At 35.8% G+C, this 69,484-nt stretch overlaps 1 protein-coding gene, 1 non-coding gene and 1 pseudogene across 2 annotated transcripts; 2 read left to right on the top strand and 1 right to left on the bottom strand.

Annotated features, from left to right (window-relative positions):
• Positions 1–17,213: 17,213 nt before the first annotated feature.
• LOC126713369 (G-box-binding factor 3-like) lies at positions 17,214–21,703 on the top strand. The gene is made up of 7 exons (XM_050413115.1): positions 17,214–17,410; positions 18,501–18,658; positions 18,888–18,939; positions 19,066–19,114; positions 19,420–19,625; positions 20,001–20,204; positions 21,113–21,703. The coding sequence occupies exons 2-7, from the start codon at positions 18,522–18,524 to the stop codon at positions 21,242–21,244; spliced, it is 780 nt and encodes a 259-aa protein (XP_050269072.1). The 5' UTR covers positions 17,214–17,410; positions 18,501–18,521; the 3' UTR covers positions 21,245–21,703.
• Positions 21,704–63,359: 41,656 nt separating this feature from the next.
• Positions 63,360–67,565, top strand: LOC126713368 (putative glucose-6-phosphate 1-epimerase; annotated as a pseudogene).
• A 1,139-nt stretch (positions 67,566–68,704) lies between these two features.
• On the bottom strand, positions 68,705–68,776 carry TRNAM-CAU (transfer RNA methionine (anticodon CAU)). Its single transcript has one exon. It is a non-coding gene; the product is annotated as a tRNA-Met (tRNA).
• Positions 68,777–69,484: the final 708 nt, after the last annotated feature.

The following is a 69,484-nucleotide window of genomic DNA, read 5'->3' as shown; positions in this document are numbered from 1 at the left end:
GCCATAAGAGTCGTCTTTTCTACTCTGCATCAGAAGGTGAAATATCCATCGGGGGGCTAGATTAAAGAGATTGTTGAGAGTCAGTCCATAGCTAGGCAATGCCTGGTAGTTGCCATCTTACATCAGCCCAAAGCTAAGTCCTCGATTTCTGCTAAAAGGGGCTTATAGCAATCAAAAGCTCTAGTGTTGCCTGTCAATGGATCAGCCAAGGAGGCAAAATGTGAAGATTTAGAAACGGTTGTTGTTGGTGATGATCTGGAGAAGTTCTTTTAGATCGGAGCTCAGCTGCCTCCTTAAGAAAAGGAAGAGCTAATAGAGTTTCTTAAGAGAAATGTTGATGTGTTCGCATGGAACGCTTACAAAGCCCCAGGGGTGGATTCGAGTTTCATCAGCCATTATTTAAATGTTAATCCATCTGTTACCCCAAAAAGCAATCACTTCGGCGCTTATCCAAAGATCATTTTGATGTTGTCAGAGACGAGGTGATGAAGCTTAAGTAGGCAGGGGCTATCAATGAGATATTCTACCCTGAGTGGCTGGCCAAAACTATGGTGGTGAAGAAGAAGAATGGGAAGTGGCGAGTGTGTGTGGACTTCACAGATCTAAATAAGGCTTGCCCAAAAGATCCCTTCCCTATGCCTAGGATAGACCAGCTGGTGGATGCAACTGTAGGCTATCCTCGGATGAGTTTCTTAGATGCATTTCAAGGATACCACCAGATACCACTAGCCCTAGTTGATCAGGAAAAGATAGCTTTTGTCACTCCCATTGGAAACTACCACTACAAAGTGATGCCATTTGGTTTGAAAAATACAGGGTCTACCTATCAAAGAATGATGACTAGGATGTTTGAACCACAGTTGGGCAAAAGTATTGAGGTCTATATAAACGATATGGTGGTGAAGAGTAAGGTGGTGTCCGAGTATGTGGGAGACATCGGGAACATTTTTGAAATTCTGAGGAAACACAAGTTGCACCTTAATGCTTCCAAATGCTCTTTTAGTGTGGGATCAAGCAAGTTTCTAGGCTACATGGTAACTCACCGGGGAATTGAGGTTAACCCCGATCAGATTAAGGCAATTAACATTTTACAACCACCTCGAAATCTCAAGGAAGTCCATAAGCTAACTGGAATGACTGCTGTCTTGAACTGGTTTATCTCTTGGTCAGCGGATAGATGCAGACCCTTCTTCCTGTTGATGAATAAGTGGAAGGGATTTGAGTGGACCGAGGAGTGTGATTTGGCCTTCCAGTGGCTTAAGGAATATCTCTCTTGGCCCCCTATCATGTCTAGTCCTGAGGTGAATGAGGTCCTGTTTGCTTATATTGCTGTGGCCCCTCATGCTGTAAACTTGGTGTTGGTACGAGTTGATAGTGGCATACAAAGTCCAGTTTATTATGTGAGCAAGTCACTACATAAGACCAAGGTCTGTTATCTACCACTAGAAAAGGTCATTCTAGCGGTAGTACATGCTACACGTAACCTCCCCCATTACTTCCACGCACACACAGTTGTTGTCCTAACTCAGCTTCCGTTCAGAACTTTGCTCCGAAGTGCTAATTACATGGGGAGGATTGCTAAATGGGGCACAATCTTAAGAGCTTTTGACATCAAATACATGCCTCGTACCTCTATCAAGGGTCAAGTCCTCACAGATTTGGTAGCCGAGTTTGTTGAATCTCCATTGGAAGTAGAAACAGAGAAGTGAGGCATGGATGGGAAATCATTTGGCATGATCTCCCTACAAGATCCTTTATCCTGGAGAGTATACTTTGATGGTGCAACAAATCAGAGGGGATCCGAAGTGGGGCTAGTTCCAGTATCCCTCGAGAAGATTACTATTGATAAATCATTGAAACTGGACTTCTCAGCCACAAAAATAAGGCTGAATATGAGGTTCTATTGGTGGTAATGACTATGGTGCAAAAATGGGTGGAAAATCAATAGAGATATTCTCAAGTGAAGGGGGAGTTAGAAGCCAGGGACGTGAGAATGCAAGAATATTTAAGTCAGGTTAAGCACTTGAAGTCAGGGTTTGAATCTTTTAGTTTGATACATATCCATAGAAGTGGAAACACACATGCAGATTCCCTGGCTACTCTTGCCACCTCCTTGGCACAAGATTTGCCTCAAGTCATACTTGTTGAGGACTCATGCAAGCTGATGTGGTGAGAAAAGATATGGTCCAGATCCATCAAATCAAGGTAGGATCGAGTTGGATAGATCCTATAGTGCTATTCCTTAAAAAGGACATCTTACCCGAGGAGAAGTCAAAAGTGAAAAAGGTGCGAAGAAAGACTCCTCGGTTTTGGTTGTTCGAGGACCAAAAGTTATACAAGCGCTCCTTTTCAGCGCCATACTTGCTGTGCATACATCCTGAAGCATCAGAGCTACTCCTTGAGGAGCTACATAAGGGAATTTGTTGAAGCCATATGAGAGGTAGATCTTTGTCTCATCGAGCCCTTACTCAAGGATACTGGTGGCTGGGTATGCAAAAGGAAGCACAAGAATATGTTAAGAAGTGTGACCAATGCCAAAGATTTGCACTAAACATTCACCAATCGGGAGGAGTTCTCAATCTTTTGTCCAGCCCTTGGCCATTTGCTCAATGAAGCTTGGATATTGTAGGTCCTTTCCTTAGAATAGCAGGAAATAAGAGGTATCTATTGGTCGGCACAGATTACTTCACCAAATGGGTTGAAACTGAACCATTGGCTAACATTAGGGATGTAGATGCTAAAATATTTGTTTGGAAAAATATTGTTACTTGATTTGGCATCGCTCACACCCTCATCTTGGATAATGGCCTTCAGTTTAATAGCAGGCCTTCAAGAGGTACTGTTGTGACTTGGGAATTATAAATGGATATTCCACCTTGACTTACCCCCAAGAGAATGGACAGGTCGAGATTGTCAATAAGGTCATAGTGAACGGACTCAAAAAGAGGTTGGATGATGTGAAGGGAAAGTGGGTGGAAGAGTTGTCACATGTCCTTTAGACATATCGAACTACGCCTCGCAAGTCAATAAAAGAGATGCCCTTTTCAATGACGTATGGGGCTGAGGCTGTCATTCCTTTGAAGACTGGATTCCCAATGCTGAGAGCGAGTTCCTTCACTCCAAGCAACAATGATAAGCTGTTAGGGAAGAGCTTAGACTTAATTGAGGAACAGAGAGAAAATGCAATGATCCAATTGGCCTATTATCAACACAAACTCAAACAAGGATATAATGCCAACGTGAAGCTAAGACCATTAGCACCAGAAGACTTGGTGTTAAGAAAATTTTTGGGGAAAACTGGGGCCTAATTGGGAAGGACCGTATCGCATCACTTCAGTGGCAGGAATAGGTGCATATTATCTGGAAAATCTAGATGAAAATACTGTACTCCGTCCCTAGAATGTAAACAACCTGAGAAGGTATTATTATTAATGAAAGCAGTCTTTGCCATATTTTTGGTTTATCATATTATTTGTCATGCGTTTCACTATTTGTTGAATATTAAATAGAACCTTAGTTATGCTTGGCTCTTCGGACCACATGCTTTGGGTAAATTGATACTTTACAACATTTTTCTAAGTATTAGACAGAACTTTAGCTATGCCTGGCTCTTCGGACCACATACTTTGGATAAATTAATACTTACTGACATTTTTCTAAGTATTAAACAAAACCTTAGCTATGCTTGGCTCCTCGGACCACATGCTTTGGGTAAATTAATACTTACTGATATTTATCTAAGTATTAAACAGAACTTTAGCTATATCTGGCTCCTCGGATCACATGTTTTGGGTAAATTAATACTTACTGACATTTATCTAAGTATTAAACAGAACCTTAGCTATGCCTGGCTCCTTAGACCACATACTTTGGGTAAATTAATACTTACTGACATCTTTCTAAGTATTAAATAGAACCTTAGCTATGCCTGGCTCCTCGGACCATATGCTTTAAGTAAATTAATACTTATTGACATCTATCTAAGTATTAAACAAAACTTTAGCTAGGCCTGGCTCCTCAGACCACATGGTTTGGGTAAATTAATACTTACTGACATCTATCTAAGTATTAAACAAAATCTTAGCTATGCCTGGCTCCTCGAATCACATGCATTGGGTAAATTAATATTTACTAACATCTATCTAAGTATTAAACAAAATCTTAGCTATGCTTGGTTCCTCGGACCACATGCTTTGGATAAATTGATACTTTACAACATTTTCCTAAGTATCAAACAAAACTTGATCATGCTTGGATCCTCGGAACACCTATCTTAAGTAAGTTAGCTATTTCTATTGATTGTTTAAGTGTCTGATGGAATCAACCATCCTAAATAATAGGGATTTATATTATAATAACATAACCCAATGGATGCCCATAAGCATCACTTAAAGTATTTGTAGGCATACCTGCATCTGCTTAAAAATAAATTATCCATCTTGTCCTTTAAATTTACTGAACAGAATGGGATTAAGGAGGTTTAAACCTGCAAGTGGGCTACATTATTGTATATGCTGTTAAGGTTAGAATTATGTTTTGCCGAGATGATGGACTTGGTAAGTTCAACTCATTTTGCTAATGGCCATAAGAGACGAGGTAGCTATTCTATCACTTGTGCAGATAAATAGGTGGAATTTTTACCTCATTATTTTGTTTCTTTTTAAGTATTGAGTAAAACAAAAATCAAGCTAAGATCCAGTATAAACATTACAAGTATAAAAGAGAAATTTGCAAGTTTCCTTAATATTAAGCCTCTAAAAAGGTAGATAGGTTACAAAAAAGATCTAATACAACTATTAAAAAAAAAAAAAAACGCACACTCACACACAAGCTCTCTAAGATTTCATCTTTATTACAAGCTTGTCCTTAGGGTTTTTTGGTGGCTGAGTAGAGGTTGCTGTGGTAGAGGCTAGGCCCTTGCCTTTGGGCTCTTCCTTTGGAGGTATTGAAAGAGTAGTCAACACGATCTCCATGTTCTTGGGGGCCTCTTTTTCCTTTGAAAGGTCACTAGGGGCCACTGATAGTTGAACAACATCCTAAGTTTTTTCCTTGTTAGTCTCTGCTGCTTTTTCAGGGTCCTTGGCCTACACCGCTTCTTGAGGAGAAGTGTGGGATGAGGAGAGGGCCTTGGAGGGGCTTACCTGGCCTTCTTTTGCCTCCGAGGTGACCAAGCTGGCCTTAGAGCTTGGAGGGACAGATGTGCAAAGGGCTGAAGGGTAGTACACATTCTCTGCTCTCCTAAGGGCAGAAGAGGCCTCAACCCCAGCCTGGTCAAGAGCCTTATTCCACACTTGGAGGTAGTAATGTCTACATAACCCCACAACTTCAGCCCTTAAGGCATCCTCAGTCTCAGCAACCCCTATATTGTAGCCCTCCTATTCAGCTTATTCTCTAGCCTTCTCAGCCTTTTCCAGTTTTTTGCCCAAGGCTGTTATCTGCTCCTTGGCAATGGCCAGCTGGTTCTCTATCTAGCGAAGGATCAACCTTTGACTATTAGCTTGCCTCTCTAACACATTCAAGGCAGACTCAGGGCTCTTCTTGGCATGGTCGGCCTCTGCTAGCTTGGTTTTGAGGTCTTGAGACTTTTTAGCTATCTCAAACGCCTTCACAGCGGCAATGCGCCTACTCTCTTCATCCTTGGCTAGCCTGTGGGAGTTGATGACTATCTCTTCAGCCCTGTGGGTAGCCTGAACAGCCTATTAAAAAAAGAAAGGCCACAACAAGAAACAAAATATGTATATATATATATATATATATATATAAGTATGAAGAAGTAATTGCTATGGTGACAGAAATAGAGAGATATTCATGGAACTTACCAGGGCGAGGTCCCTTTTTAGGCTAAGGAAAACCTCATGTTTCCTCATTTCTCGAAGGTCGGCCATATCCACAGGAAGGAGTAGGGCTTGCTCAGCGGCATCAGCCACATAGCCAGCCGTTCCACCTTGGAAATTTCTGATCGAGGCATTAGCTAGTAGAGGGGCCCCATCCAGTATCATGGTCGGGGTCCAAGCAGGGACTGCCACCAAGGACTCACCTCTCTTATCTGCCTAGTTTTGAGTCACCCTGGGCTGTTTGGCTCCCTTGGGGGGCACAGTCTCCTTAGTCTGTGGGTCCTTCCCCCATTCCACTACTTCCAACCCCCTCTGGTCCCTTTTTCGTTTATGGTCAGTAGGCTGAATTGGGGGAAGGGGAGGAAGTTTGGCCTAGGACAGCTTCTTTGGTGCTTTGCCCTCAGCTGAGGACTCCATCACCTCTAGTAAGCCAGTCCTTTGTTTTCTTTGGATTCTCATGTCTGTTGGGATGGCAGCCTCTTCTTGAGCGAGATTTGTTTGTACAGGGAAAGGATAGCTGAGGTCACCAACAGGAGCTTCTGGAGACAGAGGCTGATTGAAGACGTCAAAGTCGTCCTCAAAATTGGACACTTCGACTATTCTTTCTTCTTCTTTTTCTTCTTTTTCTTCTTTCTCTTCCTTGATGACTAGACAGGAAGATGAGGCTCCTACTTTTGGTATGCCTTCAAGCATGGGAGTTGTAACGTGGACATCCTTTAGGACGAGACTAGTGGTGAGAAAGCCTGGAGCTACTACACTGATCTAATGTAGACGGGGGTCCTTTGCCTTGATGACACACTTGGGCACCTGGAAGGCTATGGAGATAGGATCGTAGTCGAGGATCAGATGTGCTGCATGAAGCTGGCCATCGCTGTGGACGAAAACCTTGGCCTTTAAAATCTAGTCTAAGCTTGATTGATTTACCAGATTGAAGTTTGGTATAGCGGCATTCGGATCTGCAAACCCATCAAAAAAGATAGAAAAATATTGTTAGTAAAAAAAAGAAGAACGAGTCAAAGGAAAATTCCTATACTGATACAAATAAAAAATATGAGAAAGAAAATGATTCTGAAATAAGAAACCTAGACCTAAAGCCCCACCTGGTTTCCCCTCTCTCGTTAGGCAAGGGAGGCCATCATGCCACTGCCCTGAGATGATCAAAAAGTCCTTTTTTAGACCTTTATTTAAGTCGGGGTGGCATTGGATTAGTCTAACTTCAGGGTACCTAGACTTTAGGTAATACCTCTGCCCCTTTAAGTGGTGGAGATTGTAAACCCAATTAACATCGTGGTGGGTAAGCCCTAGGCCCATTTTCTCGTTAAGGGTATCTATACTCCCCAAAATCCTAAACATGTTTGGGGCACATTGGGTAGGAGCTAGCCTCTGAGCCCTAAGATAGTCTCTGGTGAAAGTGCCCATAGGGATTTTCATCCCTCCCTCTATGAAGACAATCATAGGGATCACTACTTCACCCTTCTACCTTTTCTCAAACCATCCCCCTTCCTTGCAATACCTAATATAAGCGTTTGGTGGGATCCTATATTGGGTTCTAAATTTCGCTATCCCCTCATCAGAATCTACTAGGTAAGCAAATCTACCCATGTCTAGAGAAGGGCTATTGATACTAAGGAAAAGGAGAAGAAAGCTAATAGAGTCGAGGAGAAATAGACACGGAAAAAAGAAAAAGCAGATGAAAAATAAAATGGGAGGGTTTTTGAAGACCTACTTAGAAAAGGAAAGGACTTCTCGGACAAGGCTCTTGAGATTTGTGAGGGCATGAGTAGAGTGAGTGAAATTGCAAGTTCAATGTCCAAAGCACTAAAGTGAGGAGAATGATTGATTTGAACTGTATTTATATCAAAGGGAAAGGTTGCGAGCAGGAAAGATCCTACCTGGTTTCTAGCAAGACTCTTAACCATTGGATCCGCATCACACTGTAGAACGTGGGGAACATAGAACCGTCAAAATTTAATCAAGGCGTGTCTCGGATATCGAAGCGTCCGGAGCAAACCTTAGGCAATTAAAAAGGCAACTATTGGATCTGATATAGCGCATGATGAGCACAGAGTGATTTTTGTGACATTAAAATCCTCCTTTCTTCCCGAAGAGCCAGAAAGAAGAATTTTGAAGGGCTATTATGAGGGAGAAAAGCCCAGGATTACATCTTTACACATGTATTGGGCTAAGGGCCTAATCCGAGGACGTAACTATTCCGAGGACGAATAATTGCTTGCATGAAGGTCAGTGGTAGTAGGTAAAGGGGTAAAATCAGATTAGGATCGCTTGGCAAAGGTCCGAGGAGGAGTGTCATCTTGGCAAAGTAAAGCCGAGGTAAGAGGAAGTGTACTACCGTCAAAAGAAACATTCCAAACCGTTTCATGGATAAGGATAAACATCAAGAATGGACATGATAGAGGAAAGCTACAAATGTCTTGGGAAAAGCTGCTACCACCGTATTAAATATACCATAACTAACTCTCTGGCCGCATTAATGATGAAGTGATCCCTGAACAGTAATTCTCAGCCTTCCAGCTACTACCCAAAGACTTTAGGGAGGTGCTGATGGGACAAGAACCAACCCCAGAGATTTGATTGGCACATGGAGGGTGGGGATGCTAGGGGAAGATAGTATAAAATAGAATGGAGACCCTAAGAGAAGGGGATCGGAAATTTGTAAGAGAAAGCACTGTAGTAGCTTGAACCATATCTACAAACATTTTCAATCAATATATACTAGAATATACCTCCTCGGATTGTGCCGAGGACAAATTTACTTAGATAAATCCAGTCCATTTCTGTTTGATTATCTTTTAAAATGCATTCTAACTATTAAGTCATTCATTAGAGTCTAGTTTTCCAACCCACTCTTTACAAATTCATTGTATTTGGCTTATTGGACTTGGATCCAATCATACCTTGGGCCAAGGATCCAAAATGCGCTCTTACAGTAACTATTTTTAATTTTATTTTTGGGTAAATTACAAAGTTGGTCCATATCCTTTACACCATGTTTCAATTTAGTCTCTAACCTTTTAATTGGGACAATTTGGTCCCTAACATTTTCAGTGCTGAGTCAATTTAGTTCCTGCCGTTATCTTTTGGATAGAAAAGTTTTTTTTTTTTTTTTTTGAGAAAGAAAATTTTGAATATTATTAAGAAATAGGTAAATCAGCGTTATATGCTGCAAGAGTTTGGAATGAAACATCCTCCATCTAGACCGAAAAACCAGTGATATGACGTACATATCTAGCTAGGTTATGAGCTACAGAATTTCCATTTCTACCAACATGTAAGAATCTAATACAAGTAAATAAATTGGTAGTTGATTGAGGATAAAAAAAGTTGACATGTCAAACAAAACAATAAAATTTTTTTCCCCATGCTATATCAACTACTAATTGGACCGCCACATCATATTAAAAAAAACCCAAATTAAAACTAAGAGATCCTACCATCCAAACTTATCTCCATCTCCTCTCCCCAAATTAACTCTCCCTCTCTCTTTTCCTCTCCCTCTCCCTCTCTCTCCCTTTGGCATCTATGACTCTCTGTACCTAGGCCAATACACAGTTACACATGCACCCGATACCCACCCAACCAATTTTCCCTATCTTTTCCACTACTTTTTCATAAACCAAACACAAAGGGAAAAAAGTACTTGTTATTCTTGAGTAACAAGCTGATACTGAGTAGAAAACTAGAATTTTTTATTGACTGATGTTAAGTATTCCAAGCCAATAATTATTGAGTAATAAATCTAAGAGTGTGTGGACTGTGGATAGCAAAATTTTTCAATCATTTTTGGACCCATAGAACTTGTTGCAACTTTGCACATGAAGCCCTCTCCAAATGCCATAAAAAATACGAGCTTTGATTTGGTGATATGTACAGTTCATCCTTCTTTTGTAATTTTCATTTATGTTCAATGATAACCTTGTTATTTAATTACTGAGTTATGATGTTTTCACTGACCACTGGAGTTTGCTAAAAAAACATTTAATTGACAACTCATTCAATTCTTTAAGAAAAGATAAAAGGTCCAAGCTATCGAAGAACCATCCACTGTAGGTTGAACCAAACATCATTAATTTCCTTAGAAAAATAATCAAATTTGGCAAAATAATACAAGTACAAAGAAGGATAGGATCATAGGAGAGTTGCAAGTTCAATGATAGGTTATGGAAGTTAATGGAGTTAAACTCGTGTAAGGCCAATACATAGTTTGGTTTTTCTTGGATCAATTTGCTATGGGGACTTTTGGATTTGATGGGTGGGGTGAGAAGTTGGGATTGAGAGAGAGAGAGAGAGAGAGAGAGAGAGAGAGAGAGAGAGAGAGAGAGAGGGATTTGGTTGGGTGGGTGCTAGGTGTGTATTGGCCTAAGTTTCAGAGACACCGAAGAGATGGAAAGGGAAAGGGAAAAGGAGAGAGAATATTTTATGTTGATGTGGCAGTATATGTGGCAATCTATTTATATGGCAATCTATATGGCATAAAAATAATATTTTATTTTAATCGTTAGCCATGTCAATATTTTTCATCTATCACTTAACGGCAGGGATCATTTTGACCCAATGCCAAAAGGTTGGGGACTAAATTAACGCATTCGAAACAATAGGGACTGAATTAACATATAGCGTAAAGGTTAGGGACCAAATGAGTAATTTACCCTCTATTTTTTTAATAAAAACTACAAAATAATTGAACTAAATTATTTTGTTCAATTAAGGTGTGAATGAGAAATTGATTCCATAAATGCTGGCTCAAATGGGTTAGACTTATTTCAATGTTTGTTTGTGCGAACTGTACTTAATTCTAAACCAATGTGTCTATTGACTATTGCACCTTTTCTGAACTAGTGCGAGTTTGGAACAATATGTCTATTTACTATTGCACATTTTCTAAACCGGTACGAGTGTGTAATAATATGTCTATTCACTATTGCACATTTTATGAACTAATGCGATTATGTAACAATGTGTTTATTCACAATTGCACCTATTTTGAATGAGTGTAGAAACTTAGTTTTTTCATTCATTCATAAGAGTCTTCACAGAGAGAGAGAGAGAGAGAGAGAGAGAAAGAGAGAGAGATCTATTCATTGTGCACGGAGATTGAAGTCCTTTTTCTACGTGTTGTTGATCATTGTATCTTGAGAGGCAGACGTCTAGGAGACTTAAAACATCACTGAATAAATAGTGTGAGGGGTGAAATATGTCTTAAAGACATAGTGTCAAACACTGTTCTTGATCAGTTCTGTATCAATCATTCTACATTCATTTGCTATGTAAGTTTTACTCTATTTTTTCTTGTACATTCACACATAGATTTGTGTATTAATATTGATTTTTTATCTTGTTCACAAAATCACAAAAGTAAATTATTTGTGCAATAATTCCAACAAGCATTCATGCAGGCTATGCAGCGCTCCTTATTTCTTGTATGTTACAAATAATTTTGAAATGCTTTAGGGGGGCAGTATCTCATGTCAAGAGCGTTGGCGCAGTTCATATGGATAAGCATGTATTTTAGCCCTCTTTTATGGTAATAGACACACATGGCAAGATTGAATTAACATCTTTCTTTGATTTTAGTTGATGATGGTTTATTGGGATTGATGTGAAGTACATTGATGAATGAAAGTTTTGCTACTTCTCCTGGTAGGCGGGTTCTAAGCTCTCTCTCTCTCTCTCTCTCTCTCTCTGAGAAATTCATGCTTGCATGCACAAAGTCACCCTGAACATATGCACACAATGATTTTGCACCAAATAAAGGGAAACAATGGAGAGCAACTGAGTAACAAAGTGGGGTTTTTTTTTTCGCATTTAGTATCAATTTTTTAACAATTTCATTAGTTGTCAAGTTTTTGAAACTATTTTGTAAACTAGCATCTTGAGTATCTCAAACTCAAGTTTAGTGACAAACTCAAGCCTTTAAGACTCAAGTTCTTGTGCTGACACACAGCTAACATGGAATAATTTAACGTGGAACTTGAGTATCTCAGACTTGAGTTCTATAGAGCGAACAAGAAGAAGAAGGAGAAGATCTAAAGAAGTACAACCCTATCCAACGGTAGGAATTCATGTGGATTTTTTCTTCCACATCAGATTACCATCACTTGCAACTTAAGTTTTAAAGACTTGAGTTCCATCATTAAACTCTAGTTTCGAGATGCTAGTTCACTAAATAGTTTTGCAAACTTGATAACTAACTAAATGTTCCAAAAATAATGTTAAATGCCCAAAAAATCCCATTAAAGTGTCTCATTGCAACTGAGGTGATTTGCATAAGATAATATGCTCATTAGTAAGCAGGGTGAAAGGGTACATATTATTGAAACAATTAGTGTGGTACACCTATCAAAAAAAAAAAGGTATGGTACATATTATGAGGGATGACCCTTCTCACATCAGATCTAGATTCATGAAATGATTGAAGAAAAGCTAAGGCCCGTTTGGTATATGTGTTTAAAAACTGAAAATTGTTGTTTGAAAATATTTGTGGAAATATGTGTGGATGAAAAAGTGTGTAAAAATATGTGTAATGTTGTTTAAAAACTGAAAATAGTTGTTTGAAAACACAAACCAAACACCCCTAAATTTCTAGAGAGAATTTTATTGAAAGAGAAAATGTGATTTTACAAATCTTGCTTAAGTTAATGATTTTACAAATTTGTTTTACTACTTCACATATATAGGAACAGAGCTTGATATGATAACCGTACTAAGGGCTAAAATCTAACAAACTAACAACTCATCAGTCATCACGTGCATGGTTCCCTTCCACTCGGACTAACTGATTCCGTTACATAAACATCACATCTTGGATTAAAGAGAAACAACACCGTTTCTTTTATCTCATGACTCATGAGTCTGATGATTTATAAGTCTATGTATAACAACACCGTTTACCTGAAACCTGAGTTGGAACGGCATCGCTTTTATGCTTGAAATGTTTGTCTCCGAAAGGAGCGAAACCGTTTCTTCTTTCTTGTTTAATGTTGCTAAGCTATTCTTCGAGCTCTGGTCAACTTTAGTCTACTTCCCCTCCATCCAAACTGGTCCTAGAAGATGAGTCTTACAATATATGAAGTATATATTTCCTTTTCCTTTTTTCCTTTGTTATCATTCTTGCAAAGTATTTTTCCCATTTTTAACCAATTCATTTTGTTATTAAAATTCAAAAGTCTAGAAATTTAACACATTATGGGGATTTTTTAAATATTAGGATGTTAATGGAATATGAGGTCTAAAAAAATGTGTTTGTATATGCGCATGCATGAGTTTCCACAGAATCATGCAATCAATTTATGGCACCCCAACCTTATTTTTTGCATCCATAACTTGAATTTTGCTTTTCTTACAACTAGTGAAGAATGGGGATTGAAACCCAAGTTATATACATGAAATGAACTAGATAATGTTATTGAACCAACATGACTCTTGACCATTCAAAACTTAATTAACTTCCTGATGAAAGTGCCAAAAGCCTTCACAAGAGAACTACATCATAAGCTAACTACAATTACCATTAGGCAACTATCAATTATTTTCTGGGTGTGTAGATTTTGATTTTGTTGGGCTTCCTCGGTCATTTAGCCCCAAAAATTTTGGGATTGGTTTTGTTGGGCTCTTTTACCACCTAGCCAAAAATTGGGAGGGGGGGGGGGGAAGAAGAAGAAGAAGAAGAAGAAGAAGAGAGAGAAAGGAAGATAACCATGTATTTTATACTAATATTGACTATGGAAAAATTTAAAGGATGCACTAAAAGCATTGATTTAAGAAATAATTTTAGAATTTTTTTACCAAAAAAGAAAAATGTAATTGATTTTTTTGAAAACTTTTTATATTTTCCATAAAAATGGTATCAAATTTTTTCTAAAATGGTCCATTAATAAATACCCTAAGGACACCTAAAAATTGGATTTTGTATCTATTTAATTATTGATGAAATGGTAAAATCCAATTAGCTCTTCCATGAGTAATGAGTTTAGTATAAATTTTCCCTATTTCTTGGTAGGTATTCGTGGATTGAAGTCTACCTAGTGATTGACTGCATTGTCAATAGTGAAATAATCTTAACTCTCAACGAAGTTAATCCATTCACATGCACAAGCGCAAACACACATGTAAAGAATTTAATTAAACAATTTTTTTCACAACTCTTAAGATGATTTGCAATGATTGTTTTACTGTAGAAGTAGGGATGGCAAAGTAAGCCCAAACCTATTTATCCGCCCAAACCTATTTGCCCACCCAATTATTAATTGGGTTAAATGGACATCAACCCAATTAAACCCAGTGATTATTGGGTTTTAACTAAAAACTTATTGAAGCCCATTTAACCCAAAAACAAGATACCCAAATTCAACCCAACCTTTCAAAAAAAAAAAAAAAAAAAAAAAACCCAGCCCTTAGACATTTCAGGGTTTCATAAGGGTTTTCTCATTTTCCCCTATTTTCTTGGCCTCCAATCAAGTTTTAGTTGGAAACCTAGCAGTTTCATTGAGAGATTTTCAATGAAAGCTCGAGCCCTTGAGATCAGTCTGGCGATGATGATCCTAAAGAGATTGACATCATTTTCAAGCACAACAGTAATAGCTCAATCTCAGGCACAACTTGAGGAGCAGCTCGGCTTTGATCCTTTTTTTTTTCCTTGGGATGTATTTATTTGTGTAACTGTAATCTAGATCTTTCTTTCTTGTGTTTTGAGTTTGTGAGATATAAAAATTTGCAGATTTGAGGAAAAAAAAATTGGTTCAACAATGGTGGCTGGGGTACTGGTTTAGATTTTGTGGTTTTCTCAGTAGTTCTGAATCTTGATTTTTGTGAAAAGTGTTGAGGGGTTTTGGGATTTTTTTATTATTATTATTTTTTATGGTTAAGGGATTTTTAGTCTAGGTTTGGTTAAAGGCCTTAACAAACTGATTATGGGTTTGGATTTTTCTAGGTTAAAACTCCACGAAGAATTTTTTTGGTTGCTATGTTTGGCTACCAAGAAAGTGCAAGAAAAACTAGGAAAATTTTTTAACCCCTCATTTTTTTTTTTTTCTCTAATATGGAATTTTTTTTGTCAGTTTCTAATTTCTTAAATTCCTTTCTATTATGGTATTTTGGTCATTTTTGAAGATTTTAGAGTACTTTGGTCATTTTCACATTAGTGGTATTTTGGTAATTTTGATAATTGAGTAATTGGGTGAGTTGAGGTTGACCCATAATAATTGGGTTGAGTTGGATTTGGGTTAGAAGTAATTAGTTAAATGAGTTTTAATGGATAAATGAGTTTTAATGAGTAAATGAGTTTTATATACACAATCCATATATGCCCACTCCAAACCTACCCATTTGACACCCATACAGTAGAAGTGATTTTAATATGAGTAGTTAGATTGTAATATTACACCACTCAAAACTTAACATTTTAATAAATTATAAAAATCAATAGTGACGTTTTAATACATAAAATTCATGGGGGCCCAAAGAAAGAGTGTGGTGCACACCGTATATAGACTTGGCAAAATGAATTAGATGATCGGGTTCGGGTATGGCCCGATTGAGTTCATGTCAAAAATTAATTGGAGTAAAATGGATTTCTATTTCTATTTTCTAGGACCTTAGCTGGTCTTTGGCATGTCGGTTCAACCTGAAACTACCCGTAATTTTTTACATAAACATAGTTTGCAACATCGTTTTTTGCTTTCTATCAAAAAAAAAAAAAAAAAAAAACCAAAGATAAAAGTTGAATTATATTTAAATCCTTAAGTTTATAGTTTGATAATTAATTCTAATAATCTAGTAGTCTAATAATTCCACAAAAGAAGAATAGAAAATGCGTATAAATGTTATATATGAACCATAGAATAAAGTGAAATTGCCTATAAAGTGAGTGTGCTTTTGGATTAGCATTTTTCTAAAATCTTATTTGTTTAATGTTGTAAATTGGCAAAATTATAGTTATACTTAAAAAAAAGAAATTAAAAGTTGCACACAAGTAAATAAGTTAAAAAGTTGAAGGGCTAAAAAAATTTAAAAAAAAAAAAAAAAAAAAACCTAATCTAAAACAGTAAAACTCATACGATATATACAGTTTTATGAATAAAATTTAACATGTAGCCATAGGTACATTAAAAAAAAAAGTAAATAATTATGAAGAAAATTTATACTAAACACATGAAAAAGCTACTTAATGTTAGCAATAGATCTAACATTGAAAACATTTATATTTGAGGATTACTATTCATCAACCAATAATATCATTAGTATTTTCATCTATTATATAAAAAAAATTAATATAACTTTAGCATACAAAAATATAAATTGAAAATGAGCCAATTAAAAATTAATTTTAAAATTTCATAATAAAGACTTGATGAACGAGTTAGGTTGGGTCGTGTATTGAACTAAAATGGGTTACTAATTATATTACCCATATATTACTATTTTTTCATTAGGGTTCGAACGAGCTATCGAGTTAGGATTCGATTTTGTCGTGTCTAAGGGCACATAGTGCACTTTCTTCTCCAACTTTTAAAAAGACAAAATTACAATTTTGACTCTTAAAATTTGGAATTATCTTTATTTTGATCTTTTGCATTTCAAAATTTTCATTTTAACTTTTCATATTTGATTTTGTCTTCAAATTAGTCTTGTCATCCATTTCTATTAGTAATTAGACCGTTAAGTGCCATATAAGTGTCATCCATTAAGATACGTCACCCATATAATGTCAGATGTTCCAGAATTTTGACTACTAAGTACAAACATAAATGAACAACAAGACCGAATACGAAATCAAACATAAAAGATTAATATAAAATGGGTAAAATACTATTTTGGTCCTTAAACTTGACTAAAAATTTGTTTTTCATCCTTAAACTTTAAAATGTGTGTTTTTCTTTCATTCTTAAACTATTGATTTTTTTTTTTTGTCTTTAAATTATTGAAAAGAATAAAATAATTAAAAAAAAACTATTTACAAAGTTTAAGGATGAAAAGAAATTGAAAATGAAAATAAGATAAATTCTACAAAAAAAAAAATGAAAATAAGATAAGTGCTACATCCATAGCATTTTTATAATGCTTAAATAACAAACCTTAGCCAAATTATTTTTTTGGCTACTATTAACAGCCAGTAAAAACTTGACATCTAAAATTTGTTACGAAAATATTGTAAAAACATCCTTAAATAAAAGTTCAATTTTTTTAGTACTATAAAATTAAAATAAAATAATCCCATAACAAGAAACAAGAAATACCGGTGACACTTTCTCAAAAAAAATAAATAAATAAAGCACCGGTGACCGGTCCCACATAAAAAAAAAACTCACAAAATATTCAGAGATAATCACACATACAGAGAGTACAGACATACCATCCATCCAGCTCCAGATCCAGATTCATTCCACATGCACCCCGCGTGACCTGTCCCTTTCTCTCTCTCTCTCTCTCTCATCAAAACCCTTTCCCTCCAATTCCCATCAATTCCATTACAAATCAACAACAAACCTACCTAGGTTTACCTTTCTCTCTCTCTCTTCCAGTTTTCCCTGCTATTCGTATTTTAACTTTCAACCTTTCCGGTATGTTTTCTTTTCCTTTTTTTTTTTTTTCCCATAGATTATACATATATATATATATATCGGTTTGGTATGTTCAATTATCGAATAGCCTCTAAAAAATGGTACTTTGTTATGAAAAATTTGTTAATTTATTAATTAATTAATGCTCCTCCTAAAAAAAAAAATTTGAATTATTTGAGAACAGTGAAAAGAAATTGATGAGATGAAAAGGGTTTGATTTTGCTCATTATTTTGGTCTGGACTGAAACGAATAGGCTGCGTGTGTAATTTACTAATTTAAATAAAAAATAGAAAAAAAAATGTTGGGTTTGGTGTAAAATGTGTAAATCTTGTAAATTTTAAATAATAAAAAAAATTCTTGATAAAAGGTTAGAAATATATTTATTATTAATAGAAAATTACATGCGTACATCAGAAGCAATCTAAATCTTGTAAATTTTGAATCATATATGAATACTAAGTTTGCAAATTGGAGTTTGGTAATCACTTGAACGTGTTTTATTTTGTTTACTGTTGCATAATACTTGTCTTCTAATATGTTTGGGTAAATAGGCCTGAATCAATCCCTAAGAATTATTCATGAGGTTCATCTCGATTGGTCCAACGAAATTCAAAGTGTCCGAACCATCATAAAGGATGAAGTTATTACTTTAGCTGACCGGGGTCTGGATTTTCTGGCTTAAGAATCAAGAGGGGAAAAAAGGGGTTGTCCATGGTTGAACTCTGACAATCTAAATACTGATTTGTCTTTTTCCTTGTTTTGTTTACACTATAAATGACAACTGTTCCTTGTCATTAAAAATTCCCAAAACATGAACATTTTGTTTATTTCCATTTTGGGTTTTTATCATGTTTGAAATATAATGGAAGAGTTGATTTTAAAATTTTGCCTGCCTCCTTTATTGATGTCAATATAACTGGGCAATGTTGAAAGCATATGTGTGTGTGTTTTAATAGTTTATTTATTTGTATAAAAAAGTAGCATTTTCACCTAGGAGGAAGGGTGGGGGTTAAAGAAAGCACTTTGTTATACTACACATGTTAGTTGTGAATAGAAAGTGAATCTTAACAAACTGTCACTAAGGTGCAGGTGGCAACTCCAATCGCAGAAATGCCTTTCAAGTCATCAGACAATTTGGATCAAAGCTTAAAAAAGAAGTTAAAAAGATTGGATGGACTTGAAGTATCATTTGGAACTGATATCGTTGCAGGTGATGCTGGAGGCTTAATCCATGAGGCATCGCAGAGGTTGATGGACTACCTTTGGAATCTTTCTTTGCCTTTATATGTTTATTTATTTTTGGGGGGACGGGGGGTGGGGGGTGTTAGCAAACCTAGTAAGCTCAAGAAGGTGATGATAACCTCTCTGCTTTTGTGTGCTCTTTCTGCACAGGCTGAGGTTGTCCTCCATTCAGCAGCATCCATCATTTGATTAAGTGTAAATGAAGTAAACTCAATTTTTTTTGATTGATTGCAGTTTGGTACATGGAACAGATGGTTCAGAAGATGAAAATGCTGGAAACACTGGAGTAAGGATTCCATTTCCTAAATCTGCTTATTTGTTCATCTCTCTCTCCCCTTTATATCCTTTATTTTGATGAATACACAACATCAAACTATGATCTTCAAATAATTTAGATTTTTTTTTTTAATAGGCATGCCAAGCTCAGAGGATTAATGGTTCTGAGAGAGTGCTATCTACTGGTAATAATAAGTTTTAAGAGATGGGTTATACTCTTTGCTCACAGTTTAAATATGGTTTATCCTTTGACTAGAGAGGCAAGTTTCGTTTGAAAGGGATTAATGCCTCTTGTGGCATCCATTTTTAAATGAAATGTTCAACTTAATTCTCCTCCCCCTTTTTTTCTACCAATTTTGATTCAAAAAGGTCATGGTATATCTCATAGTTTCTGGTTGGCTTAAAGACTGATGAGTCCTATTACTGGTCTTAAGTAATTCGAAATCATTCAATACTAACTAATTTATTATTTAAATTGTCTGGGCAACAGACGACAACAAGAAAGTCGATACTCAGGTTGGTCCTTCAAGTGAAGAGAAAGGAAATGGAAGAACCGCTACAGTGTCTGAGGATGCTCCTGCCCCTGCTAAAGTTGCAGAATTCTCCATTGGATTACCGAATGAGATAATAGAACCTAGTGCTGTGTCTGTTGTTTCCTCAGCTGGTGCAGGGTTGGCTTTTGAAGGTTTCATCCTGGTACAGAAATATCTCTACCTCTGGGCTCAAATTTTATGTCTTTCTACTTCGATATGTACGCTAATAAGATAAGCATTAAAATTCTTTTTGTACTTGTTTGTTTAGAAATTAAACTCATTTACTATTCTGAATTATGATTTATGGGGTTGATGAAAGATTTTCCCAAATTTTGTAAGTCAGAGTTAGCTGAGACAGGATCAATTTAACCTTGAGGTGTTTTTTTGTTTTGGGGGGGGTGGTGTAAGCTTTTGCTTAATCATTGTTCTATTGTTGAGTTTGAGTTTTATCTGAATTGGAATGTGAGACAACTTTAAGAGAATGGAAAGAAGTGTTCTTGTAAATTCTCACTGTTCATTCTGAATTTTTTCCCCTCAGAATGAAAGGCAGCTGAAACGGGAGAGACGAAAACAGGCTAACAGAGAATCTGCAAGGAAATCTAGGTTGAAGAAGCAGGCTGAAGTGGATGAACTTATGAGGAGATATGAATCCTTGAATGTGGAGAATACAGCCCTTAAATTTGAATTGGATCAGCTGAAAGAGGATTCTGAAAAAATAAGGATTGAAAATGCTGCATTAATGGTAATCTCATAAAGTCTGTACGTTTCTTTCTCAAGTGCTTGCACTTTGATTTTAAGAAACTTGTTACTTTGTGCCAACTTGCCACAGTTTTTGGTACTTGGTATTTATGTTTACTTATTCATTAATGCTTGGATTCTATGAGGTAATAAATAATAATGTCTACGATCAAACTATCAGTTGGCACCAATAGTTGCGTGACTTCAGTTCATGGCTGTGGTTGGGGGTGGACTGATCTAGGGTAATCCTGTACTCAATTGAACGAAATATGGCTCACTAGTCTTGAGCCATTGACTTGGTTGAAGTTATAATTCTTGATGCATGGTTGGTTGGTATACCAATGAATTTTGCTTAAATGACTCCTTCCCCTATAAGCACATGGTAGAGGATGTGGTCATGGGTTCAAGATCCATTATGTGCCTGTGCTTCTTACCAATAAAAATAATGTTGGAGTTTTGGTAACTATGGTTATATTTCATCCAAAAGTGAGAAATCTTCTTCATATGTGGACTAAGGGCCTTAATTTCTACTATGTCAGGGTTTTCTGTTGCTGACAGAGACAATTCTATTTTGATTGGAATGACATATTTGCTGAGTTTAACCAAGACATCACTACACTGAAGCAGCATTTTAGTCAATTTAGATTGACAGGATAACAAAGATAATGACATAGAAATTTACGATTGAGGATGTGGATGTTTCTTTAGTAATGAATATGTTTAGATTGGTTTGCTTGCTTTGCTATTTGGTTAATTTGAACATGGGAAATCAGGGAATCCGGTTCTATGTTCCATAATTTACGTTTGCTGTTATCCTAAACCTGTATTTGAATATTTTCAGATTTTCCCCCTTGAGCATGGCTGATTTTGTATTCATTTTTAGCTGGAGCTTACACGTCTTTGATTTTGCAGGATAAGCTAAAAAATACACAGGTGGAGCAGCATGAAGAGATTATTTCTGTTAAGATTGAAGCTGCTTTGGCCCAACCAAAAAATTCTGAGAATATTCCCAACAATCATTCTGTGACTGGGAATGTGCAATAGGAATGTGAAACCCCTGAAAAGACTCTGAAACCAAGCATCATCTATTAGAAACAGGTCTAGAGCCGATGCTGTTGCTGATGGATGACCATGAAGTTGGTGTGATATTCAGCATATAGTCTATATGTTATTTTTAGTTAATTATGTGGTTTTCACAAAAGATGGAAAGCCCAGTTTACTCGAAATGATATATACTTTTACAATAGGCAACTAGTATATAAGCAACAACTTAGCTAGGAGGGACAAAAGCTCTAATGGTGATTTCTAATGCCTATTTTATGCAGGTTGCTTTAATTTTTGACATTTTGGCATATGGTTTTTGATGCAGTTTTTTCTTTTTTTTGGGTTTTGGGGTGGGGGGTATTGCCATTTGAATTGTAATTGAAAAGATGGAAGTACTAAGATATAGAGCCATTGAATACTTTAGGCATAAATGCATTTTTTGTCTCTACATTTTCACCATATTTCCATTTTGGTCCATAATTTTTAATTTTACCGCTTTTAGTCTCCAAAATTGAAAAAGCGTTCTTGTTTTGATCCCTACAATTGTTTCACTAATGGAAATAGCCCATGTGGCAAATGGAGTGCATAGTTGACACATTTAATGCCGATGTAGCTATTAAAATAATATTAAAAAAAATTGGCATTTAAAATACTACATTAGCATTTAAATTAAGTTCTGAATATTAGCCAATAGATTAAAAAAAAAAACAATTTGTTGTTAGAAAAAATAAGGAATCTGTTAATGTTAGATAAAAAAGTGATGTAAGTGGTGTGTTTAAATGAGAACTATTTTAAGTTTGCTAACTAAACTGTTATAAAAAAGTTGTATATGTAGCTCTTTCATTAAAATAAATAAATAAATAAAATAAATTAAAAAAAAAAAAAAAAAAAAAAACAACAACAACAACAACAACAACAACAACAAAAATCTTTAAAACTACCTGTCATAGTGAATGTTCTTGGTTTACTGGGTAATTTTTTTTTTTTTTTTGAGAAATAATTACAACATGCTACTAACTTTGCAACTCGAACTCTTTTCTCCCTAGACCTCCAAGTACTTTGTATATGGAGAAGTGTCAATTTAGTTACAAGGCCTTTGACACCTGGTAATTGATTTTGGCAATGAGGTCAATTGATTGCAATCACCCTTTATTGGGCCATTTCTTCCATCATCATCAACATAAACCAGCTGTCTCATTCCTTTCATTTTTCCTCATTTTCTAATATTGTAAAGAATGCCAATTGCGTTGTCCATGGCCACTGGGTCCTTTTTGTAATGGTTTTGGTAGCACTGTAAATGAACCAAATCGTTCATAAACAATTTAGGTTTAACTCGATCAAAAGCTCGTTTTTCTTTGTTTGTTATAAACAAACCAAACTTGAGCCTTAATTTTAAGCTTGTTTAATAAACGAGTCATGCCCAATCAAAAAAAAAAAAAAAAAAAAAATCATGAACATGTTTGTGAACATTAATAAGTCTCAATAAAAAAAAAAAACAAGCTGAGCCTAAGCTCGTTTATAGGCTTGATAATAAGCTTGATATGAGCATGAAAATGAAACTCATATCTTATTAAGACTTTAAGTTTAGGATTTAGGAATAGTTGTCCAAACCAAATAAGCTTGATAATAAATTTGATATAGGCTTGATAAAATATTTGTGTTGGATCTCAAGTACAAAAACTTTCTATAGCTTGAGTTTGAGCATAATATTGATTTCAAACTCAACTTGGCTAATGAATCAAGCCAAGCTCAAGCTTTTAGAATTTTTGATAAGCTTGAACTCGAACATCATTTATAATCAAAGCTACATGTACTCCATTTGAACCCTCTAACTTGAAAACACACACACACACACATTGGTACAATTTTAATTTACCATTAAAACTATTTTTGCACACCTTAGTCACAAATCAACCTATCCCAAAACAAAACAACAACACAGATCAACCTATACCAAAACCAAATGTGGTGGGCTTTTTTGTGTTTTGGGCTGGATTACTCCTACTGTACCACAGTCCTGTGATTCTGGGGTAGGAGAGTCGAGACTGGCCTAACTAAAACACACCTTAAGCCAGCTTGTGCGCAAGTTGGGCCCTTCTTGTGATGATGCGCCCTAACAGGAGTCTTGAGCATGTCACGTGCTCATGGTAGGAAAGACTGTTACAAAATGTTATAGCAAGAAAAACAATGTAGCAGGATAACTAAAATATTCTTAACTAAGACATCTTCTACTAAGAACAATAATACGTGGTTACAGTGTGATTACAGCAAATAAAGATTAATAGCAATATGTCAGGTTAGCCATTAATCAACCAAGACAAGAGAAAAAGGAAGATTAGTCTGCTAAAAGAATAGGCTTGGCTCTTTAGTAGATTCAAGTCCAAAAGGGAATTAATCTCCAATATGGGTAACCTCTGAGGGGAATCTTGCCATAGAAGTTACACACTTTGGAAAAATGACCTAGATGGCTTAATCTTGGATTCTTGATTCATTAGAGAGTGGGATATTGAGAGGGAGAGAAGTGGGTAGCCTACTGATGCATGTTTTTTACTCCCATCACTCATACTTCCATTACTTTGGGTTTTCTCTATTCTTTCTTTCTTTTTTGTTTTGCTCTATTTTCTTTCTTTCTCTCTGTTTTTCTATATCCCTTGTTTACCATTTTTTTCTCTTCCTTTTTTTATCTCCTTTCCACTGTGTACGTCTATGGCCTTTTATACTGCCTACCGTGACAAGATTTTCCATTTTTACCCCTCAACTGCTTTTGGCCTTTTATGGGTGTCCTTCCAAGACTGCCCACCGGTCTGCCAACTGCCCAACCACCACTACTACACTGTGTTGGCCATGCCATGCCTCATCTCCAGACAAAAGTGGTTTTGTTTTGTCTCTTACTCCCCTTGACATTTCCATCCAGATAAGGGTAAAACCATTCCCTTACCAACCTCTATAGATTGCATCTAGTGATTCTAGCTCATGTTTACCTCTTTTGAATGAAATGTCATCTCAGCAGGACATTTTCCTCAAAACAGCTTGAGTGGTAACCCCAAAATAGGCTCCCCTTTCTCCCACCGCCAAACCACACTCTCTCATACATCTGACCCATGGCCTACCTCCCCTGTATTGGATAGGTATAGGTAGGTGGTGCCTAAGCCTTGTATGCGTGCTCCACTTTCATATGAGTCTGTTTCTTTTTTGGCTCTCATGCGTTTGCCATTGCCTCCAGGTTTGTCTGATTCTACTACATGCTCTAGTGCTTGTTTAACTCTTACAGCGTGAATGAGTCTTTAGGTTCTCATTCTTTGCATCCCATCCCTTCTTCGGGCTGGGTATTGCTTGGGTATGGGCTTTCTCTTCTTTAACTCGACCCATATCCCTTCTTATCCTACGCCTATGGGCTGACTGATGTTCCTGACTGCTCCTGCTGTGATATCACTTATCTTTTTGCGTTATTGTTACCTCTGGGCTTATGAGTTGAAGCACTTGCCATGTTAATTTCTTAACTTATTCCTTCTTTTGGTCTTTACTACCCAGCATTCCTGCTGGGCCAATCCATTCAGTACCTTGGGCTTCCTCAACCCATTTCGTTCTTTGGGCATCATTGACCCGTTTCATCCTTTCCTACCTCCTTCATTCCCATGGGCTTTTGCTAAATTCTTTGGGTTTCCACGGCCCATTTTTACTTCTTTTTTTTTTTTTTATATATCTCTTACAATTCCCATGAGCCTACTATTTCATTTCTTGGGGCTTCCTCGATTTGTTTGCTTTCTATCAAGCCACTTATTATTTTAGTGGGCCTGTTAACCATTATTCCTGCCATTTTGACTCAATGGTCTTTATTTTACTATTTTTTTTTCTATATTTTTCATATTGTTGGGCTTCTTTTGCCATTGGGCCCCTTTTGTCAAAAATGGGCATCAACACCAAATAAAAACAAAAATCACAAACCTCTCTCTCTCATTTTATTTTGTTAAGTTTGTATAATGTTATTATTTTTATGCCACTATCATTATATATTTTTCATTGTTTTTATGAAAATATTTTAAACTATATGGTAAAACTCAACCCACTTGCACTGTATTAATTATTAACTCACACAGCCATACCCATTCATACATAAATAATATACTAGGTGTCTATCATACCAATCAAATACTTGAACAATCACTAGCTATACTTTTTTTTTTTTGTCTTGTATCACTAACTTTATAATAAAAAGTTATTATAATATGATAACAATATACACACATACAACAAAACCTCTGCATTAAATTATGTAAGGTTATATTATATTTATAATAGACATGCACACATTCACACACATCACAATTCACACAAATAGTAATGCACATATTACACACGCATGCACGCGCGCGCGCGCGCACACACACACACACACACACACACATACATATATATATATATATATATATATTTATTTATAATAAAGAGATAGACACTCATAACCATAGTTATTAAACCCGAACCGGACGTTGACCTAGTCTATGAGCTGGGTCACTGGTTCAACTAGTGGGTCATCAGTCAAATTGTAGGGGTCAAATAAAAAAATTTTAAAAATTAAATATATATAAAATTAAGCTTGAGAAATCATAAGTTGAATATGTAAATTAAAAAAAAAAAAAAAAAAAAAAAAAAAAAAGGCATATGCCTAAACTAAACTCGCTATTATAATTCAAAATCAATGTTTTATAAGCAATAACATTAGAGATTCTATAAAATTCACAAGGAAAATAAACCAATGTCATAAGATTGCAACAAAGTCTTTACTAAATAAAATCTTGTTACATGTCTCAAACTTATTTATATTAAATAAATAAAAAGGAAAATCTCAAACTCTTGTTTAAATTACCATATTATCACACATTTAAATAATAAAAGAGTTAATAAAGTGGACCTCTTAATGTAATTTTACACAACTCACAAACCCGGGTGGGTTAATAAAACCTAGCCGGATCACACGGGTTGCTTAAAACCCATCAGGTTACATTGGTTTTGACCGGTTCATGTACTGTTCTGATCCAATTGATCACCCAGATTGATCTATGTATCGGGTCATTAGGTCACCGGTCCAACCCGCCGGGTCGGGCCGGGCCAGGTTTAATAACACTGCTCATAACTAGCAAATACTCACTCTTTACTCTTTTTTGATACAAGATAGAATTTCTACTTTAGTCTAATCTAAGTATATATGTGTGTGAAGCTCCCTCCTAGAGACTTGAACCCCGGCCCTTGCCCTCCATGCCCCACAAGCACTTATACTTGTGGAGTGACCAACGCACCAAGGGTGTGCGGTGGTCACTCTTTACTCTTAAAGTCAAAGGTACTGAGATAGTCAGATAGAGTGGAGAGATGAGTTGAGATTCATCAACTGATAATGAACTATCATATACCGATTTCAAAATATGAAAATTTATAAATGGAAATTGTAAAATTTCATGTACTGGCAATTTTTTTTTTTTTTTTTTTTTTTTTTTGTGTCTATAACTCCTTATAATCAAGTTCTTTTTTTATTATTAAATTTTATTTAATTTAAGTTTCTTAATGACACCCATGAAAAAAAATTCTTAAAGCCACCATTGTTTATAGGCTTGGTTAAAGTTCAAATGGAGCTTGAACATTTTACATTCATTGTCGAGTCAAACTTGAACACTCATTACTTAAGTCCAGCTCACTTATAGCCCTAGTTTTGGGGCCCTTCCCATCTCCAATTTTTCTACCCATATCTTGGAGGTAGAGTTGGATGATGGCTGGGCAGACCTCACTCTTCTATTCAATAAAATTCATTATTTAGCTACAAATTAAATATATATTTATATATATATATATATATATATTATTTTAATAATATTTACAATCATTTTCCCCCCTAAATATTATATTGGAGGTTACTAAAATGTCGTTTACACAAAGAATCCAAGAGCTTCCTCCAATTTTAGGTTTGGTAATTTGTTTATGACCTCTCTAAAGAAATATATATATATATATATATATAAAATACACCCATACTTGTTTACACATGAAAATCTATTTTTAGATGGACTAATATTGTAAGATTTTTTTATTTTATTTATTTATTGGTATAAGGTTGTGAATTAAGTGGTTAGCATGATCTAGGTGTGCTTATATGCCCTTGGTTTCATATATCTATTTTCTAGGAAATAAGTAAATTTCATGATTCTTAAAATTCATTTATTTGAGAAAAATATTTTTAATTTTTTATTCCTACTTATGATATCGGAGAAAATTATAATTTTTTTTTTTTTTTTTTTTTTTTACATATTGCATTGGGAAGAAAGCTTGATTAACTAAAATTTTTCAATGGCAAGTTGATTTTCTCTAATCTAGCACTTAGAATTTATAATATCGAAATTGTTCGATTAATTTAATTAATTTTAAATAGCTAAGGATGCTTAGTGCATAATTTTGTTTCTTTAAGAATTTTTATTTATTCCCATATGGTTTTTGAAATATTTATAGTTACGGGGAAGAAGAAAAATAAATTGAATATATTTTTTGTGGTTAATACGCTTGTCCACTCCAAATTGATTGTGTCCTTAGAATGACTTTAATATATATTTTTGATTTAGTAAATGATAATTTTAATAGTTATAGGGTAATGAAAAACCTTTTTATATACATTATTACTTGATGTTTTGGGTATTTAATAGGTAATCCAAGGGGTATCACAAATATAATTAAAATTGTGTCTAAATTATAAAAGTAGAGGAAGAGATTGCAGTGTTGCATTCATGTAGTAGAGATTTTCATTTTCCTTATCGTTGGAACTTTCAAAACCTAATTTCTCCCAAATGAAAAATCCCCTTGACACGCATAAATACTCATCAAACAGCTTGTATAATTTCCTACAAGATGCAATAAACCTCACTAAAATCCATCAAGTGTAGCCCAAGTTATGCCCATATCAATCCAACTTAAAAGGCACACCCACCCATCCCAAACCCCTTCCATTTCACACATCCTCTTACACAAGCCAAATTACTAGTAATGAGTAAGTAAACACAACTCTCTCCTCCTAATTAACTTGATGGTTTGATGCTCTTGCAAGACGGATTAATGACCAAGCTAGGTGATCGTAGCTACCTCACCTGATGGTTCTTCTTCAACTCCACTTTATTCATTTATTTATTAAATTTCCTGATAAGCACTTCGTCTTCATCTAATTTGTTCTGGCAGTTTGGGTTTTGTTGGATTTAATTGTTTGTTGAATGAAAAAAATAAATAAAAGAAAAAGAAAAAGAGATGTGGTTAGATTCGGCTTTGATTTGGTTCAATTGGGGTCTTCCCTCTTCCAAGAAAAAGAAAATGAGTTTAGATTTGTCATTAGATGCAAAATGATTTGTATCACTGATGTGGTTTATTAAAACACCATAAGTGATTTTAGTGCTGAATTTGTAAATAAGCCGAACTCCTCGCAAAGTTTGAAAGGAGTGAGGTACTTAACAACTTAGCGTTTGCATGCCCTATAATGGATTATTCATAAAGTAATAATAGGCTTTGGTACAATTGCTAAAAAATTTGCTTATTTAAGAATGTTATATAATATGCTCTTTAATTTTATATTTCAAGGATCAATACAAATGGAGGAACCCTACCAGTGCAATCTCCTACAACAGAGAAGATTGACTTTCACTAATTTTTGTAGAGTAACACTCATAAGCTAATTAGTTGAACCCGGTATGTTTTTGTTGGGGTTAACTGGCTTACTTATTAGTAGTTTGTATAGTTGCAATTTCCTAATGTGTCTCAAGCAAATTTGTCTACAACATATTTATGTTTTGTTGATTAATTAAACCTTTTAATTTTGGTTTTTCATTTTGCAACTGTATGTGAATATGATGTTAAAGAGGGAGTGACTGTGGATCCTTATTGTTCCCTCATATGTCTCCTGCTCTAAAATAATGTTTGCATAAACTTTTTCGTAAAAAACACTAGAATGATAAATAGAAAATTCTGCATCATCAAAGGTAGGAAAGGCTTCCAATACATACGATTGGTTTAATAATTTACACATAAATTAGCCTCACGGTATACACGGTGCACTTGGAAATTCTCTTCGGTAGATTCCTACGATCAATATGAAAGGACCATGACTTATGTGGGGAGCCAAAAACACCAAAAAAGAAGGGCTTCTCGGGTGATCAAGATCAATACAACTAATTTGTTAGAAAAGGGAAAATAATTTGCAGTGGGAAGATCGGACAGAAAGATTAAAAACTAGCGCGATTGAAATGAACAAGATTCACTCATAAATAGGCCTTAGCCAAGGTACAAAGATGGAAGCTCAGCCTATTACAAGCTATTCTCTCCTTTTTTTGGATCCCGTCCTTTTTGGAATTAGCCTCATGACATTCCTGGCTGTGTCACTCATTCACAAAAACATAAATTTATTGGACAAATGCATAATATAGGGGTAGATGTCTTTTGGAGGCGTATCCAAATCATTCCACCCTTACCATAGATGTTGTATATTCATCAACAAATAGTACCAAGATTTAAACTTATACAACTTGTTTATCATAATTTGAAACCAAAATTATTTTTCAAAATCTTTAAAATAAATGCATTGATTTAACAAATTATGACCATTGGATGGTACATTCTTACCAATATGCTCAACTCTTGAATACTTGTGTAATGTCACAATTCTTATTATGATACTTCCAAAAGTCATTAAAACTACAATGAAACCTTGTGAACATAGCCAAAAGACATTACTTATTTTTTATACTTTCAAAAGTCACAATTCTTAAACCACATTTCTTTGGGAAAAAAAAAACATTTTAATAATAAATTAAATTATCTTTTTATTAAATGTATCACACCATGCAATTCTATATATAAGCATATGCATTAACTCCTACTTATATTTCTGAATTTAACTTTGAAATAGGTAAAATTTTAAAATAGGAAAGCATCATTGGTTAGGAAATTTATGAGAAAACCTATGATAATGATGATATATGTTATTAACTTATTATTTTTATTATGGTGAAAGTACATGCTAATGACCTTGTTTCTGCACATTCCTATCTCTCTTCATTTCCAATCCCCTTTCATCATCCCTCTCAGCTTGATACAGAGAAAAGTGCATTTCATTTTTGCTTGGCTGGACAGATCGAAAAATGTGAATATCAATTTGAAAGAGAAAAAAAGATACGCCTTTTAAGTTGTATTGTGGATAGTTATAGAGACTGTGTTGATAAATACCCGCATATAGATGACCCAGTGTATCATATGGCTAGTCGTGGCCTCAAGCATTGCCACGATAAACATTACAAAACAGAGAAATTGGAGACTCTATAAATATGGACGTTGTTTACGTGAATGGTATAAGCAGTACATTGGAAATCACTAAATCGTCGTCTACACAAAGAATCGAAGAGGGGTACCTCCAAGTTTAGATTTGGTATTTTTTTTCCCCTCCCTAAAAAAATAAACACCTATACTTGTTTACACATGCAAATCTATTTTTAGATGAACTAATATTATTAACAACTTCATACCAATTCAATGTAAAGAGGTTCAATGTTTGCTTTAGGAGAATGAGGGAGGTAAAGTGTAAGATTTTTTTGTTGGTATGAGCTTTTGAATTAAGTGGGTAGCATAATCCAGGTGTGCTTCTATAATGGCCCTAGTTTCATAAATCTATTTTCTAGCAAATAATAAATTTTGTGATTCTTAAAATTCATTCATTTGAGAATACTAATTTTTAATTTTTTTAATTCTTACTTATGATATCAAAGAAAATAATAATAATAATAATAATATATTTTTTTTTTTTTTACGGAAAGTTGATTTTCACTAATCTAGCATTTAAAATTTATAATATATATATATTTATATAAGATAGAAATTCTATTCTAACATAATCTAAATGTATATGTGTGTGAAATTCCCTTTTGGAGACTTGAACCCCAGCTCTTGCCCCCCACACCCCACAAGTATTTAATACTTATGAAGTGACCATCGAGCCCAAGGTTCGCGGTGGTAAATTTATAATATTGAAATTATGTGATTAATCTTGAATAGTTAAGAATGCAGAGCATTCACACTTTTATAAATGCTAAAAAGCTATTTTAGCAACAAAACCATCAAAATGCATGCTACAAGTACAACAAAGATGCTATAGTTAAATAATAAATAAATAAAAATAGCAATGGAGTTCCAGTAAGTTGTCATCTTTGACAACTTAATGTAGCACAAAGTTAAAAATAAAAATTAATATTTTATTCCACAAAAGTTAAACAAAGCAAATTTGTTGGTTGTGATTGTTATTTTATTTGTTGTGTTAGATATATTATTTTATTATGTTTAATGCTATGATAAATTTATTGATATTAGGTATTTTGTAAAGTGTTATGTTTGATAGACCAAAAACGTAATAACTCATTGTGATGAATTAATTGATTAATTAACCAAATTTATTAATTAATCAAATTAACATGCAAAGCGCGTGGTAGTACAAACAAATCACCAATAACTAAAGTATGCAACGGAAAATAAATTGATATGGTGATTTGTTTACAAATGAGAAAAACCTACACGGCAAAAACCCCACTGGGTAATTTTAAGGTTACCACTCTTGAGAATCTACTATTATCACAACAAGCGGTTACAAGTAAAGGAATCTCAACACCTTATACCAATTTACAGTTGAAACCTTACTCCAATACTCAATTGGACTTGTTCTGTAGTGACAATCTCTCCTTTTAATGCACGGCTCCTAGTACGTGACTAACCAATTGCACAGATCCTAATACGCGACTTCAATCACCAACTAGAGAAGGTTGTTGGCTACAAAGTTCTTCAATTCATCACACGATGAAGATCGAGAAGCTCCTTGGTTACAAAACCTTATGATGCACAAATACAACAATTTCTTCACAAGAAAAATGAACTAGGGCAAATTCTATTTTCGGTCACAATTTGCATGAATACTTTGCTCAACACTTGTGCAACTTTTGTCACTTTTGACGGTCCTTAAAATAATCATTATATATGTTTAGGGTTGTGAAAAAAGAAAGCTCAAACATACAATCACTGATTGGATGAAAAACAGTCCTAAAAAATTGAACTTCATAAACCTTAACAGATACCCTATCATGTTGAGCTGCTATTGAGCCACAAGTTGAACAGCTCTTCAAGGCTCGATAGATTACTAGCTGTCGAGTTTTATCACACGATGAAGATCGAGAAGCTCCTTGGTTACAAAACCTTATGATGCACAAACACAACAATTTCTTCACAAGAAAAATGAACTAGGGCAAATTCTATCTTCAGTCACAATTTGCATGAATACTTTGCTCAACACTTGTGCAACTTTTGTCACTTTTGACGGTCCTTAAAATAATCATTATATATGTTTAGGGTTGTGAAAAAAGAAAGCTCAAACATACAATCACTGATTGGATGAAAAACAATCCTAAAAAATTGAACTTCATAAACCTTAACAGATACCCTATCATGTTGAGCTGCTATCGAGCCACAAGTTGAACAGCTCTTCAAGGCTCGATAGATTACTAGCTGTCGAGTTTTAATGAACATCATTTTTCACACTTGATTCTTGGATAAACTTACATGGGTTTAACACTTGAGCTTGAAACATGGTTTCTTGAAGTATTAAACACATCCTAGATCTACCTAAATACAAGTAAAGTGCGTTTTGTCAAAGAATTAGTCAATTATATAAAATAGTAACATATGTTCCTAACATGTATAACACATATGTCTTAACAATGTTAAAATAGATATTTAGTGTTTTGAGGTGTTAAAAAATATAGCTTGATGTGAATGTTCGCAACATTTTTTTTGCTTTAGAAATTTTCATTTATTTATGGTTTGTGAAATATTTATAGTTACGAGGAAGAAAAAAAAACAGTAAATATATTTGTTGTGGTTAATACGCTTATCCAATCCAATTTAAATATGTAGCCATAGAATGACTTTAATAGAATTTTTATTTAGAAAATGATAATTTTTTTGATAGTTATAGGTTAATGAAAAGCCTTTTTATATAAATTAATGCTTGATGTTTTTGGGTATTTACTATTTACTACAAATAGATATTCTTAGGGTACCACAAATATAATATAATTTGTGTCTAAATTGTTAAGGGAAGAGATTGCCGTGTTGCATGCTTGTAGTATTGATTTTCATTTTCCTTGTCAATGGAACTACAAGACCAAATTTCTCCCAAAAGAAAAATCCCCATGACACACACAAATACTCATCAAAAAGCTTATACAATTTCCTACAAGATGCAATAAACCTCACTGAAATCCATCATGTGTAGCCCAAGTTATACCCAGATCAATCCAGCTTAAAAAACACACCCACCAATCCCAAACCCCTTCCATTTCACACAAACCAGATTAGTAAACACAATTCTCTCCTCCTTACCACAATTTTTGATGCTCTTACAAGATGGAATGACCAAGCTAGGAAAATGCAATGAACCCCGTTTCATTGGAGCGGCATCAAACGTTGTGTCAGGAGTGACGTTAATTCTTTGGAGATGATTGTAGAAGATGTGGGAAACCTTCAGTCTTATACGAGTCTGTGTGTTTTTTTAATACTTTCCAGCTCACTTTTTAAGACTTTGTTTAAGCTTGTGATGATTTTTCTCATGGAAGGTTTTGCCTAAATGTATGTATTTTCTATTTAAAGTTCAACAAATTTGGTGGGCTCTCGCAGCCTCACCTGTAGTCCATCTGAGATTTTTTTTATATTGTTTTTACAGTGACTGGTATACAAATGCATGTAAGTTTATTATTACTTGGTGTTCTTACGTACTGACTTTTCTTTTCTTCTTTTGGGTGGTCTTTATGTGATTTCAGTAACTTTCAGGGTGCAATAGGCCATTTCCTTGGAGCAGCTGGTGCTATTGATGCTTTTTTTTTTTTCGGTTTTTAAGCCATACACCAAATGACGAATAATGAAACAAGACAAATTTCCCCAAATTGTACATCTTTCAGCCGTATTGAGCTTGCAATGGTGTTTCAAAACTTAATCTTGCTAATCAAGATCCCATATTTAATGATGCTGTCCTGCCTTTGACTGCTTCAAAGAAATCGCCAATTAGATGCATTTGGAGGAACAAATGCATCCCTGTTGTTCCCTTCTGCACTATAAAAAATTGATATGATTGAATTTTATTGCTCTGGATTTCTTTGAAGATGCAAATCTAAACATAAAAGCAGAGTTTTTTATTTCCTAATATTGTTGCAGTATATTTTTCGTTATGCTTTAGAAAGGGTCACACTTAAGGAATTTTGGAATGTTGATCAGTTGAGTTTGGTAATAAGGACCAGATAGGTTTGTGGAAAAAAGTATCACAACAGCAAGCTTTATACAAAGATAAGGAACTGTTTTTCCCTCCTTAATTTACGGCAATGTAAAATATCCTACTAAGAGGAAGGGGGATTTTGGTCCCAAATGTTGATTTCCATTGTGGTTGAATTGATCTGCACAAAAACATTTTGTGGATTGACTCCTACAACCTCGATCAATATATGGCATGGTCGTATACATTAACAACTCTCAATTGAATCAAGTACACAGCTGAGCTGTACTTCTGTTGAACATAGGTTGCAAGAAGAAATTATGCATGAACTAGCTAACTGGGTCTGGATTTTCTGACTTTAATTAAGAAAAAGTAAAGACAAATGTTAACAAATACCGTGCAGTGCTTATTAAGGTTAAAATAATGTAACTCCCATTTAATAAAAAATTGGAGAAATTGTATAAAGCTAACCCTAAAGCCTATAAAGCTGACAAAATACTGTTATAAAGCGGGGTGACTAACACAAATTTTGACATAGAGTGGTGTGTTAACAGGCAACTTACTATACCTGTTAACACAATCCAAAAGTAAATTATCCAAATTGACATTATGAAATTAGACAATATAATATTTATTTGCCTTTTTACTTGTATGAAGTCACAGAAGCTAAAGAAAAAAAAAAACAAACACATTGCTTTTTAAATGAAAAGAAACTAAACATGTTAACTTCTTAGTGAAAACCTCAAATTCACGAAGGGTCCTTTGAATCTATCACGAAGGGTCCTCTGAATCTATAAGGTGATGGGTTTTTGGAATCTACTAAGAAGGAGCAATAGACAAAGTATAATTTTTTATTAATCTAATAACTTAATTGCCATGGAGGCTACAATACATTTTAATAATATATAAAATAAAAAACAAACAAACAAACTAGGGCGGCTTAGAAAACGCCCAAAAAACTCTAATTTGCACTAATCACGTTATTATGTGGCAAAATAGTAAATTTCACCAAAAATAGCAAAATTGAGATAATTACAAAAATTGAAACTATTGTCTTTAAGAGACATTCCAAAACAGGCGGAAACTTATTATAACTTTTAAACTAAAAGTTATTCACACTAAATCTAGTGATGTGTCTATTGTTTCTTTGGTTGGTGTAGAATTGGCTTTTGAAGGTTTGATTATGGTACAGAATTATCTCCACCTCTGGGCTCAAAATTTATTTCGGTTGATTTTAATTCCTTTGTATTTGTGCCAAAAGCCTTGTAGCTAAATTAGCACCTCCCCATGTATAAAGTGCTTCAGGAATTAAGAGGGAAAGAGTTTGAGCTGCGGAATTAGCAGCATGTTGTAATTATCTTAGAAAAAATTCCTTTGTACTTGTTTGTTTTGAAATTAAACTCAATTACAATTCTGAATTTACACACTCGTTTTCCATGAAAAGTGTAACTCTAAAACCAAACATCACCTATTAGAAACAAACTCTATAGCTGATGCTGGATGATCTTCATCATGTAAACTATTAATTATGTGTTTTCATAAAGATGGAAAGCCCAATATGTATAACAGATTTTTAAAAAATATATATTATGTGAGTTTTTACATCTTAAATTTATAAAAAAATAATAATAAAATGTAAATAAACATATAAACAATACAAAATCATTTTCAAAACATAAAATTTAGTGACACCCTTCTTTTTTTTTTTTTTTCCCCCCTCAAAATGGTGTGTATTTATGTATATATGGGTATGCAGCCAACCTGTCAAAATCGACCCGATCCAACCCAACCCGCCAGGTTAGGTCAAGTTGGGTTGGATTAGGTCAATTTTAGTATATGCGTGTGCAGCCAACCTGTCAAAATAGACCTAATCCAACCCAACCCGCCGGGTAGGTCGGTTTTTAGGGGGTTGGTGGATTAGGTTGGGCTGTGATTTTTTTTTTTTTAATTTTTTACAGTAAGTCAGGTTGGGTTCGGGACATAAGATTCATAAATCTGCCTAACATGACCCGACCCATATATGTGTATATATATATAAATATATATATTTTTTTAAAATATATATTTAATATATACAATATTATACAAATTTGTTATTTACTTTTTTGCCCCTCTTACTAAATAAAACACAAACTCGAAGTTCTCCTCATTTCAATCTCCTTCTTATCTCATGTTACTATCTCATATTTTTATTAATTTTATAGATTTGTTTCATATGAAAGTAATATTTTTTTTAAATAGAAAAATTTCAACAAAATTGGACAGGATGACTAAATTGAATAAATTTGAAACTTAAAGTTAGAGGACTAAAATGAATTTCAGTCAAACATAAATGGCGCAATTTGCATTTTAGCCTTTTTTTCTTTTTTTTTTCTTTTTTGCCAAGTCAGGGGGTTCATTTAACCCCTTAGGCTAAACCTAGCGCCACTAATGCATAAATTTGTTTAGTAGCGTCCATCATGAATGTGAAATAAAGGAGTACCATGCCGCTATACACTGAGAATACCTAATAATAACTTAACACGAGACCATGAATATTGAGTATATCTAAATAAAATTTTGCATGTCATAGATTTTAAAGCAACATATATAAATTTTACCACATACGATATATATGTCTTATAATTTAATTTCTCAACTTTTAAGCACATGAAATATATATATATATAGGTATTATATTAAATTATTGGTACTAGATTTTGACTCATGCTTCGCACAAAACCATAGTTTTTTGAACTTGTCTTGAGATGATGGACTTGCCCTACCCAATTTGGATTTGTACGAATTTGAAGATACGTTAATGAGTAATTGAGCTCAGTTAAGAATGATTCAAAACTAATATAATTGATTACCTTAGGAAGATTGTTAAATTCATTTTGTTAATAGAAAATGCAATTTATTTAAGAATGAATGGAAAATATTATAATTTAAAGAAGTTTACCTTAAGAAGATTGCTATAAACTTCTTTGTAAACTGTGTTTTTTGCGTACCCTTGCCATAGTTTTCTAAACTTATCTTGAGAGGATAGACATTCCCTGCCCAATTTGGATTTGTAAAATTTGAAGATAGGTAATAGGTAAATGAGTTTAGTTAAGAATGATTCGAAACTAATATAATTGATTACCATAGGAAGATTGTTAAAAAATATTTTGTTAATGGAAAATGCAGTTTGTAGGTGCCTTTTGTGCTTTTGGGCTAAGGCCCATTTTGCTGTGGGTTGGAGAGTTGGGCCTGACTCACTGTTCTAGCAGGAGCTTGCTAAAGGGCCAGTCTATGCACAAGACTAGCACTCCGAAAGAAAGACAACAAACAATAATAAACACATGGGTATTAATCCGCAAATATCAATACACATTTATAAATTTAAAAGTGAATATCTTATGGCGGAAAGTGTAGTTAGAAAACCAATTAATATAATTAGTGCAACAAAATATAAAATGATGGTCTCCCGTGGGAAGTGAACTAAAAAGAGCCCAAACTCCAACTTGGACAACCTTGTTATTGGGCTAAGTCATCAAAGTTGTGCATTTTGGAGGATGGGTCTAGATAGCTACTTTCTGTTCTATTAGGGTTACAAAGAGTGGATTTGCTGGAAAAATGGAGGGAAAAGATTGCATATTGATGCATGCCTTTTCTGGCATGTTCTCTTTTTACTTTTACTTCACTCTTTCTTTTCTCTATCTTATTTCTCTTTCAATTCTCTCTGTTTCTTGCTTTAGTCGTTCTCTTGCTTCCATTTGTGGCTACTGTTCCTATTTATACTAGGTTAATCATATGGGATTTCTCTCTTTTACCCCTATTGCTCACCAACTATTTTTGTCCGCTGTGAACACCTCTTCAAGGCTACCCACTAACCTACTAGCCGTTTGGCCTACACTACACCTGGGAATGCCCAATACTTTCTCTCTTTTCCACTACCCATTCCACAACAAATCCTTATCCATTTGGTTCTATCGTGAGCCTTTCTCTCTCATTCGGACGGGTAAAACTTTAGGTCTCTCTCTACCTATCTCTCTAACATACATCAAGTGGTCTCAACCATTTACTACCTATTTTGGGCAAAGATGTATTCCCAGCAGAGCACCTCCCAAAAGAGGCCTTGATTGGTTATCGAAAATAAGTCATTTTCCCTTCCACCAAACCACACCCTCTGTGAATCCCTTGACCATGGGCCTACCTCCCTTGCATTTGTTGGGAATAGATTGGTAGTGCTCCGGCCATAGCGTGGTTGTCTTATTACTTCCTACTTTTATTTTCTTTCTTTCCCACGATATTTTTGCTGTTGATATTTGGCTTTGCCTCATTTTGCTCCTAAATCCTCTTCACCTATGCTCGTCTTTTATGGAGAAAGGTATGGGCTTATTGGACTTGTTCCACTTTTGCCTCTTCTTGGGCTTGTGGGCTTGCCTGCTGCTATTTTCTGCAAGATTGGCCCAGTAGGCCTTCTTTTTTTCCTTTCTTTCTTTTGGACTTATAGCCTTTGTTTGTGCCATTACTTTCTAATCTTTTCTTTCATTCCTTTTTGCTTGTTATCACTGTTGGTCTCTCTTTTTCTTTTTTTCTTTTTTATTATCAAAAATGGGTATCAACACAATTAAGAATGAAAAAAATATATTATAACTAAAAGAAATTTACCTTTATTAGAAAGATTGTAATGAACTTTTTGTAAACTAATGTTTTTTGTGTATCCCTGTTGAAGAGGATAAAATATGAGCCTGACGGGCCTATGGTAATGGGCCTGACGGATAGGAACTGTTGGGCCAATGTAAAGATGATCCAACACTCTTCGAAAGCCCATCGCCGAAGGGCACAGTAAGGGCCCATGATCTAAGATCTCTATTGCTCATTGCCTAGAAACGCCCTAGAATTCCAATACGGAAATCCGAGCACAAGGGTGATTCTAGAAGACACGCACACTGAAAATAGATCTCCTCTATAAGGAAAACCTTGCTCACCACACTCAGAAAGACTTGAAGTAGAGTCCCATATGGAAAAGACTTGGACACCAAGAAGGAAAAGCCGACTCTTTACTACTATAAAAGCCCTAATACCCTCGCAAATCAAGGTACGCATAATTTACCCTCTCTAGCACTCTAGAGTTGTGAAAATAATTCTAACTTGACCTTCGGAGAGTGTTTGGCCGGCACCACACCGATACTCTCTAAGGTTTCCTTTCGATTGTTTTTTTGTTGTGCAGGATCGCTTTGAGTCGCGAGTGCTGTGTGACCTATTGGTGATATTTTCGGCATCATCAGTTGGCGCCGTCTGTGGGGAAATGTAGCACATTATCGCTTCCTAGACAAAAGAGTTACATGGTACTCACTCGCTCAATGGCGACCACTAATGACGTTCAAGAAGAAGAAGCCCCTACGACTGCTCTTGAGAGACAGGTCAGGACGCTCGCCATAGCCGTGGAGCGCCTAACCAAATAAAACCATGACCTAGAAGAGCAGCTGAACCAGAAAAATGCAGCAACCAATAACCAAGGAGCGGATCAAGAAGGGACCAGCGCTGAAAGGAGGAATCACGAAGGACCACAGGAGAGCAACACCCCAAGCAGACCAGTGCGACGGGACATTAGCATTCCTTCTCTGGCAGATACGGCTCCACCACCCATCATCGCGGAGATGCAGGCGATGAAGGAACAGATGGAAGTGATGATGAACGCTCTCAAGGGACGAGTGTCCAGTGATCTTGACGACCTTGTCAACCGGACTGACTCGCCCTTTACGACAACCATCAACTCCTTCCCCCTGCCAAGCAAGTTCCGCATGCCAAATATGGATAGTTATGATGGGGTTAAAGACCCTTTAGATCACCTAGAGACCTTCAAGACCCTGATGCACCTTCAGGGAGTGGCAGACGCAATTATGTGCAGGGCCTTTCCTACAACCCTAAAGGGCGCAGCGAGGATTTGGTTCAGCCGGCTAGCACCCAACTCCATCAGCACCTTCAAGGAGCTAAGCACTCAATTTACTACACACTTCATTGGAGGACATCGGTATAAGAAGTCCACAACTTGCCTAATGAATATCAAGCAGCGAGATGAGGAGACATTAAGGGCCTACATATCACGCTTCAATAAAGAGGCGCTCTCGATCGACGAAGCCGACGACAAGATACTGGTAGCAGCATTCACGAATAGGTTGAAGGGGGGTAAGTTTTTGTTCTCCCTATACAAAAACGACCCAAAGACCATGTCAGAGGTGCTTTACAGGGCCACCAAATATATGAACGCTGAAGACGTGCTATTAGCCCGAGAAGATAGGCCCAAGAAAAGAGATCGACAAGAAGACCCCCGACAGGACCAGGGGCGGAAGAAAGGCAGGATGGGAGACCAAAGGGAAGAGAGACGCCCTAAACCCATGGGCGGAAGGTTCACGAGTTTCACCCCATTAACCACCCCAATAGACCAAGTCCTAATGCAGATTAAGGACGAGGGGGCCCTGACGTTTCCGGGAAAGCTGAAGAGTGATCCCAACAAACGATCCAGGGATAAATATTGCCGCTTCCACCGTGACCATGGTCACGACACAGCCAATTGCTACGACTTGAAGCAGCAAATTGAAGCCCTTATCCGACAAGGAAAGCTACAAAAGTTCGTCAGCAAGGAGAGAACGGATCCACCCCCGCAAGAACAACACCCTCGGCGAGAGAACGAGCGACCAAGACCTCCCATAGGGGACATAAGGATGATAGTTGGAGGAACAGTTGCAGCCGGGTCTTCAAAAAAGGCCCACAAAACGTACCTCCGGATGGTGCAGAGCGTCCAGCTGACAGGCACCGTGCCAAAGATAGCAAGGAGAGAAGGCCCCATTATCGGGTTCTCAGAGGAAGATGCACGACGCTTTCACCACCCACACGATGATGCCCTCGTCGTCAGCATGCGGGTAGGAGACTACAACATGCACCGGGTATTGATCGACAACGGCAGCTCAGCCGATATCTTGTATTATCCGGCGTTCCAGCAAATGAGGATTGACAAGGAGCGATTGATACCAACGAACGCCCCGCTCGTTGGTTTCGGAGGAAGCCGGGTATTCCCTTTGGGCGCGGTCACGTTATCAGTAACGGTAGGCGATTACCCCCAGCAAATCACCAGGGACGTAACCTTCCTGGTGGTCAACTGCTCGTCCGCTTACAACGCCATCCTCGGACGACCCACGCTCAACTCATGGAAGGCGGTGACATCGACTTACCACCTGATGATCAAGTTTCTTCGGATTATAGAGCAGGAGAGCTCTGCAGAAGCCAAATGGCCGCATGGGAATGCTACATGGCTATGATGGAGATGGAAGGCCAAATCCAGGCCTTGAACATAGAAGAGCACCGAACGGTGGCAGAACCAACAGAGAAGCTAGAGGAGATAACTCTCGACAGCTCCAATCCAGACCGAACAACCAAAATCGGAACGCTCGCCAAACCCGCAATCCGTCAAGAGCTCATAACTTTCTTGAGGAGCAATCAAGATGTGTTCGCCTGGAGTCATGACGACATGCCAGGAATCGATCCCTCGGTCATGGTACATAAATTGAATGTATTGCCCTCCTTCCCACCCGTCTGACAGAAGAAGAGAGTGTTCACCCAGGAACGAGACCAAGCAATAGCGGAAGAAGTCCGCAAACTACAAGAGGCAAGCTTCATTAGGGAAGTCTACTATCCCGATTGGCTGGCAAAATGTAGTAATGGTGAAAAAAGCGAACGGCAAGTGGCGGATGTGCGTGGACTTCACCGATCTTAACAAAGCGTGTCCCAAAGATAGCTATCCCCTACCAAGGGTCGACGTCCTAGTAGACTCGACGGCTCAACACCAGTTACTAAGCTTCATGGACGCTTTCTCAGGTTATAACCAGATCCGCATGCACGAGGCTGATTAGGAGAAGACTTCGTTCGTGACCAGTCAAGGACTCTTCTGCTACAAAGTAATGCCATTCGGCCTAAAAAATGCGGGGGCAACATACCAAAGACTGATGAACAAAATGTTCGCGCAGCAAATCGGGAGGAATGTCCAGGTCTATGTCGATGACATGTCAGTGAAGAGCCGGAAGGAGGAAGACCACCTGGAAGATCTTAGGGAAACATTCGGTACGCTTCAATCTTATAACATGAAGCTCAATCCGGGAAAGTGCGCATTCGGAGTAACAACAGGAAAATTCCTAGGATTCATGGTATCCCAAAGAGGGATTGAGGCTAACCCGGACAAGATCCGAGCCATAATAGAGATGGCCCCCCCGTGAAATGTGAAGGAAGTACAAAGCCTTAACGGCAAGATAGCGGCATTAAATAGATTCGTGTCGAGAGCCACGGACAAGTGTTTACCCTTCTTTCGTACGTTAAAGAAGTCGTTCAAGTGGACGGACGAGTGTCAGCGAGCATTCGAAGAGTTGAAAGCATATCTATCTTCACCACCCCTACTGAGTCCCTCACAACCAGGTGAAGAACTCTTCCTCTACTTGGCTGTCTCCCCTATCGCAGTCAGCGCGGCCTTAATTAGAGAAGAGGATAGGGTACAGAAGCTCGTATACTACGCCAGCCGGGCGCTCCGTGGTGCCGAAGAAAGATACCCACCTATGGAGAAACTCGCTTTTGCATTAGTCACGGCGGCTCGCAAGCTCAAGCCCTACTTTCAAGCCCATACCGTGAACGTAATGACCGACAAGCCCTTGCGAAGGGCATTAAGTAATCCTGAAGCTGCAGGACGACTGACGCTGTGGGCGATAGAATTGAGCGAGTTTGATATCAAGTACCGTCCATGGGCAGCCATTAAATGACAGGTCGTAGCCGACTTCATAGTAGAATTTACTCGTGACGAAGACAAGGGGGCAGAAGGGTCCCCTCAGTGGAGCATATATACCGACGGATCATCCAATCGGCGAGCCGGGGGGGGGGGGCCGGCATTGTATTGCTGTCACCTGAAGGAGACAAGATTGAATGTATGGTCCGTCTCGACTTCCCCACAACCAATAATGAAGCGGAATACGAAGCAGTGGCGGCAGGCCTCGACCTAGCCAAAGCCGCTGGAGCCGAGAGCGTAGTCGTTTACTGCGACTCTCAGGTCGTGACCAATCAAGTAAACAGAGATTATGAATGCAAAGGGGAAAGGATGAAGAGATATCTTGATCAAGTAAGGGCGAAAATCGACGGGCTAGAAGCCAAGGTCATCCAAATCCCCAGGGGAGAAAATGAGCTCGCCGATCGACTAGCCAAAACCGCTTCAGCAAAACATATGATAACACCGGGTAATGTACTTTCTTTTGTTCAACTTTCTCCACTAATAGACTCCGGCAACATGCAGGAGATACGCTCCGAAAGTAACTGGACTACACAGATAATTTCATACTTAAAGGACGAGTTACTGCCAGATGAGAAGGAAGCAACAAGAAAGCTAAAAGGTCCAAGCGGCAAGGTTCGTCTTGATAAAAGACATCCTGTACAAGAGAGGTTTCTCCCGTCCATATCTAAGATGCCTGGGTGCCGAAGAGGCAGACTACGTAATGAGGGAAGTACACGAAGGGATATGCGGGAACCATTCTGGATCGAGGTCGTTGGTGCACAAACTGATACGAGCTGGTATTACTGGCCAACCATGCAGAAGGACGCCGAGTCTTACGTCAAAAGCTGCAACAAATGCCAGAGATTCAGCAATGTTATTGGACAGCCAGCCGAGGAGCTAACCCCTATGACGGTTCCATGGCCGTTCGCTCAGTGGGGATTAGATATCATGGGACCTTTCCCAACAGCGGTAAGGCAGCTGAAGTTCTTGGTAGTGGGTATTGACTACTTCACAAAATGGGTAGAAGTGGAGGCCTTGGCCACCATTACAGAGAAGAACATTAGAAGTTTTGTCTGGAGGTGCATCGTGTGCAGGTTTGGTATTCCTAGAGTCCTTGTCTCAGATAACGGGAGGCAGTTCGACAACGGTAACTTCCGGGATTTCTGCTCACAGCTAGGAATAAAAAACCACTACTCATCACCCGTCCATCTTCAGGCTAATGGCCAGGTTGAAGTCACGAACCGATCCCTGCTTAAGATTATCAAGACTCGGCTCGAAGGAGCAAAAAGCATATGGCCCGAAGAATTGCCGAGCATACTATGGGCATACAGGACAATGGCGAGGACCACAACAGGAGAGACGCCATTCCGACTAATGTACGGGAGCGAGGCGGTCATCCCAGCAGAAGTTGAGCTCACTAGTTACAGGGTTCATAACCATGACGAGAGCAGGAATGACGAAACTATGAGGCTACAGCTGGACCTGATAGATGAGGTTAGGTCGACGGCGGAGCAAAGGATCGCTAGATACCAGGATCGCATGGCAAGACAGTACAACTCTCGGGTCCGACATAGAGACTTCCAAGTAGAAGACCTCGTACTCAGGAAGGTCATGGGTGCAACTAGGGACCCTACACAGGGAAAGCTCGGCCCCAATTGGGAAGGACCTTATCGAGTTACGTCATGGAAAAGGAAAGGAACCTACCACCTGGAGACAACAGATGGAGAGAAGCTGCCGCATCCATGGAATGCCGAGCACTTGAGAAAGTACTACCAGTAATAGTAACACGGCGAACGGCAACCAGTTTTTTTTTTTTTTCTCTTAAGTTTTTTAATTATTAGTTTTTCTTCAGCTATTTTTTGCTACAATCTAGTCGTGCCTTTTTAAGCCCAAGGGGGCAGGCACCTTTTTTCCTTACGCATTTCTATTAAGAATAATAATCAGATACGATTTTGATTTTTCTACATGATATGTTATTATAATCGCCCATAATGGATGGATACAAAATAAAGTCCACAAGATGGACGGATCATCCTAAATGGATGACAACTTGAAGTCCAAAAATGGACGGATCATCCCAAAATGGTGATCACTTGAAGTCCAAAATGGATGGATATAAAATAAAGTCCACAAGGTGGACGGATCATCCTAAAAGGATGACCACTCGAAGTCCAAAATGTACGGATATTAATTAAAATCCACAAGGTGGACGGATCATCCTACATGGATGATAAACTAAAGTCCACAAAACGGACGGATCATCCTAAAAGGATGACCACTTGAAGTCCAAAATGGACGGATATAAAATAAAGTCCACAAGGTGGACGGATCATCCACTTAAAGTCCAAAATGGACGGATATAATATAAAGTCCACAAGGTGGACGGAACATCCCAGAGGGATGACCACTTGAAGCACTAAATAGACGGACATAAAACATGTCCACAAAATGGACGAACCATACAACGAGGATGACGATTGGAAGTCCAAAATGGATGAATCCAAAATGAGTCCATAAGATGGACAGAACATTCTACAAAGGTGACGAGCCCAGACCAAAGTGGACGGATAGACAGGTTTCCAAAATAAATTCTTAGGATCAAAAATATACCTATACATGCCGGATCCAATAAGTAATTAATAGTTGGACGGATGTAAATAGGTCAAATACTGACAGAATTCAAGAGCAAAATTAGAAAATTCAAAAAATTAAAACATTTAACATATAAAATGAAGAGAACGGATGCATTTAACAAAAAATAGGCCATTAAAAGGCAATGTTTACATATCATCAACAACGAATGAGAATTGTTCCCAAAAGTACATGAAAAAAAAAAAAAATCCAGCTACTAAGCTTTGTTCGCATTGTCGACGGACTGAGGAACCGTTTCCGTGTCAGGCTTAGCTTGTTCAACTTTTGCTGGTGCTGACTCCCCGTCACCAATGGCATCGTAATCAGCAAAGAGGTCATCTGTATCCTCTGATGCAGCAGGCATGACGGATGTCTGAGCTGGGTCTTCAACTTTGAACTTCGAAATGTCCAAGTCCGGATAAGCTTGCTTGACCTGACGGAGGGCATCCATGAAGCCTTGATGGAAAGAATCACCTAGCTCAGTAATTAGGGCGTCAGAGTCACGGTATTCACGAACCGCAACATCCTTAGCCTGACGGACTTCATTTTTCAGGTCTACTATCTCCCTGTCCTTGCTCTCTAGAGCCTTCTTCGCCTCTACTGTCACCTGTTCAAGGCTTTTCCTTGCCTTCTCCGAAAGTTCAAGCTTCTTCTCCATCTTGGGTTTCCAGTTTCGCAATTGAAGAAGTTCTTCCTCCGTCTGCTCCGCTTTCGCCCGTACACGATCCAAAGCCGTCTCATGGCTGAGGCACCGTCCCATCGGCCCTTTCATCATGACCATTGCCTAAAAAATAATAACAACAATAGTTATGAAACAAACAATGGGCAAAGAGGATGTAATTTTCACTTGAATAGTAGACGGGCTGTCTTACCTGTGTAATTGCAAAAAGGCCTGTCTCACCCATGGCCTCCGTCGAGTGATTGCCTAGGTCTTCATAATCCTCCTCCGATATGATGGAGGAAATCTGTTCTAAGGCATGCTTAGAATCCTCTCAAAGAAGGACGGGCGGCTTCTCTTGATCCTTCGACGGGCCCTTCATTAGGCCCTTGCCAACCCCGTGCTTGATTGGAGTTGCCGTCTTCGGAGGCTCCGCCATAAGTCCCACGACGGGTTCCAAGGACATTTTTGCCTTCTTGGCCTAACGATCCACTTTTGGCTGAGTTTTCCTCTTGGTAGACGGATTGCTTGGGCCCGTCACAAGGGGAGCATCATTGTCGGTCTTCTTTGCGGCCTTGGCTCTGATCAAAGCTCTTCTCTTGGCATCATCCATCTCTGAAACATGGACGAGGGTATTAATATCAAAATAAGTTACGTAGCTTACCAAGAATAGGGTGACGAACTTACGCCTCCTAATCTGTGCTTCGTATTTGACGGCTGCAGCTGTTGGTTCTGGTCCGTCGCAATACCAATGAATGGTCTTAAGTGTCACGAGCTTCGCCCAAGTCCTTTCCTCCGACTGGGTCTTTGAGAAGATTTTCTCAAGGAAGGCAAACTCCTTAAAATCGACTTGGGGGCATCGTCTAACTGCAAAGAAGAGAGGACGGTTAGATTGTTTCAAACATACATAATGAGAGTAAGTAAAAATTTTGAGGACGGTCCATACTAGACGGGTGTAATATGCCCCAAGTAGTGTCGACGGGCATGAAATCCGTGTCCCCTGTACGATACATCCAACCGTCACTCTCTAGGAAGAAGTAACGGCTCTTCCAATCCCTATTTGAGTCCGGCGTATCATAGATGACTTTCAATAACGGACTCCTGGGGACGAAGCTATATATTCCCCTAGACCTATCTATTTCATCCGGACGGTAGCAATGAAGGAACTCTCTAACCGTCAGCCTCTTGGCTCCGTCGGACATTGCGCCATACAAGATCTCCATCGCTATGAAGACCCTCCAAGCATTAGGGGAAATTTGGTTCGCGGATAATCCCAGATGACGGAGGAGCTCACGGTGAAGCGAACTCAAGGGGAACCTGAGTCCGGCCTTCAACATTTGCTCATAAACCCCGACACCATCTACCCCTTCATAATAACATTTCTCTGATTTATAGGGTAGACGGATGGAAATATTTTCTGGAATTCGATAGTTATCCCTAAACGTCTTAAAGTGCTTCTCTTTGATAACAAATGAGAAGTAATTCACTGTCCATTCTGGTAGCATGACGAACTCCCTGAGCCCATCAGCACCAACGACGGATCTAACAATCTGTTTCTCACCATCATCAGATCCTTCGTCTTGTTCAACAACCTCCATATCCTCATATGTTGAGGACGAGGAGGAGGTGGACGGACTCCTATCGTCACCAGGACTATCTTGTTCTCTATGACCGGACGGATATACTTCCTCGTAATCCAACCCATCACGAACAACCGACTGGTTACTGGACGCACTAGACATTTCCTACATAAAACGACAAGAGCCTAAGACTCTGACGGGGTCTATGTTTCCATAACAGGTGTGGATGGTAAGGAAAATGAAAGCAAGATTGACTTTGAGAAAAGCACTTACCAGTTTTATAAACGAAATGAGTAAGTATAACACTGACGGTTGATGCAACTGGACGGTTCAGCCTCTGACAAAACGTGACGGGTATGCTCTGACAGGTGTGACGGGTGAGCTCTGACAAGTTAATTTTTGCTGAAACTGAAGAAATGAGAGGGATAACTCCCCTTATTTATAAGGGAGATGCACGGAAGTCGAAGCGTCGCTTCGATTCGAGTTAAAACCCAATCAAATTATGACACGTGTCGCTATCATTAATGACTTTCGTACAGCCTGTCTGTAATTGGTGTGGTCGACGGACTCCTTGTTTGGATCGTCATCCTAGCTTGCGCGAATCCATCAACCCATTGTCACCATAACCTTTAAACCTCCTTTTTTTTTTTATTGACCTCATTCCGTCATAGAAAATATCCGTCACACCCTTTACCTTAGGATCGTCACCCCATGGTTCCTTTGTTCTAAAAGCTGACAGACCCTTGGGGTGAAGGGGGCAACTGAAGAGGATAAAATATGAGCCTGACGGGCCTATGGTAATGGGCCTGACGGATAGGAACTGTTGGGCTAGTATAAAGATGATCCAACACTCTTCGAAAGCCCATCGCCGAAGGGCACAGTAAGGGCCCATGATCTAAGATCTCTATCGCTCATTGCCTAGAAACGCCCTAGAATTCCAATATGGAAATCCGAGCACAAGGGTGATTCTAGAAGACACGCACACTGAAAATAGATCTCCTCTATAAGGAAAACCTTGCTCACCACGCTCAGAAAGACTTGAAGTAGAGTCCCATATGGAAAAGACTTGGACACCAAGAAGGAAAAGCCGACTCTCTACTACTATAAAAGCCCTAATACCCTCGCAAATCAAGGTACGCATAATTTACCCTCTCTAGCACTCTAGAGTTGTGAGAATAATTCTAACTTGACCTTCGGAGAGTGTTTGGCCGGCACCACACCAGTTCTCTCTAAGGTTTCCTTTCGATTGTTTTTTTTGTTGTGCAGGATCGCTTTGAGTCGCGAGTGCTGTGTGACCTATTGGTGATATTTTCGGCATCATCACCTGTGATTCTCCATCTGCTAGCTCCATCAATACTTAGTCCTTCATGAGATGTTATTCATGAGAAAGCTATATAGAACTTTGTCAACACCCTCTCAGATTATTTTCTGCTACAAATGGAATCCAACTTGTAATTGGTATTAATATATTGTCACAATATATATTACCAATATTATTGTGCAAGTATTAGCTGCTAATCAAATAACGTTCTTATTTATTATTATGATTAGGCAATGAAGAATTAATTGCCTGTTATTACTGCTGGGTTCTTTTTTATTTATTTATCAAAAATGGGTATCAACACAATTAAGAATGAAAAAAATATATTATAACTAAAAGAAATTTACCTTTATTAGAAAGATTGTAATGAACATTTTGTAAACTAATGTTTTTTGTGTATCCCTGTGATTCTCCGGCCATGCTGCTGGCTCTATCAATACTTAGTCCTTCATGAGATGTTATTCATGAAAAAGCTATATAGAACTTTGTCAAAACTCTCTCAGATTATTTTCTGCTACAAATGGAATCCAACATGTAGTTGGTATTAATATATTGTCACAATATATATTACCAATATTATCGTGCAAGTATTAGCTGCTAATCAAATAACGTTCTTATTTATTATTATTATTAGGAATTGAAGAATTAGGGTTACAAAAGATAATAGAAAAAGCAAAAACCATTAATTAGGGCTATGAGTTACAGCAAACGGAATTACTATAACTATAGTTTTTTATTTTTTATTTTTTATAATGTCTGTAACTATTTTACATGTTTGTAACTCGTATTAGTTCAACTATCACTTTGTTTTCCACGTAAATGTGTCAAGTTCTTGTTCTTCTTTTTTTCCCATACCACCTAGTTTTATCTAGACGTTATTTTTCCCTCAACTTGAAATGCAATAAAAGAAGCCAAGTGTATTGTACTTGTATTTAATTCTAGCAATTTTTTTCTTTAATATTCAAAGTTACAATTATGGCAGAAAATGCCAAAAATATAAGTAATGGTACAGTCATAAACTATTTTATAACATTTTTACAAACTGTTGATATTGCCAACTTTTTATTGGTTTTCACCTAGGCTCACCATTAATATCACTTTTTCATCTACCAATAATCATTCCTCACATTAGCAGTTTGTAAAAAAGTTGGCGAAACTACACTATTAGTCCCTAAAGTTTACCTTGAGTGCGTAATTAGTCCCTTAAGTTTTAAAACTGAGTTGTATTAGTCATTTTACTAACTGTTGTTAACGGTGTTACTTACGTGGCTAACGGAACAATGAATTGGCATTTTTTTAATGATGTGGCATGTTTTTAATTAAAAATTAAAAAAAAATAGTTTCCACATTAGATGAAATTGAAAAATCATATTGACTGGATTAAAAACAAATATGATATTTGTTTAACAAAGGCACGACGGAGAGAGAGAAGGGGAAGCAAGAGATTGACAGCCACAAGAAAGCCGCTTGAAATTCCATGCCTTAGCCGCCGCCAGCAATAGCCCAAGCTATAGCTGCCGCCGGCGACAGCATAAGCCCTAGCAGCCACCGATGACAGCCACTGTCCTAGCAGCTGCCGATGACAGCCATTGACCCGCCTCCCTCCTCCTCTCACACAACCACTGACCCGCCTTCATCCTTCCATCTCAAGTATTACACTTTTCCCTATGGTTTCTCACCTCAATTTAAGTCCATGTAAGATTTTTTTTCCCCCTATGTTTGTAGCTATGTGTTAGATTCAGAATACGAAATTATATGGTATGAGAAACAAATTTGGTTATGATGAAGGATGCATAATTATCACCAAATTATAAAACTTCACGTGTTTGTAAATGTGGTTGTGCAACCCATTTAGGCCATATATGATACTTCACATGTTTGTCTGTTTGAAGTCAAACAAAATTATCACCAAGTGCATACAATTTTATATTTTTCCTCTTTATTTTGAAATTATAAAGTGTCAGATTATTTTATGTGATTATATGTGTTGTGTAGGTCAGAAAAGTTTATTTTTGAATAAATATATACATATCAGTACCACATCTCAGTAATGGTGGACCCAATAAAATGGCCTGCATACATAAAAAATAACTTTACAACTCAAATGATGATTCTTTATTTTATTGTTTAATTTATATTGAAATTGTAGAGTAACTTTTAAAAAATAATCCAGCCCTTTGCTATGTCTATTTTTAATGTTAACAATTGGCTTCTTTGCTTTATTGACTTGGCTTATTTGCAGGAAACCAAATAGAATGCACTAGTAGAGCAAATATATTAGAATGCTAGAAAGAATTGGCTTATTTGCTTTATTGACTGTACAAGCTAGTGCTTAAAACTGGCATTAATAGATAGTCTCAGTGGTTGAGCAACATGAAAATCACACTAGTAAAGAAATGGATGCAAATTGCATGATTGTCATGGTAACAAGCAAGGACAAAACTCACTATACAAATCAAAGACTGGGAGTTCAAATCTTCATAAAAAGCATGACTTGCAAACATACAAGTAGTTAGGCTCTCTCTCATGCACATGCACACACACACACAATCAAGAAACACCAAATTAATAAATAAAAACAAAAGAGAAAGTCGTTCAGTTATTGGGTAATTTTTTTAATATATACTCACAAAAAGTAATACAAAATAGAATGGGAAAGTAATTTTCAGCCTTCTTTTATCCTTTTAGGCCCCATGCTTATGATAATGCAGAGCAAATTAAAACCTAATATAGTCTACCCTGCCCTTTTGAAGAATCTCATGGGAACCGAACACAATTGAATTTATCTTCCCAAAATTGATAGGATAGTCTTGAAAGTTGATACATTCATTGGCAGCAAGGAAAGAAGTTGGACAATATGGCTTGGTTATGGTCCACCTTGCACCAAGGTTGATTTTGGGAAGTGGGAAAAGGAAAAAGCCACTTACAGTACAGTCCTATATACCTTCAGTATACATCCCTGCATAGACAATGTAAGCATTGTCATGAACTTATATAAAATCTGTAAATAGAAACTATTTGGATCTATGTAAAAATAAATAAATAAGTCCTGCAATAGTATCCATCAGCCATGACATCTCAAACGGATACACAAATTTCTGTTGCTTCTAAGGATTGCAAATAATATAATGGTCATACCCCTGCTAGTTTAGTTCACTATATGATCTCTTCTTTCATATTCTATTTCTTTTGTTAGTTCTAATAGCCAGTAGTCAGTTTTTGCTGATATGCAAAGATTTGATTTCCATGTGATCCAAAAGTACCAATAAATGAATGATTAGAGTAGCTCTAGGAACCGTTTTAGCCACAGCTTCAGAAAAAAGTAAATTACTTAATCTATGACATAAAAATTATAATAATACATAGACAACTACAATGAATCACTAAAAGAAAATGTGTTAACCTTAAACATATTTAAGTAAAATGGTCTTTCTAAATTCATTCTCCTCAGCTTCAAGTAATTATATGCAAAGCTTAGTTGATCACGTGAGGTAAATCTGTCAACTTCGTTGAACCAAAGACAAGAAAATAAATTTGACATTGGTGTATGCACCCATACTATAAAGGAAACTTCAGGAAAGACCAAAAGTAGATGGCTATAACATGGTTCAAATCAACAATGCTAAAGAAAACAAAAGCTTCACAACTTTACCAGAAACCAAACATAATCTTTTGAATTTAGTTACAAATATCCATTCAAAATTATTTATAAATAAAAGCACTCCTAAGCATTGAACGCCCACCCAACATGGTAACACCGGCAAAGACAAAAATCAGCAATACTTGAGAGGATTTTCAATAAGGGGGGGAGGAGCAGCAAGGGTGAGGTATCGGTGGTTGTGTTAGCACGAAGACATAAAAGTGGCCGAGAAGGAAGCGTTGCTAGGAGGCAAGAGGCCACCATCACCAACAGAGGGAGGCGGCAGCGGTTCGGTGGTTATGCCAGAGAAGCAGTGCTGTCGTGCAGCTAGGGATTTGGTCTCCATCGGCAGTGGCTAGGCTTGGGTTTTCCTTCACTCCCTCCCCTTCTCTCTTGTGGCTGTCAATCTCTTGCTTCCCCTTCTCTCTCTCCATCGTGCCTTTGTTAAACAAATATCAGATTTGTTTTTAATCCAGTCAATATGATTTTTCAATTTCATCTAACATGGAAACAATTTTTTTTTTTTTTAATTAAAAACATGCCACATCATTAAAAAAAAAAAAAAAAAAAAGGCCAAATTATTGTTCCGTTAGTCACATAAGTAACACCGTTAACAGCAGTTAGTAAAATAACCAACACAACTCAGTTTTAAAATTTAAGGGACTAATTGTGCTTGCTTCAAACTTGAGGAATCAATTGCGCACACAGAGTAAACTTCAGGGACCAATAGTGTAATTTCGCCAAAAAAGTCTGTATCTCTACGCTCTAGCATTACTCTTTCTATTTTCCTCATTTGACGTGTAATACCAAAGGACTTGTACAGGATTAATGATTTAATTCATTACGAATCAATTTAAGGAGTTTATAGTGGGTAATTATTTAAATGGTGGAATTGATAGTGGAGATTTAAGTTTCTTTATTTATTGGTAATACATAGCAAAAGGATTGTCACATGCCAATAGTTGTCTATCATATGGCGTTTGATAAGTAACATGTACCAATAGTTGTCTACCACGTGGTGTTTGAAATGTGTCGTTGTTTTCTGCATTATGAATGAGACACGTGCCATTATTTCATGCATCCTTCAATTTGAGGATCCAACTTTTATATTATACTAGCATTAATCCCATGCAATGAACAGCTTAATTAAGAATCATGTGTGATGTGTAAACTAAAGAAAATATTTTATTAATTTATTTGAAAGTAAATAAAAAAAATATTTTAAAAGTAAATAAAAAATAGATAATAAAAGTAAAGTAAAGTTTTTCTATTAAAAATTCATATATAAGTCCAAAATTAATTGAATGGAAGATGGTAAATAATTATGTAACTAATATAAAAGGAGATGTCTAAAAATTCAAAAAAGTAAAATTTTCTCATATAATAGAAGTCGAAGCCTAGAACATATAATTTTTAGTTAAACATGAGATGTATGGATATGTTAGCAATAAATATGTAAATCATGAAGAGTTTAATCCAAATAATTCTTTATATAGTTATTCATGTGAGGTCGACAATAACAATCATTTAACAAAGTATCAAAATAATCATGTGATGTTGCAACAATCATTTAACAAAGTATTTAGGAATAATCAAGAATTCATTGTTAGGAATACTCTAATAAATTAATCTATTTCTATTGATAAACATACCTGTAGCATTAATAGGAATAGACAATGGTACCTGCAACTGCATATTTAGTACAAACTTTGATCAGAATACAATATTTACAAAAGCAAGCAACAAAAAGCTTTAAAACAAACCACAATGATGGGATGTAATTGTGCAAGTTGTCCAAATCAAAACATAATGGTCATCGATGCTCATTTTGAGGCCCAATAGCAGGAAGAAGCCTAACAATATGGGCAGAGAAGAGTTAGTGGATGGTTAGAAGAACCATTAAACCTTAATGGCAGGAGCAATGGTTCATAGGCCCATAAAGTACATAAATGGAACTTGAGGAAAGCAAATGGGCCTAAAAAAGCCTAGAAAGAGAAGTAGAAAACTCATGGGCATTATGTGAAGTAGCAAAGTAAGAATGGGCCACAACAGACCCGAAGTAATGAAGTAAGAAAGTAAAGGGTTGATGAGAACCCCATGAGCCCCAAGGATGAGGAATAAGGTAATTGGGTCAGGGAAGCCCAAAGGAGTTAGTAAGAGCTTATGGGTATGCAGAATTAAAAAATGGGCCAAGGATGCCCAAGGAAAGCAAATGAGCCAAGGATGCTCAAGAAGAAAGAAATGGGACAAAAGAACCCACAAGCAATGAAATGGGTCAAGAAAAGCCCAAAGTAGCATAAGTATAAAACCAATGACCATATTGAGTCATTAGGAGAAGAATAAGCAGCAGGCCCAACAGGCACAAGTCAAATAACACCACAATAGGAACAGCAAGGTGGTATGGATGAAAATGGCAATAGGATTATGGAAAGAGCAAAGAATGGGCTCAAGAAGGGAAAGCCCACAACCAGGCAAGGCCCAGCCTTTAAAACAAGCAAGCTGTAAGGAATGAGAAATCAGAAAGTAGTTCACGATATAAGGGGTCAAGGATGAATGGCAGAATGCACAGACGAGCCTCCAAGCTACGGCAAATGCATGAGCAGTGAATAAGTTTTGGATGTACACAAAAGTGGAGCACGCACAAGGCTCAGACATCACCAGCCTGTACCTAGCCAATACAAGAAGTGGTGGGTCATGGGTCAGAGGTAAGAGAGGGTATGGTCTGGTGGGGAGAATGGAAAGCCTATTCTGGGGTTCCCGCTCGGGTTCTTTTAAGGGAAATATCCTGCTGGGATGACATACTACCTAAAAGAAGCATGAATAAATTGGAACCACAAGGTGCATGTCATGAGAGATAGGAAGAGAGAACACCCACACCGTGGCGGAAAAGAATGCCACGATGAGCAAGCAAATAAAATAATCTTCTTTATCTGGTGATAGGGAGTGGCGCAATCAACACAAGTAAGTAGTGATGGCTGGACAGCTGACAAACTAGTGGTGGTTGGCAAGGACATCCAAACCAAACAAATGTAGTTAAAGGCTAAAATGGTAAAAGCCAATCACGACAGGCAGTATAAAAAGGATCCTTGCTGTGCACAGTAGGGGTTCACCATCACGGCAATGGTAACCACTAGGAGAGAATCACAACAATACTAGAGAGGCAAGCATTGAGAAAAGAAAAAAGGAGAAAAGAATTAGAAATAACAAAAACAAAGAAGAAAGAGAGAATCATGAAGAGAAAACGGAGAGTGTAAAATGGCAGGCATGCACCAATAGGCTAATCCCTTCTCTCCCTCTAAAAGCCTACCCTCTATTAGGGAAAAGGACTCATTCGGGTACAAGCCATTCAGGCCCATCCCCTCAGAGAGGGTAATTTTCGTGTCAGGATCATCCTGTGAAGTTACCCACATTGGGGAAGTGGTTTCCTCCTTAGCCCTACACCCGTAGCACAATAAAATGTGGCAAACTGATCTTTCATTCTTCGATTCTCTCACTTATTGTTATTACTTCTCATCTCGTCTTTGTAACCTCACTCAGAATGTGTTTTCTTTCCCTGTTTTGACTAAGGATTTCTAGCCTGTCTTGCCTTAAAAGTAACTTATTTCTTTCATCATTATTTTACCATATTTTTCTGTCGTGACTCTTCTATAGCAACTGCGTCTACCGTGGGCACGTGATTAAAGTTTCGGCAAACGGGGCCTAGTTTGCGCACAAGCCAATTCAAGGTGGGTTACACTTGGACCGGTCCCAACTCTCCTATCCATAATACTTGGGCCACAATACAACAGGAGATAGTCCAGCCCAAAGTCACAAAAGGCCCACCACAATGGTAAGCCAAAAAAATCAAACTTCAATAAACTATGTTTTCAAACGGTTTGAATTTTATTATTAAAAACAGCAAGAAGCTTGAGAAATAGAAGAAAATATGTAAAACCCCTAAAAAAAGTTTTTCTAAAAAAGAAGAAAAATGCATACCAACTATGTCTTGGGATTTATATATTGGAGTGAGTTTCTCATCTCCAAAAAATAGATGATATATCAACTTGAAAGAGGTCTAACAAATGTAGAATTTTAAATTATAATGAGATTAAGATTTCTAATTAATTTAAAAATAATAAGATAAAGAGAAGGTATGGAAATAGAGAATTTGGAAGTCAAGAAAAACCGTGGTTAGTAAAATACTAATAGTGTAAAAACGTTGTTGTGTAGTTAATTATATTAATAATAAAAGGATTAGAAATCTATAAAAATTTCTGCATATTGGTGAAGCTACTTAGCGCAACCATAGTTTCTAATCCCAACTTTTATTCTATAGTATATAGTAGTTAACTCGTGCTATGCACGAGAACTTACCTATTTGTAAGGTAGACTAAAATAATTTTATAAAATCTTAAATTGATTAAGCAACTACACCATTGCATAATTTGCTCTTGTATAATTTCAATTTGTGTTACAAATTGATGAAGAAATCATTATTGAGCGTGCAATGTCTTACAAAAAATTTGTCAGACAATTTCAGATACTACAAAAAAATAACTCAAAAATTCAAATATTAAAACTTATTAAAGACCAAAAAATATTAAAGAAAAATTATCAACGTTTGAGTTTGAGTTTAAGTTGGACTTGTTAGAGAAATAGAGTTTCACTTCTTGTTAAGTTTGGATCAAACAAAAATAATTTTATTTAAAAAAATGATGAGTTTGAGTTTATAGAGTTTCACTCCTTGTTAAGTTTGAACTAAACAAAAATAATTTTGTTTAAAAAAAATTATGAGTTTGAGTTTAAGTTGGACTTGACAGAGAGATAGAGTTTCAGTCCTTTTTAAGTTTGGATTAAACAAAAATAATTTTGTTTAAAAAAAATGATGAGTTTGAGTTTAAGTTAAACTTGTTAGAGAAATAGAGTATCACTCGTTGTTAAATTTGGACTAAATAAAAATAATTTTATTTAAATAAAATGAAAATTTTATTTAAATATTGTGCTAACGTAGAAAATTGTGGGAGTTTCAGAGGTTTCGTTCTATATATACTAGTATTATGCCCGTGAGATGCATAGTTTATATGTAAATAGTTTTTTTATTAATTTACTTAAAATTAAATAATAGAATAGATAATAAAAATAAATGAATATTTTATTTTTAAGTTATATAATGGATGCATATTGTGTAAAACTAAGGTATCATAAAATGCATATATATATAGAGAGAGAGAGAGAGAGGCTCAATTAATCACCAACGTATATTTAAATAGAAAAACCTTGAATTTAATAATTAAAAACTATCCAAAACAATAATTGAAATCATATTTAAGTGGAAACATCAATTCAATAATTAATCTAAAAAATAATGACATTTTTTGCAAAATCAATCTAAAAAATAAACTAACTAAAAAATAAATTATTACATCAATCTAAATTATTGAATTCATTAGACCTCTTTTTTTTAGTGTAGTAAACGTTGCTACAATTTAAGATGCATTAGACCTTTTTTTTAGTGTAGTAAATAAAAAAATAAGAAGAATTAGATTATACTATGTCTAAGTTGCTGCAATTTAAGATGCATTAGACTTTTTTTCTATGTAAATGTTTTCTTTTAAAAATCCACGTATAGAATATAATATATTTTATCTTATAAACAATAATGAAATAAATAATTATTATAATAACAAAATGAACAAATTGTATTGGTATAATAACTATCAAATATAAAATGATAACACCTAAATAAAAAATTATTATTTTATAACATACCAATTGTGATTTAATAAGAATTTAGTCTCTTTGGGAGATTGTTGAATACCTTTTGTACACTATATTTTTAGTGTATCCTTCTTCTTCTTCTTTTTTCTTTTTTTTTTTTGTCATTGTTCTTTATTGAACTCTTTAGTCCTTGGGGGCTTGTTACTCGAGACAAAGCAACGTACAAAAAAGACTAAATGGATCGACTGCCTTCTTTTATAGGTCAAAGTGTGCAACTCTAATTAAAGTCAGTTAGTCAAAGCTATTTCAATTAGGGGAAAAAATATCAAATTGTTATGAACAATTTATCATCAAATTTATATCAAGACATGCTTATTAATAAGCTAAAAAGAAGATTGTTCTTTAAATCAAAATTGAGAAGATGAAAGCAACATATCACCATTGGAACCCATGTCATAAAACACCCAAAAAAAAAAAAAAATCATATCCAAGCATATTTAATGATTGATTCTCGAACCATAAACATATAAATTGGATAAAATTTAAGGAAATTAGGTTTTTTTTTTAAAAGGACAAAAAATACACAAAACCTATTCAATTTAATGAGAAAAAAATTAGAGTAAACAAATACATATCCGCAAGGTTGTAAGTATTTTTTTTTTTTTTTTTTTTTTTGAGAAAAGGTTGTAAGTAAAAGAAGAGAAGAATAGAGAAAAAGATCTGTATGGTAGATATTTATTATGAATTATTCGATATATATATAGTTGACATGAACAAAAAGTCTAAAATTAGTCTAATTTGTAGAAGTGTGAAACTAAAATCTAAATCTTTAAAAAAGTAGCATGTGAACAGGATATTCAAGGAAAAAAAAGTCATAGTTTGTGAAGAGAAAATTAAAAGAATTTAGTGTTTTATTTAAACACTAAAAGTAGTTGCTATTTTTATTTAGTGTTTTATTTATTTTTAAAGTAGTTGCTTCTTCTCTTTTTTTTTTTAACGTTGATGTTCTTTTGAAAGTGTAGTCATATAATTTATAAATAAATAAATAAAGAGGCTTTGTCGCTTTAGCTGGGCATGTGTTGTGTATTTAATCTTGTTCTGTAGTGGTTTGATCCGTGTTAAAATGTTTTTCCTTTTGTTTTTGTTTTTGTTTTTTTGCTTTTTTTTTTTTTTTTTGGTATTTTTTGTGTGTGTTGTAGTAGTAGTAGTCAATGATTAAGATCTCACCGGCATTCTCATTTAAAAAAAAATAAATAAATAAATAAAAAAAGATCTCACCAGCATATCAGTCCAGTAATTTGCACATTTTTGCCCTTGTAATTGTTGGCATGATTCAAAACAATAAGATATAATTATAATAAGAAAATGATTAGATGATGAATTTGAATTGTAATCAAATTAAGATTTTTATTTATTATAGGATAAGAAGATAAGAACAAAATAATTATGTCTATTTTTTTTTAAAGAAATTTATAAAAATTTCTGCATTTTGATGAAGCCAGTTGGCGCAACCATAGCTTTTAAACCTAACTTTTATTATATATAGTATATGATATATACAGATGATATGATATATTATAGATGCATCAATCATTGCATTAGTTATTTTATACTTATGACATTTTTTTTCTCGATACTTATGTTAGTTTATAAGCATTTTTAACTAAACTAATATTTTCTAAAAAAAAAAAAAAAAAAACTAAACTAATAAGTTTACTTATCTCCCTGTCATTTTAATATTTTACTCTAGAGCTGTCTAAAGTCTTCGTGGTAGGTGAAAAGAACACGTTTAGCACAAGTTATGTTTGGAAGAGCACCTTTATTTATGCAAAACACTAGGAAGGAAGGTAATGGCAAAGACTAATCCAAATAAGAATTAGGTCATGGTAAAGGGACAGAGGAAGTCTCATTTCACCTAAATACGTCTACTAGTGAAGGTAAGTTACATTGTTAACTGAATTCTATATATTGTGGGTTTCAATTAGCTTAATTAGTAAAAAACTTTATCATTGGATAAGATAATAAGGTTTAAACTGAAATTTTTACCCGATAAAGAGCAATTATCACAAAGTAGGTACCAAAAACTTGAAATTATATCATGTCTTAAAATAAAATTATAAAAATAAAAATAAAAAACAAAACAAAACTTTCATGATATTTGCGTTTGGATACCGCTTTATTTTACTGAAAACTGACAACGATAAAAATAATTATTTTTTATTACTGTTCACACTAAAAAACACTGTTCATATGCCTTGATGCACTGTTCATGTCCCATGAACCTGTTCATATGCCTTGATGCACTGTTCATGTCCCATGAACAGTGCACCAAGTGTTGGTCAAAAAGCAAAAAAAAAGGGGGCTGAAATGCAAAACGTCCAAACATGGATGTGATCCAAACGCTCACTAAGGGTGTATTTGGATTCTGCTTATTTTACTGAAAGCTGAAAACTAAAAACTGAAAACATTTTAGCAAAATAATTTTTAAATGTGTGAATAGTACCGTGATACTCATTTTTAATGAAAGTTTTGTTTAAAAAACAGGTTTGTGGGTTCCGTGAACAGTGCATGAGACCCACTTGAAAACAAATCTCAGCCACAAAATGCTTCTCAAAAAAAAAAAAAAAAAAAAAAGGGAAACACAAAATGCTGGACGCTGGACGTTGGGAAATTCATCAGTACCCAAACAGGTACTAAGTATACGTTTGGATAGAAATGATTTCTCCTGCATTTACCTTTTTTTTTTTTTTTCTTTTTTTCAGCACCTCTTGCACTACATGAACAGTACATTTAGGCTTATGAATAGTGATCTGCGCGTGAACAATAATTTTTTTATTATTTTTAGTTTTCAACAAAATAAATAATATTCAAACGAACCCTAAGTCAATCTTTTCTAATGGTGGCTTCTAACTTCATTTTCTCATGCCAAATAGTGGGTCAAAAAGTGAGGATGAAAACACACGGCATAGTTTTGGACCATATCCACTTCTGAAAGGCATTTGATGATTTTAGGTATAACCAATGGGTGGGCTTACTTTCTTTGTCGTGATCCAAGTTGAGTTTCCGGATAAAATTTTCTACCATAAATGGAAAAACCATACCCTCTTGTTTTTCGTCCACATTCGATTTGACTGAGCCTAGCGGTATTATCCTTAAAAATAATAATAATAATAATAAAACAACTCTTTTATTCTCCATTACAAACAGTCATGCTTTTTTATCTTCCAACCACTATCACCTCAGACTAAGAAGTGTTGCATTGCACCCTTCTTTCTTTTTTTTCTTTTTTTTTTAAAAAAATAAATATTGCAAAACTTCATTTTTATTAAATTTAATTCATTTTTTTTTTTTTTGGTTAATATATTTAATTCAATATGATTTGGGCACGATACCTAATATGGACAATTGAAACTTTTTTTTTAAGTTAAGGAATTTGAACTTTAACCCAAAAAGAGGCCCAATGGCCTCGGCTTAGTTAATTTATGGGCTTCTTACTAGTTAAAACTTGTGGGCCTATATAAAGTTTTTTTTTTTTTTTTTTTTTTTAAAGCTCAGAAAATCGGGCGGCCATCCTTTTTTTTCATTTTTTGGTCACACTTCCCGTGACCTGCGTTCCAATCGGGCGGCCATCCTGGGGATAACAAGAGAAATTTATTTGATTGGTGACATATCTAGGGCAGATTAGGAGGACCAACATCACAGTTTTTTTTTTTTTTTTTTTTTTAATGGGAATGTCAAATATGACAGCGTTTCACAAATTTCTCTGATGACAAATTGACAAGTAGGCTTATTATTGGCTACCGCATCGTTTGGGTGAGTTGGTACATTCTCAGGTGTTCGGCAAGAGGACAGTTCACTTGGGTTTTTTTTTTTTTTTTTTTTTTTTTCTAAAACAGGTCACTTGGGTTTTAGTCAAGGAGCAACATATTTAATACATATTGAAATGATAATATGTCTTCACTTTTATATCAAACGTAAAGTTTTTTTTATGTGTTCACTTGGGTTTTAGTCACGTATTATATCTAAAGTAAAGTTTTTTTATTTTACAATAGTATTAACTATTTTGTCAAAAGAAAATAACTTAAATTATTGTGAAAAATTTTTGAGTCATTAGATTTTTTTAGGGGAATAAATTCCATACACTCAGAAATTTTGATATTTTTTTTTCCCGTAATTTATCAAATGAGTTACAACTTTATGTCCCAAATCATCACATAGCTAATTATACCAATTACGTGATACTAACATAATTCCCGGTAATCCTAGTAACATGTCACTATGTCAGACTTTTATCCTGTACCAGGTGTGGCAGCCCACCATGGCACCACAGAAAAACTCACGGTTGAGAAGTCTTATACATATAATAATATGTTTTGGACTTAAAATATGCACAATTTGACACTATATTATTATTATCTCAGTCGCTATCTTAGACATATCTGTGGACCATGAACTTTTTGTTAGATCTTTTCAGCATCTTAACCCTTCTATTTCTTTCTTTATATTCTGCTCAAAACAAAGTCAATACCAAAATGTACATAGAATTCCTTGACTACAAGTCCTTCCATTTATTGCTTTGTTTTGGATTTCAGTTTTTTGTTTCTCTTTGTCAAAAATAACTGTTTTCTATGACTATCATAAACGTGTTGAGTTTTTGAAACTGTCATTTGAGGAAAATTCGTTATTGTTTTGTTCCCTTTAGGAATTCCAGATATTTTGGCCATCTGGGTTACTGTTTTCTGGGATGCCGGAATTTGGTTTTGGTTGAAAATTGAAAGTACCTTGTGTTAGGTAATTCAAAGGGGTCAGAAATTTTCTTTTGGTCTGTAGCCGTAGGTATTAAATATTAATTTTGTCGGTGGGTTTGAGTGTTGAAGAAAGATTGAGGTAGTTAAATTGGTAGTTGGGTTTTTGGTTTCAATTCACAAGAATATTGGTTTGTCACAAGAAACGTGTAAAGGGAAAGCTCAACTGCTTCTGTGAGCCTTTTTTCTACTGCATACAACTCACAAGTAGTTTTTTTTTTTTTTCTTTTTCTTTTCTAGTGTTTGAACTCCAACCTCAGGTTTTGTATTGGGGAGAGAGAGAGAGAGAGAGTTACTATCTAATTGTTTCTTCTATTGATGTCCCTTATTGTGTTTTTGAAATGAATCGTTCTGGGGCAGAAAGTGATAAGAGAACAGCAGTTGAAGTTACCAAGGACAAGAATGGAATTGGCCAGGTCGTGCTTCGTAATCCTCGTGGAGCTTCAGCACGGGTTCGATCACTTTACCTCTACTTTACCATGTATTTTGTTTTCTTTAAGTCGTCATCAAGTAATTGATTGAACAATTAGTCTTTTTTATTTTTTACCTCAATGAATTAGTTGATGCAATGACTTTGGTGCTAATGCATTAAGTATGAAATGATGCCCAGTTTAATATTTGCTTGGGAAGCACACCTTGTTGTCTACATATTGAAGTTGTTGTGTCACATCCATTCAGGTTAGCTTACATGGAGGGCAAGTTCTTTCATGGAGGACTGAGCATGATGAAGAATTATTGTTCACAAGTAGTAAGGTAAACTTGTCACTGTATGATTTCTTCTCTTCCCTTGTTGTATTTCATGTCTCAGTCATTATAACAAATTTTTTTGGAGTACTGTAAAAGCCTTAGATCCAGTCCTGGCTGCTTGATCAATTATAACCAAATAAATATCAATTTTGTGCGGTTCAATAGTCTCAAAATATTCTCTAAATCCCAATTATCATGGATAACTATCCAATAATTTTCTGCAAAAATGATTGAAAAACTTCAAATGTGATCATTTCCTTTTCTTAAATTGCTCTCCGTCCTCACAACTTTGTTATGAAATTTGGCTGGCATTTTTGTTTGCATTCCTTACCATTTCTGGTCTAAATATTGGCTGCTGAGAACCTCATGATGTTATGCCATGTCCAAAAACTAAATCCCCCTCCCCTGCCTGTTTTTTTTTTTATGTATTGTAGGCAATCTTTAAGCCACCAAAAGCAGTGAGAGGAGGAATTCCAATTTGTTTCCCACAGGTGCATATTTGCTTTGATATATTAGATCATGCTTCAATCCTGGTTACATCTGACTGACAAGGTTTTCTACATGACTTATTCAAGTTTGGGAGCCGTGGATTGCTAGAACAACATGGATTTGCAAGGAACAAGATTTGGGTCATTGACAAAAATCCTCCACTACTGCATCCCAATGATTCCAATGGCAAAGCCTATATTGACTTACTACTCAAACCATCTGAAGAAGATATGAAGGTCTGGCCACATAGGTATGAGCTTGAGCAGCTTATTATCTATTCAATTTTCAAGTAAAATCAATGATGATAGCATCGAATTTTGGCTCTTTAGTTTATGGGGCAAAACATATTAACCAACGTATTAAAAGAGATTACCCACCTCTCAAAGTTTTTGATCCATATATTAGCAAATTTGTAGACCAACAATCTTAATGAAAATAGATTCATAGATCAATGTTTGCTATGTCCAAGGTTCTACAATATCATTCTTTAATGAACTTAGAAAATGTACTTTTTTCCTTGGAAGATATTTATTTGGTTTATTTTTTCAGTTTCGAGTTTCGTCTCAGAGTCTCTTTGGCAGAAGATGGGTATCTAACAATGATATCACGCATCAGGAACATCAATTGCAAGCCTTTCAGTTTCTCATTTGCATATCGTACATATATTTCCATCTCTGATATCAGGTACAGAATATTCATAGTTGACAAAAGTTTTGTGTCTCTTACTAGCATCTTCTATGAAAGCCAGAAATACTTCCTGCACTTGCTGTGTCTTTTCTAAATTTTTTCTCCCTTTCCTGTTCCTTTTAGGAGAATATTCATTTTGGCTTTATATTGTATGATGCTTTTAAATTTTTGTTTCTTTCTTTCCCTTTTTTTTTTTTTTTTTTCAGATTAGTTAGTTCCCGCAGGGAGTCAAGGAGAGTCAAGTCGTTGAAATTCACACATCCGATTTCATATACAACTTTTCACTGACATTTTGATATGTTGTTTTGTCTATGTCACAATTTTCTTATAGTACTTTTAATTGTAGGAGTAAGAATTTTTTATTTAAATTCAAAAAAGAAAAAAGGTTCTGGGAAATACTGTCAGTGACCTTTGTGCTAAAAGTGAATCATAAACATGTTCATAAGCACCTTCAAACGGGAAAGGAATAATTTGTGTTGAACCTGGAATCAGATTACTAATTTTTCACTTGCTTTCATGTTGCATACTCATAAGCAGTTCCAAAAGTGCCATTATATGTTTCTAACTTATGGACACTAATAAATATGAACTGTTGTCACAGTGAAGTGAGGGTAGAGGGTTTGGAGACTTTTGACTACCTTGACAACCTATGTGACAAGGAGCGCTTCACGGAACAAGGAGATGCCTTAACATTTGAATCTGAGGTAACGTTTTATGTTTACAGGTGGTCTTCAGAACAGTTTGAGATGCTAGACATCGGGTTATTCTGAACATTTGTAATAAAATCCTCTTGGTGCTTATAAATTATGAAGAAAATCGGATGATATGTTTTATGTCAATAAAGGCCAGATGGTAGGGGAATTATTTTGCTGTTCAACATGGTTACTAATAATTAATTTATTAAACATGGTTCTTTGTTTTCTTACTTCTTGGCAGGTGGATCGAGTTTATCTTAGTTCATCAGATGTGATTGCTGTTTTGGATCATGAAAGAAAACGCACATTTACCATACGAAGGGAAGGACTTCCAGATGTTGGTGAGACATCTCTCATAGACAAAAAATTATTAAAGAAAAACTTGGTAATTTTTTAAGAACATGGTAAGAAACACTAAAAACCCCATCCACAACCCTTGTGCCAAACTCACTCAAGAATGACTAACTAGTATAGTAGTATGTTTACTTTTCCCTGCATGGACAAATTAGTTTGAACTAGGGGTGTTTCTTCATAAGAGGGCATTTTGTCCAATGCTTCTTGTCATAGAACCTTCTCCTTGCTAAACTTTATAATGTGTGGTAAACTTACAAATTCTGTTTAGTTGGCACCTAGATGGGTCATTAGCCAGTTTTCTATATGACATTATTCATCAAAATCCAGTCCAGTTAATGGTGTAACCTGGTTAATTATATGTTATGTCATACAGATGACCATCTAAATTTTGTACTTTTTGACTTGCTTGTTCATAGGGGTCTGGAATCCATGGGAGAAGACGTCCAAATCCATAGCGGATTTCGGGGATGAGGAATACAAGAGGATGCTTTGTGTTGATGGAGCAGCAGTGGAGAAACCAATAACCTTAAGACCAGGTGAAGAATGGACGGGCCGGTTGGAACTCTCTGTAGTCCCTTCAACTTAAAAGTGACCATCTTGATCCCCATAAGCCATGAAATTATTTTAATTATTGAATGTCAATAATATACCAATAACCCATAAGGGGCTGCTACTTGAAAAGTGTGTTTGCAATTTGAAGGTGAATAAGGACAATGCATCACCTCCTAACTGGAGACCTTGGTAACAGACGTTCCTGCAATGAAGGTGGAGATTTGTTTTTATGTTTCTCACCGCTTTAGTAATGACTTGAAATGTATACGGACTATGTTTACCCAAAAAGATTGATTAACAAAGTTTGTGTATATAGTAGAGTGACATGTATGCTTGATTTTGTTGCAATGAAGATCTCTCTCTCTCTAACAGCCTATTATGCAAAATATAATCCTGGAACAAGAATGATGAAATAATGTTATAAACACAAATAGGCATCACATGAATAAGGATAATGAGATCTGCATTTTAAATTGAGGACAAGAATATCAAGATCCACACTTGAAAAGCTGCAAACCAACAATAGTCAATAGGAAATGTATTTGATTAATGCTTCTTTGTTTTCTATGAAAATCATTTTCTAGTGTTTGGTATAGTGGAAAATGCAAGTTAATGGAATATGTTTTTTGTGGTCAACTAAAAATAAGCCCAATAGAGTGGAAATTGTTTTCCACTTTTTAAGATTATAAAATATTTTTCAGAATATTATATACTCAACAAACCACCAAAACTAAGACCCATAAAAAAAATAAAATAAAATAAAAAATCCTAATGGTAACTTCTCTCTTTGTTGCTTCTCTCTTGACTGTTTACTAACACTAATTAATTAACTTTCTTCCAAATGACATTTTCTTAAGATTAGTCATTTTTCCACTTAATTTTTCACCTACATTCCAATTTTGGGGCTTACTTTGAAACTTCGAAAGTATGAAGTGGTTCTTAACTTTTTATTTCTTTAGATTCTTCCTTTATTGAAGTACCAAAAATATGGTCAGTACTAACTAGATTTTTTCAAGGTTATACACCTGACCAAGATCACAACTTTCACAAGCTTTTCATGGACAAACTTGTTTTGAAAATAAAAAGGGCGGGGGTATTTCAAAATTTAAAATACAAGATTTCAAGAACTTTATCAAAACAAAATTTTTTGAACTACAAACTTAGTTTGTGATGCAATGAAAAAAGAGGGGATGGGGGCGTGCTTTTAAAGTTTAAACTTTAAAATACAAAATTTCAAAAACTTTTTTTTTTTTTAATGGGTTTCAATTTTCAAAAGCTTTTTGAATGACTGTGAGTCTATGACGCTGTAAATTTTATTTTTTTTAAAGTGTTTTTTAAATTACAAGATTTTAATTACGGACACGTGTAACCCTTACCCTTAATAACTTAGTCAAAACAAGCTTCCTTAAACGACAGAACGTTAAGAAAAAATATTTCAAAACAAGCTTTTCTTAAACGACAAGACGTTTTAGGAAAAATAAAAATATTGGCAAGCGAAGCTACTCTTTTGTATCAGAGCCAGGTTTCGATCCTGGGACCTGTGGGTTATGGGCCCACCACGCTTCCGCTGCGCCACTCTGATTTGTTGATCTTATCTTGTAAAATTATATTTTACATTAATTTGTTTTCTTTATATCATTTTTTGCCAGTCTTTCTACTTCATATTTCATAAAAAATATAATGCACATTGCACTTTTAACAAAGCTGCAAAACCATCATTGCACCAAGTTTCAACGCAATGGTTTGAGCAACGAAATTTGTATCCATTCCCGCTTCTTGCGAGATTCATGTGATTATTAAAATTAAAAATATATATATATTCATATAACAAAATATTTTATAGATGGGTCATGCTAACAAGTGTTTTTAGGGTAATGGTTAATAATTTATTTTAGAAAAATTTTGATACCAGATTTATAGAAAATGAAAAAAGCTGTCAAAATATTAATTTTTTTTTCTTTTCTCATAAAAAATTTATTTAAATGAATTATTAACTAATGTCCTAAGGGCTTCCGTTAACACCTCCCTCTACGGATTTGCATTCTAACTATAAGACAAGAATAATAACAAGATCCATAGTGGAAGCTGCAAACCAACGCTAGAAAACAACATGGAAGAGTACAGTAAATTATGATACTTATTTTGATAAGTTCTTCCTATTTCTAGAGATTCTTAAAAATTTATATAAAAAAAAAAAATAGTAATTGAGCAAATAGTCAAATACTAGTCAATTATGGGTCCACTACCAATTGGGATTATTTAGAGTTTTTTAAGTTTATACTATCACGAG

The sequence above is a fragment of the Quercus robur genome, chromosome 2, assembly GCF_932294415.1.
Source record: "Quercus robur chromosome 2, dhQueRobu3.1, whole genome shotgun sequence".
NCBI lineage: Eukaryota > Viridiplantae > Streptophyta > Magnoliopsida > Fagales > Fagaceae > Quercus > Quercus robur.
Note: the sequence above shows the minus strand (reverse complement) of the source record. Positions and strands in the feature narration are given on the sequence as shown.

Coding starts and splice junctions, on each gene's coding strand:
- LOC126713369 (XM_050413115.1), top strand. CDS start 18,522: ATGCCTTTCAAGTCATCAGACAATTTGGATCAAAGCTTAAAAAAGAAG. Junction 18,659..18,887: donor ATCCATGAGGCATCGCAGAG/GTTGATGGACTA, acceptor GATTGATTGCAG/TTTGGTACATGGAACAGATG. Junction 19,115..19,419: donor TGAGAGAGTGCTATCTACTG/GTAATAATAAGT, acceptor TCTGGGCAACAG/ACGACAACAAGAAAGTCGAT.